Source organism: Chiloscyllium plagiosum, unplaced genomic scaffold (genome assembly GCF_037043375.1).
Source record: "Chiloscyllium plagiosum isolate Xiang-an unplaced genomic scaffold, Cpla_swu_hap1 HiC_scaffold_18, whole genome shotgun sequence".
In the NCBI taxonomy this organism is placed as follows: domain Eukaryota; kingdom Metazoa; phylum Chordata; class Chondrichthyes; order Orectolobiformes; family Hemiscylliidae; genus Chiloscyllium; species Chiloscyllium plagiosum.
The window spans coordinates 21,850,057-21,922,145 of record NW_028270156.1 but is presented as its reverse complement, the minus strand read 5'-3'; the positions used below and the strand labels follow the sequence as shown (position 1 = coordinate 21,922,145).

The 72,089-nt window shown below is 40.6% G+C and overlaps 1 long non-coding RNA gene across 1 annotated transcript; it reads right to left on the bottom strand.

The window, feature by feature from the left end:
- Positions 1–13,634: 13,634 nt before the first annotated feature.
- Positions 13,635–50,709, bottom strand: LOC148146861 (uncharacterized). The gene is made up of 3 exons (XR_015760016.1): positions 50,602–50,709; positions 16,548–16,684; positions 13,635–13,758 (listed from the first exon to the last, which is right to left on the bottom strand). It is a non-coding gene; the product is annotated as an uncharacterized LOC148146861 (long non-coding RNA).
- Between the last annotated feature and the right edge of the window lie 21,380 nt (positions 50,710–72,089).

Below are 72,089 nucleotides of genomic sequence, written 5' to 3'. Positions count from 1 at the left end.
AACTAAGGCTTCAATGCCTCTTTCATGACTTTCTCAACCAGACACACATGTTTTCTAAGGTCAAAGTATTCATTATTGAAACTAAGGGATTATTTCCAAAACATTCAAAGTCTGAAATACATGTTGGCAAAAATATGCAAACATCGTATCTAGTTTAATGAACTGTATGGTAGTCAAACACACTGCTACAATCCTGATACTCTGAGAGTTGGCTCTGAGGGAGCTGGACTAGTGCCAAGGACTATTGTCAAGTTACACAAGGAATTGACCAGCAACCACTGTTCCTGTCAAAATTAAATATGTCCAGTGATGAAAAGCTCAGATGGTCAAGTGACCACAGGCCCAAAATTGGATACTCTAAATTGACCGATAACCAGAGAACTCAGACCTAACAGAAAATTGGCCAAACTAAATTGGCATTTTACAGAAAACAGTGGAAATCAATGTCAGAGGTTACAAAGGTTCAGGGGGAACCAATTACAACCAGCCTGAGGGTTGTGAATTGAAAGAGTGTCAATTAGACATTCTCACATCTTGACTGCCTGGGTAAGTGGGGGAAGGGATGAAGTTGATAGGTCAGGGAGGAGAGGGTGGAGTGGATAGGTGGAAAAGGAGATAGGCAGGTTGGACTTCAACAGTTTCCTCATTTCCCCCTCCCCCACCTCACCCTAGTTCCAAACTTCCAGCTCCGCACTGTCCCCATGTCTTGTCCAGACTTGTCCTACCTGCCTATCTCCTTTTGCACCAATCCACTCCAACCTCTCCTCCCTGACCTATCACCTTCATCCCCTCCCCCACTCACCCATTGTACTCTATGCTACTTTCTCCCCACCCCCACTCTCCTCTAGCTTATCTCTTCACGCTTCAGGCTCACTGCCTTTATTCCTGATGAAGGGCTTTTGCCCGAAACATCGATTTCGCTGCTCCTTAGATGCTGCCTGAACTGCTATGCTCTTCCAGCACCACTAATCCAGAATCATGATCCCATTGGCCAAAGGCCACAGAACATTCCAGACAGTCTGGGTGAGGGGGGAATAAGAGCACATACCTGGAAGCCACTCCCGAACTAAGATTCAGTGAAGATGCAGTAAAAACTCATGGCAAAGACATACTAGGAAGACCTGTGGTAAGGAGGGCCATGTGACAACCCAAGAAGAGCCAGGTTCAGATCCACCTGAACCTGTGACATCAACCTTCATGGAAGACAGCCTGACCTACATCAGAGAGGATGGAGATTCCAATGGCTCAGCTCAAGCTTGTGGATTGTTGTGGGTAATATTCCTTCTCAGATAGATGGAGCTAGATTAAGAGTAAATATTGTGAGATTTTGGGAAATGCTAGTGTTTTTAATAAGGAATATTTTGTTAATAAAATCTACTTAAACTGCAAACTAAAATCTGTGTCCCTTTGTCCGCCACACTGACAAGTACACTTTTATAATGCATTTAGTGCATAAACTGGTTCAAGTATCCAAAGCATGGAGAGCACTCAATTATTTAAAATAAACATGTCATCCGATCGATTAAATTAAATTATTTAATAAATACTTCTTAAAATATTTCCTTTTGTGATGTGAGCATTTTTAGCAAGGGCAATATTTGACTAACATCCCTAATTGCCCTTTAGAAGGTGTTGATTGTATGCTAGGAGGAAGTGAGGATTGCAGATGCTGGAGAGTGAGAGTCGAAAAGTGGAACAGCACAGCAGGTCAGGCTGCACTTGAGGAGCAGGGGAGTCAACGTCTTGGGCATAAGCCCTTCATCAGGAATGCTCCAACTTGGATTGTAGCAGTCCATGGTGAGTTGATACACCCACAACATTGCTAAGAAAGCCCTTCCAGAATTTTAACCCGGCAAATTTCGGTTGTGGACAGATATTCAGGAATCGAGAGATGCGTTAATTGCTACAAAGTTCCCTACTGCTGACCTGTGCTTTTAGCCTAATTCTTTCTGAGGATAACCTAGTTCAGTTTCTGGTTAATATTCAGACTTGTGCTGAGAAGTGATATCTATCATTCATATCACACCAGTGCCAGTCATCTCCTGCAAGAGAGTCTAACCATTTCCTTTGATGTTTTAAAGATTTCCCATTTCTGAATTCTGCACTGTCAACATGTCCCTATTATGAAAAATAATTTATGAAAAAATAAATATACATGAGCTTCTGAGCAAATAGTACCACTATCAGAAAAAGTTCTTTCTGAGAGTTACTTCCAGTAAAATCTAGCAAGGAAATATTCGGCTAAAGTTTGAATTGTTTCTCTTGCCTGATTCACACAATCACCCAACTATTATGGTGCAGAAGTAGGCCACTTAGAACATCTTGTCTGCACACACTCTTCACATGATCTTTATGACTTAATGCAATTTTTCCATCTTTTCCATCATTTCAATTTCAATAATCGTCTAATACCCTCTTGAATATCTCAATTGAACTTTCCTCTGCCAGGCTTCCAGGCAATGCATTCCAGGCCCTAACTACACACTGTGTGAAAAAAGTCTTCCCTTACATCTTATTTGATTTTATTTCAAATTACTTTAACTCTGCGCTCTCTTGTTGTCAATTTTTTATGAGCAAGTTCCTCCAGATTGCTATAATGACTTCATTGTAAATGTAAATACATAGCTACAAGAGCAGGTCAAAGTCTAGGAATCTAGCAGAGAGTAACTCATTTCCTAATTCCTCAAAGTCTGTCCACCATCTACAGGGCACAAGTGGGATCTTGATGACATACTCCCCACTTGCCTGTGAGAGGACAGCTCCAACAGCAGTCAAGAAGCTGACACCATCCCAGGTTAAGCAGTCTGGAACCATATCCACATGCATTCAGTCCCTCCACCACCAACATACAACAGCAGCAGGTGTAACATCTGCAAGGTGTACTGCAAAGGTTCACTAAACTCTTCAGACAAAACCTTCCAAACCTACAGCTACTTCTATTTCCAAGGACAACGACAGCAGATACTTGGGAACACTTTCACCCACAATTTCCACGCCAAACCATGCACCAAACTGACTTCGAAATATATCACTATTCCTTCTATATTTTTGGGTTAAAATCCCAAACTCTCTCCCTAACAACATAATAGGTGTTCCTGCACTAAAGTGACTGCGGTTCAAAAAGGTAGCTCACTATCAACTTCTCAAAAGCAATTAAGAGCAGTGATAAATGCTGGCACAGCCAGCAAAGACCACATCCCCTGATTTCATGAAACAAAAATACCACACACAGTCTTGGGTGGAGATAATGAGTTGTAGATTAGCATTGATATGGTGCAGATATTTTTTGTCCAGCTCATAAGAGTCCTTGGTAATTATGCCTCACTAGTAATGTAAACTGTACTTATTTCTAACATGTAATATAGTATCTTGTTAATTAAGAGAATGCCTTTTCTTTTTAGACTCACCAGTGGTCCATCCTTTTCCACTGAAAATTAGACAGTCTCTGATACATTATTAGCAAAGACAAACTGGTGGCAGCAAACTACCCTTCCCCTATACCACTCGCTGTCAGAGATGGCAGATGCCATGTGTTTCACATAGTGATAGTCAGGCAGTCCTGTAATGACCAACTCTGCATGTAGCATTTCCGAACCCAGCAATGATGTAGCATAAAGTGCCTGTTGGCTCAACATCCTCTGCAGGACAGGCAGGAGGTCCCCAGTGCCTCAGTGCTGTCATTGAATTTCAGACCAAGCTCACGAGATCCATGTAATGTTGCATGTTCTCATCATTTGTCTTTGATATATCTGGCAATTGAGACAATATCAGAAGTTCTTTTAGAGAGTCTAAAGCCAAGTTGTGACTTTGGAATGACTTTTTCGACCATAGTGATTAGATGGTTCAGGAGGATGTGTGTCAACAGTTTCTTTGCTATGGACAACAGAGAAATACCTTCATAATTTGCATAATTTGAACAGCATGATTGAACTCCTTTCTCACTGATCGCTACAATTGTTGTTTTACTGAAGGGGCTGGGGTACAGGAACAAAATTGAGAGTATGAGTTACTTTTCATTCTACGTCTGTAGTATGAATGTATAGAGTCTTGATGTGATCAGATGTCTATGAGCTTTGATGTCTTCAGCTAGAATAGCACTGGGGCCAAGGGATTAGCTGCTTATTGCAGCTCTACCTTTGATGGTGATTCACCTATAGATTATATCACAGGGAGCAACTGGAGAGCATCAGCTTCTACTGTTATTTCCAGTGTTTATAGATGGCTTGTCATCCTCAAGAATAGAGACTTTGTCCTGTGAGTGAAGGGGATTTTGTCCATTTGACCTTGCTATATAGACAGCCCTGGTGACATCAACATGTGTCATGACTGTCAGCATACTATTGGATCTGTTGTGCTTTCTCTACTAACCTCTGGACCTTTATCATCTTGAATTGTCTTTAGATGCCAGCTTGGATCTATTGACACCCAAGGACAAATCTTCTTTGAGGACTGTAAATGGAAGAACTGACAGGCTGCTTGGAATAAAGATTGCCACTAGGACAGTGGGCATTCAACAACATGGTAGGCTGGATATGACCGCACATCAGCTGCATTGATGGAGTAGAACACTTGGTTTTCGTGTCTGTTATGTCTTCTTGTTCCTATGAGTTCATAATAATCACACTATTAGACTCAAAATGTTAAAGCTTCATCTCTATGTGGCTGGAACATTGATGCATTTTTGCTCAGCACTTAACTTCAATGCAAGAATAAATATGACAAATCCCTGAGAACTCCAAAGAAGAATTCATTCCTAACACTTTCCAATTAATGATATAACAGTACCTCTCTCTGTTTTCAGATGAGGCTCATAGAACCACGTATACAATGGAGGTTGGTTCACTCAGTTCCCTGGATGGCTAGTTTAAAATACAGAGGGATGCCACAAACACAGTTCCAACTTTTGTACCAGCTGAGGTCATCATGAGGGCCCCCTCACCTGACACATGGTGATCCTTAAGTTGGGCTCTCATAATGAGGGGGCAGCCTATGTCCTCTGGGCACTTGTGTAGTTGATGGCTCCTCACACAATTAGCAATTTGCCAATTCCTCCTGCTGCTCTCCAGTCAAAGAGAAAATCATGAAATCTCTTCTCCATAGATTGTGTTCATCATCCGTTGGATGCAGCAATGGATAGCGAACAACAAAATGTTGACAGTGTTACCTGGTTCCACTTTGAAGTATTTGACTGTGCAGAAATGGTGAGTAGTAATGGCATAGGCAGGATCCTAATATGGTGCTTGTGCCTCAGACATTGATCCTAGATGAGGTGGAGATTCATGTTGGTGATGCCTTCTGTGAAGAAGTTTGCACCTCCCCCATCTGAATCCATCTTTGCTTCTCTGCAACATTTCTCCACCTTTCTGTCACCTCACAGACAAAGAGGGAATGGATCTACAACCTCCATAACCATAGTGGCCTTTCTGTAGCTAGGTAACAGAACCTCCCAACCAGGCTGCAGCATCACCAACCTCCAAAAGGAACAAATCACTGAAACCCCTCCAAGAACCCACCAAGGCACTTCCACAAAAGCCGTTTGAGCAAAATGAATAGACAGTAACTCAACCTGGCAGTCGGATGACTGGGTTTAAATACCACTTAGGAAGGCTCCATTATACAGTCGAGCAGATTTGCCAGCAGTGGGTGTTGAGGAAAGGGTGTTAACTGGACACACAGTGTCAATATCAGTAGAACATGTGTCAGATCATAGACCATTATAGTGCAGTACAGGCCCTTCGGGCCTCAGCCTGAGAGGTTGCTCAATGTCAATGTTTCTGAGATGTCGGTGCTAACAACGTTTCAAACATTGAACACTTTGTGGTCTAAACTAGAGGTGGCCTAAAAGTTGCACTCACTGTCCTGTTGATCTCCAATTTCTGTGGTATCAACAACAGAAGCTGAATAAAACTGAATTTTGTGGGCTTCTCATCATTAAATATTCATTCACTCATATTATTCAAGATTAAACAATTTTCTTTGAGTGTTTAAAGTTGCCCTACCCATAGTTGTGTATTAATAGAGGTGAGATGAATTGAAAAATTAACTTTCCTTCAACTCTTTTTACATCCCTTTTTGGAACTAAAGCAAAAACGCAATAAAGTTATTCACAAAATGCTGGCTTATATTTGACGATCATCAGAATGTTTAATTTGGAGTCAAGGAAGTATTTCATTTTATTGTGGTTAGCACTGTTGCCTCAGAGCACCAGGGACCTGGGTTCAATTCCATGCTTGAGTGACTGTGTGGAGTTTACACAATCTCCCTGTGTCTGTGTGGATTTACTCCTGGTGCTCCGGTTTCCTCCCATAGTCCAAAGATGTGCAGGTTAGGTGGATTGGCCATGCTAAATGACCCTTAGTGTCCAGGGATGTGTAGGCTGGGTGGATTAGCCATGGGAGGTGCAAGGTTGCAGGAATAAGGTGGGATGCTCTTTGGAGGGTCGGTGTGGACTTGTTGGGCTGAATGGACTGTTTCTACACTGTCGGGATTTTATGGTTCATGTTGTATGGGCTACTGTCTTCGATGAAGACACTGAGGTGGCAAATATGTAAAATATTGATTTTTTACATTGGTTTAATTTCTTTTAAAGTAAAATTTAAACAAAATAATCTTTTTCTTATTATTCAAACATTCATTGAAATCATGACTTGATCTAATTGATTCAATGCTGTGTAGGGTCATAAAATCATAGAGTCCTACAGCACGGAGACAGGTCCTTTGGCCCAAACTGGTCCATGACGACCAAAATGTCCATCTGCTCTAACCCCATTTCCCTGCACTTGGTCCATATCCTTCTAATCCCTTCCTATCCATGTATTTGTCCAAATGACTTTTAAATGCTAATGTACCCGCCTCAACCACTTCTGCTGGTAGCTCATTCCATATGCTCACTCAACCCTCTGTGTAAAAAGGTTGCCCCTCAGATTCCCTTTTATTCTTTCCCCACTAACCTTAAACTGATGCCCTCTAGTCCTTGACTCCCCAATCCTGGGACAAAGACTGAGTGCGTTTACCCTGTCCATGCCTCTCATGATGTTATACACCTCTGTAAGTTCTCCTCTCAGTCTCCTACGCTCTAAAGAAAAAAAGTCCTGGCTTGTTCAACTTCTCCCTGTAACTCAGACCATTGAGTCCAGGCAACATCCTGGTAAATTTCCTCTGCACTCTTTCCAGTTTAATAACATCCTTCCTAAAACAAGGTGACCAAAACTGAACATAATACTCCAAGTGTGGCTTTACCAACATCCTATACAACTGCAACTTAACTTTCCAACTTCTATATTCAATGCCCTGACTGATGAAGGCCAGTGCGACAAAAGCCTTCTTCGCTGCCCTGACAACCTGTGACTCCACTTTCAGAGAACTATGAACCAGAACTCCAAGATCCCTCTGTTCCACTATACTCCATAAGGTCCTACCATTCACCATGAAACTCCTACCTTGATTTGATTTTCTAAAATACATGTCCTCACACTTATCTATTTTATACTCCATTTGCCATTTCTTGGCCCACTTCTCCAGCTGATCAAAGTCCTGCTGCAATTTCTGATAACCTTCCTCACTGTCCATGATACCGACTATTTTAGTGTCCTCAGCAAACCTACTAATCATGCCTTGTACATTCACACCTAAATCATTGATATAGGTAACAAACAGTAATGGGCCCACCAAACCATGAGGCACTCCACTAGTAACAGGCCTCCTGTACAACAAGCATCCTTCCACTATTACCCTCTGCTTCCTGCCATTAAGCCAACTGCGTATCCAATTTGCCAGCTTACCCTGGATTTCATGGAATCTAACCTTCCAGAGCAGCCTATCATCTGGAGCCTTATCAAAGGCGTTATTAAAATCCATATACACTATGTCTACTGCTGTGCCCTCATCAACCTTCCTGGTCACTTCATCAAAGAACTCTAACAAATTTGTGAAGCATGATGTTCCACACACCAAGTCATGCTAACTGCTCCTAATCAAACCCTGTCTTTCCAGATGCATAGAAATCATGAATCTCAGAATCTTCTCAAGTGATTTACCCACCACAGATGTGAAGCTTACTGGTTTATAGTTCCCAGGCTTTTCTTTACAGCCCTTCTTGAATAGTGACACAACATTTGCTACTCCAGTCACTGGGACCTCACCCATGGCTAATGATGATGCAAAAGTATCAGCAATTGCTCCCCCACTTTCTTCTCCAGCCTCTTGCAGTGTTCTTGGATATATTTGATCAGGACTAGGAGATTTATTCATATCTGTCATTAAAATGTCAGAACAAATAAACATATTTGGGTGATGCAGTAATATAAGACTTCCACCATTTAATTAGCTCATTGCTCATTTGCACCTTAATCCTATTTATACACATTTGCTCTGTATCTTATAAAGCTTTTTATCAATGAGAGGCATCAAATTTTCACTTAACACTGTAACCACAGTGTTTGAGGGAAATAGATCAAGATTTCCAGGTACCTTTGTGAGAAAACACATTGCTCACAATTTGCCAGGACTGTTTTCCCTGGAATGTCAGAGGCAGAGGGGTGACCTTATAGAGGTTTATAAAATCATGAAGAGCATGAATGGGTTAATAGCCTATGTCTTTTTCCCAGGGTAGATGAGTATAAAACTAAAGGCCATTGATTTAGGTGAGGGGGAAAAAGATATAAAGGGACCTAAAAGGGCAGTTTTTTAGTGTAAGGGGTGGTGCGTGTATGGAATGAGCTGCCAGAGAAAGTGATGGAGGCTGGTACAATTGCAACATTTAAAAGGCATCTGGATAGATATATGAATAAGAAGGTTTGGATGGATATGGGCCAAAGGCTGGCAATTAGGACTAGATTAATTTAGGATATCTGGTCAGCATGGACGAGTTGGACCAAAGGATCTGTTTCTGTGTTGTACATTTCTATGACTCTATGGTTATAAAGTAGATAGGGAGAAACTGTGTCATTAATGGAAGAATGAAAACCAGCCAGAATGGATTTGTGGTGATAATCAAAATTAGCAGTAGACACATAAGGAATTATTTTTATGCATGAGTGGTTTGGGTCTGAAATACTATGACTGGGAGTGTGGGAGGCAGGTTCAATTGAAAGATCCAAATGCAAATTAGATCATCATTTGAAAAGGAAAAATATGCCAGACTGTGAGGTAAAGCTGGGGAGTGGTTGCAGGGGAAGGATGTTTACTATAAACTGACTGACTCCCACAGCTACCTAGATTACACCTCCTCCCACCCTGCCCCCTGTAAAAACGCCATCCCGTATTCCCAATTCCTTCGCCTCCGCCGCATCTGCTCCCAGTAGGATCAATTCCAATACGGAACAACTCAGATGGCCTCCTCTTCAAAGACCGCAATTTCCCCTCAGACGTGGTTGATGATGCTCTCCACCGCATCTCCTCCACTTCCCGCTCCTCTGCCCTTGAGTCCTACCCCTCCAATCACCACCAGGACAGAACCCCACTGGTCCTCATCTACCACCCCATCAACCTCCAGATACATCGTATCATCCTTCGTCATTTCCACCACTTCCAAAAAGACCCCACCACCAAGGATATATTTCCCTCCCCTCTCCTATCAGCGTTCCGGAAAGACCAATCCCTCCGTGACGCCCTCGTCAGGTCCACACACCCCACCAACCCAACCTCCACTCCCGGCACCTTCCCCTGCAACTGCAAGAAATGCAAAACTTGCGTCCACACCTCCTCCCTCACTTCCCTCCAAGGCCCCAAGGGATCCTTCCATATCCATCAGAAATTCTCCTGCACCTCCACACACATCATTTACTGCATCCGCTGCGCCCGATGTGGCCTCCTATATATTGGGGAGACAGGCCGCCTACTTGCGGAACGTTTTGGAGAACACCTCTGGGACACCCGCACCAACCAACCCAACCGCCCCGTGGCTCAACACTTTAACTCCCCCTCCCACTCCGCCAAGGACATGCAGGTCCTTGGCCTCCTCCATCGCCAGACCATGGCAACACGACGCCTGGAGGAAGAGTGCCTCATCTTCCGCCTAAGAACCCTCCAACCACAAGGGACGAATGCAGATTTCTCCAGCTTTCTCATTTCCCCTCCCCCCACCTTTTCTCAGTCCCAACCCTCAGACTCAGCACCGCCTTCTTGACCTGCAATCTTCTTCCTGACCTCTCCGTCCCCACCCCCTTTCCAGCCTATCACCCTCACCTTAACCTCCTTCCACCTATCATATTCCCAATACCCCTCCCCCAAGTCCCTCCTCCCTACCTTTTATCTTAGCCTGCTTGGCACACCCTCCTCATTCCAGAAGAAGGGCTTATGCCCGAAACGTCGATTCTCCTGCTCCTTTGATGCTGCCTGATCTGCTGCGCTTTTCCAGCAACACATTTTTAAGCTCTGATCTCGAGCATCTGCAGTCCTCACTTTCTCCTACCTTTTAAATGTTGTAAATGTGCCAGCCTCCATCACTTCCTGTGGCAGCTCATTCCATACACGCACCAACCTCCTTAGATCCCTTTTAAAGTTTTCCGCTCTCAGCACAAACTAATGCACTCTAGTTCTGGAATCACTCACCCCAAAAAAAGAACTTGTCCATTTACCCTATCCATGTCCTTCATGATTTTATAACCCTCTATAAATTCACTCCTCAGCCTCCGACACTCCAGGGAAAACAATCCCAACCTATTCGGCATCTCCCTGCAGGTCAAATCCTCAAACCCTGGCAACATCATTGTAAATCTTCTCTGAACTCTTCTTTTTGTCTCAGTGTAACTCCAATGAAGTTTGCTCCACCAAAGGTGATATATTATTCCTGAGGTTTGGTGCCCAAATCCGTACAATGAATTGCAGGCAAGGTCTGCCCAAAATTGTGTGTAAGGGAAGAATCACATCTTCCAACTTCCTTGAGGCATAGGCTAATGTTACTATAACCTTTTGATTCAAGGAATTAATGGAGTCTGCCACAAAATGTAACATTTCTTAAAATGATGCAGTTCTGATTGGAGCAAAGAGAAACAGATATGTTCCTCCTGGCTCCAGAATGAAATAATACACCACTAGTGGCCAATACGTATGTCCTACCCTTTCTTGGCTGGGCCTGCATTTATGTACAGTTAAGAGTCAAAAACATTGCTGTGGGTCTGGAGTCACTGGTAGGCTGGATCAGGTAAGGATGGCAGTGTCCTCCCTAAATAACATTCATGAATTAGATGGGTTTTTCTGACAATTGGCATTTGATTCATGGTCATTGGTAGAGTCTTAATTCCAGACTTTTATTGAATTCAAACTTCAGTGTCTACCATGGTGAGACTCTAATCTGGCCCCCAGAACATTACCTGGGTCTCTGGATTAACAGTCCAGCGATAACACCACTAGGTCATTGCCTCCCTCGTCTTTGACTGACTAGGAAGAGGGACAACTGGATTAACTATTCATTCATGTTAAATCGACTTCTTCTTACCAATGAGAAAGAATGGAACTCATACTATTATGGTTTACTTTTGATAAGCATCATAATGTTTGAACAGGGCACGTAACCTTCTGATTTTCTATCATCTTCGAGCCATTCCAAACTAGTTACTCAACAAAATCTCTCCAAATAAATTTCCTAAACAACTTATTAAGGCTTCAGAAGAAAGAGTCATGAATTTTAAGTGGAATCACAATGAATAAATGGCCCTGTAATTACAATCTGGGCATTACCGACACTTTGAAAGCATACACTCATCCTCAATGGGACGTCAAGAGGTTACAGTATTATTTTAAATTAATTTTTCATTTTTGTGAAAATGGATTAATGTTAATCTCTCGAGCCCCTCTGATGTTGGAAGAGGCTGTAATACCTAGATTTAAAACTGCTTTCAAGCTATTGAAGTGATAAAGAGCGACTATCTGCAGCAGTGACAAAGCTTTGAATAAGTGCCAGTCACAGACTTCTAATATAGGTTACATAACTAATTAAGATTTTGAACTGTTGAACCATACTAAGTGGACATGGAATTAAATTAAATTAAATTAAATTTCTAACACAATTAGTTCAATTTCCTTTCATGCAATGCTACAGTATACGGACACAGCTTGCTGGTCATTGCTCCCTGTGCATATTTCTGGGCCACAGATGAATAAATGGTAAAGGTCCATGGACTTTATGGCATTTGAACCTAAGCTTAGGAGCAATTGCTTGCAACCTGAGGTAGTTGCCAAAGAGGGGATGTAAACTAGTCACAGGGGAGTTTGTGGCATGGAATGGAAACATTGGCTTTTATTAAGAGCAATGAGGAAATTTGGTTATCAGAGACTCAGTGTTGGATATGCAATTTAACAAATGTCAACTGTAACAGCTTTTATTTAGGAAATGATCTAAAAGACCCAAAGTGCCAGAGAGGAACTTTATCAAACAACAAATTGACACTGATCCACCTGAGGAGATATTCAGAACAGTGATCAAAGTCTTGCTGAAAGACATAGAATTTTAGGAGTATGTTAACGGAGGAGAGAGAGCGAGAGATAGAGAAGTTAATGAAGGAACACTTGCATTAGGGTCAAGGCAGCTTAAGATACAGCAGTCAACAATGGTACAGTTAAAGTTAGAGATGTTTAAGAAGCCAGAGTTAGAGAACTGTAGCGATCTCTAGGGTCCTCAGGGGATAGATGAGGGGGCATGAGGGATGCTGTGTGGTTGGAAAAAATTACAATAACCCAGAAAGGTAAGCCAGAAAGGGAATTGAAAAGAAGCATGAGTATTTTAAAATTGAGCTGTTGCCTATCATGAGCCTATTAATCCAGGGAACACAGGGATGATCAGCAAATTGTGTACAAGAATATGAAATCACAGTAAGTTTGAAATAAGCTAAAGTTTACAGAAGATAGAAAAAGGGAGACCATCAAAGGAAGAGCCGTGCAAAATTAATTTGAAGTTGACTAAATTTCATTTACATTTAAAAATTAGCATGACGATATCATGAAGAGATATCATAGAATCCCTCCAGTATGGAAACAGGCCATTTGGAGCAAAACGTCCACACCGACCCTGTGAAGAGTAACCAACCCAGACCTATTCCCCTACCCTATTACTCTACATTTCCCCTGACTAATGCACCTAACCCACACTATGGGCAATTTAGCATAGTCAATTCATGGACTGCGGGAGGAAACCAGAGCACCTGGAGGAAACCCACACAGACACAGGGAGAATGTGCAATGATACCCAAGGCTGGAATTAAACCCGGGCCCCACGTGCTGTGAGGCAAGCAGTGCTAACCACTGAGCCACTATGCAATCCATACCATGTAAATAAGCAAGAGAATATGTCAAAATAACTTCAGAAGTTCACAAACAGTTTAAATTTGTGATTATTGTAATGTAGAAAAGTACATGCAAGATCACACTAGAAGCAGTGAGAAATAAGGCCAGATAATTAATTTGAGATAGTTGTTGAGGTATAACTGTTAACTGAGAGAACACAAAATCACCTTGGTCTTCTTGAAATTGTGGTATTGGATTCTTAAGACCAAAAGGTTCCTAGTCTGAGCATAAATATTGAATGCTACACTGCTGAAAGCATTATTTTTCATCTATCATGTGAACACATTGAGTACCAATAATATACATGTGCAAAGAGAAAAAAAAATGTAGCTCTGTTACTTCAAGTTCTCTGTTGTAGACAATACTTTATTGAGAAAAGCACTCCATTTATAAAAAAATAGTTTGACATTTCTTAACAGTTCTTGAAAGGTCGACATGTGTTGATACTTTCAGGCACTCTGGACAGTTCCTGAAGGTCTAGAAAAAATGACAGTTCCAAGAGGTTTATGTATGTTTTATACACAGCGGTTTTTTTCCCCCACAGATAACAATACCAAGGGCATTCTGACCAGTACACCAAAAAGATCGCTGATCCCTAACCTCAAAAGATATCTGACACAGTGCTACAAATGATCCCTGGCTCTTATCCTCACGTTGACCTGGGAACATATTTGTACAGATACCTCAGTTCTCCACTGGGGGTCTCTAGCTATATTGATAAATTTGCTGATAATAGGATTTTTCTCACTAGGTCTAATCTTCATACTCCAGATTCTAGACAAAAGGACTCCAAAATCTTATTTGAATGGAGGCCATTGGTCATTTATATGAATGCACAGACTGTCTGACACCTCCTGTTTGCTGCTAAATTACAGCAGAGGTAGATGGGGGTGTGAATACATGGTAAACATGGCACACTGCAATGGGTATTTAAATGTTACAGACCCCACACTGCTGGTTCCCTCCCCTTGCTTTAACTCCTGCCCACAGTTCCGCAGCCTATTGAAAATCTGACTACGGTGTTTGACATTGAAACAAGTTTGGTTTATAGCTAACAGTAATAATAAAATACCTTAGCTGGTCATTTATTTTGGTTGCTATTTAGTTTATGATGCTGTGCATATATTTAGTCATCTTGTGTTCATAAAAATGATATCAGTTCAAAAGTAATCCATTGGATGTGAAAGCCTTGGGTGCTTCGATGATATGATCAGCCATAATCGAAATGAGAGTTTTTTATCCTTCCCTCCTGCAGTCATCATCTTGTATAACAGACGAATCTCAGCCTCATCTCCTATCTACAGTCATAAATCACACTGAGTGATAGCAATTATACCTAGAAGCATGGAATCAGCCTTTACATGTATAGCAATGAAATATAGCGACTTCACACTGCATCATCCACTGACTTCTCATCAAGTTGGGAAGGTCAGAATGAATTGGACATAGAAAAAACAACACAGTGTATGTAAATCAGTTCAGAAATCTAAAATCTCTCTATTACTCAAATATAGAATCATTCAATGGAGAATCTGACCCATGGCATTTGTGCTAGCGATCTAATTAGTTCCATTCTTCAGCTCATTCCCTGTAGCCCTGCAAATATTTCCCTTTTTCAAATGTGTGTCCAATTTCCTTTTAAAATTACTATTTTGTTTCCTTCTACTACCTTTTCAGGCAGCCCACTGGACGACAGATTCTCATCTCCCCTGGCTGTTTAGCAATTAACTTAAAGCTATGTCCTATTCTTACTGACCTTTCTGCCATGGAAAGACTTTCTTCCTATCTACTCTATCAAAATCCTTCAGAATTTCAAATGCTTCTATTAAATCCATCCTGAATGTTCTCTGCTTCAATGGGAACAGTTCCAAGTTTTTCTCGTCTCTCTGCACATGAAATGCTCTGTCCCCGGCACCATTCTGGCAAATCTCCTCCGCCCTCTCTCCAAGGATGTGAGACCTTTTCTGAAGTGCTGTGCCCTGTATTTGACAATGCTGTAGCTGAGCTACAGACAAGAATTTGCAAAAGATTTTGCACTATAGGTTTCAATTTTTAAAGATTAGAACCTGCTTAAAGTTTGTGTATGTGTGGGTCTTTTGGTATCAACACTGTTTTAAAATTGTACCATTTTATTTCAATTGCCTCTTCTCAATTTGCATTCCAGGATACATCATATTATGCTCCTCTTCAAGAAGTGCTATCTATGTTTTCTCTCATCTCTCCATGATCCTGAAATCTGCAACTTCTCGTGGTTTACCACAGTTCTGACGTTTTCTCACTCTTCTTCATCTGTTTTGTGCATTCACCCAACTCCATTCAATGTAATGACATTAAACTAAATTAATCAAATTAAATAATTTTCTTCTTCTTAGCTTGAGTTGATTTTCCCTTGTTTTGGATATTGCAACAACTGCAAGATGTTGTCAATAATCTGTTATCAGAATTCCATTTAACAATTTTGTTAAGAATCTGCAACACATGATTAATGTTTCCCCTGAGCCTTCTCATCAAAATAAATAATCCAAGCTTAATCAATCTTTCTTCCAAAATCTGATACTTTACACAAGAGAGTAATTTGCTTTTCTTTATCTGCACAGGTTGTTCTGCTATAAAGCATGCTTTGCCAGCATGAATTGGCTACAGCACGATTGCAGATGTAGTTTGGATAATGCGAACTTTCTACTGAATGGTCTAATAATTTTCTTTTAGCAATCTTCAGGAATGTGATTTTCAATAGCGGTCTTCCATAGCATGATTTCCTATAGCATGCAGTCTCAGAGAAACACAACTGTTGTGTTATAGCAGAATGACCTGTACTGCTGTCAATTAGATATCCTAGTGGGACATTCAGCACTGCACACAACTTTTAGGCTTTGCTTTTGTCAGTGCGTACACAGACTAATTTAAGATTCAGTTTAAGTCCCCGTACCTGACCAAATGAGAGTCTCTGCAGTGTTAGAATTGAGTTGGATAATTTATTGGGCGAAAGTGAGGACTGCAGAAGATGGAGATTAGAGTCGAGAGTGTGGTGCTGGAAAAGCACAGCAGGACAGCCAGCATCTGAGGAGCAGCAAAATCAACGTTTTGAGCAAGAGCCCTTCATCATTCCTAAAATGACCTGCTTTGCTTTTCTAGCACCTCACTCTGGATAATTTACTGGCCCATTCCTGCTCCCATTTTAATTTGTGCCTTGTGAGAATGATTCCTTAATTTGAATTTTTGGGTTTTTTTCCAAATTCATAGAGATTTGATGCGATTTGAAATACCTATGTGTCGATGTGACTCCAGAATGGTATGCTGTGGTGCTGGTTCCATGGTCCATGTGATTAGAGGGCCTTCTTCCCAGCAAGACTAACCAACCAGAAGTCGTGGTCCACGTTGATACCAGAAGAGAGATGAGATACTGAAAGCAGATTGTTAAGAGTTAAGAAAAAAATTAGAAAAAAGAGGACCTCAAAAGCTATAATCTCAGGCCTACTCCCAGTTCCAGTCTGAGTGAGAAAGGGAAGTGGACTGATGACCCAGATCCCAAACCAATATTCTAGGGGCATGGCCTTGAATCCCACTATGACAGATGTTGACATTTCAATCCAACAAATTTGGAATATTGAGCTGATCTAATGGTGACCATATCACCACTGCTCATTGACAGGTAAAACTCATCTGGTTCATTAATATCCTTTAGAGAAGGAAAATCTTCTGTTGGCTGAAGTATATGTGACTCCAGACCCATTGCAATGTGGTTAATTCTTAACTGCCTTCTGGGTAATCAAGGATGGGCAATAAAAGCTGGCCCAGCCAGGAATGCCCACATCCCATGAACAATAAAAAGGAATAAGAAGATTGAACGTAAATCTGGAAAACTGTGCAGAAAGAATGGAATCCTATATCTGATAGATTGGGACCAGTTCTGGGGCCTGCGCAACCTGTACAAGGCAGATGGGTTGCATCATAGCAGGACTAAGACTCATACCCTTTTAGGGAGAGTCACTAATGCTTTTGGGAAAGGTTTAAACCAGATTGACAATGGGATGGTAACCTGATGGGAAGCTCAGATCGGAGTGGCTTCAAGTTGGTAAAATGAAGTGGAAAATTGATTAACAAAACTAGAAGGCATACAAAAGGAAAACATGCAGCAAATAGGATCAGAAAGTGGGATAATATGTAAATGACAAGTTAAGAGCATTCTCGCTGAATACATGCTGCACCCACAGTCAGGGGGAAGACTTCAAGGCACACATAGAGGGGAGTCTAGTGGTATAATCGTTGAACTGTTAATACAGAGACCCAGGTAATATCCTGGAGTTCTGAGTTTGAATTCTGCCACGGCAGATGGTAGAATTTGAATGCAATAAAAATCTGGAATTAGACAATCTACTGATCATAAATCCACTGTCAATTGTCAGGGAAAACCCATCTGGAAGGAAACTGCCATCCTTACCTGGTCTGTTCTACATGTGACTCCAGACTACAGCAATGTGGTTGATTCTTAACTACCAGGCAGTTTGCTATGAACAATGATCTGTTTGAGGTTTGGTGGTTGTTTAAAGGTGAGAAGTGGAGGTGTGGGGAAGGTCTTGGCGAGGTGCTCATCCTCATTGATAATATTTGCATGCTGCGAAGGACATGGTGTCTAAAGGAACTGAGCTGCCTTTGTTGATCAGTCAGGATGCAGGGCAGTAAGATTGAAGATGAATGGTGAGCTGCTTGATGTTAGGCTCCTCTTCCCTTACATGGGGACAATCCTGAATCAGACCACACTGAGCAGCGGACTGATTGTGTCCAAACTCCCGAACTGGTGCCAGAGGCTGTCTTTGACTTATTGTGCCAGAAATCCCTGTCCAAAAGCTATCCCTCTTTATTTGACTAATCACTGAAGAAAACCGTGACAAGCTCCTTGGCTTAGTGTTTGCACTAAACAACAAGGCAGTACAGCAGAACTAGGAGCCTGGTCTGTCTGGCTGATGGGCAAAGCAAATGAAAAGGCAAGACAAGGCTTCAGGGAGCATTGGGCTCACAGTGCATGAGTGCGATGAGAGCAAGTGAACAGGTTGAAGATGCAGTCTAGTCCAGTCCCTGAGTTAGGTGCAAGTGCTTGAGTCCAAAGCACCCTGCTGCAGCATTACAATGACAGTTGTTGTTACACCCTGATGTGCAGCATCGAAGTTCAAAAGTGTTATGTAAGTTGATTGGAGATCTGTCGAGAGTTTGAAAAGGTCAGATGCCAACGTCTGTGGATGTAGGTGGCATTTGGTTGGTGCGCGTGGAGTGTGACTTGAGATGCTGATGCCAGTGTCTGACATGGAGGCATTTTGAAGCAAGCAAAGAGCCAGGTACATCTATGTTAAAAATGGCAGAGTCTAGTTTGTGTGTAGTGGGTGGTAGGATGGGAAGTTGAATATTAATGAGGTGAGAAAAGCAGTTAATAAAGTTGTTAATAAGCAATAATATCCTTAATAAGCACGTCTCAATCTCACTTCAATGTCCAGAACTTGCTTAAAAGATGCAGCGATTTGCTCATAATACTAAGTTGGCCCGGTCTGATGTCTCACATGTCTTTGTAACACCATCATGGGCTCATACGTTTCCACCTAATACCACCATTCCTTCACTGATCTTGCTGGGTAATAATCCTGGAACTTCCTTCATATGCTGATGGTGTGCTTACGTTGCAAGGGTTGTGACAGGACAAGAAGCTGGCTACTGCAACCCTTTCACAGGTAATTAGGAATAAGCAACAATCTCTGGCCAAGCGAGTAACAAACACATATCACAAATGAACTAAAAATATACACTTTAATGGCAATATTAATGTCCATCCCTGTAAACAGGTCACTGGGGAGATCAGGTGTCTGCTCTCTGGCTGGCCAAGTTAAAGTTCAATTTTTTTATTATCCACTCCAGCGATTTTGTGTTATATCTTTCTGCCTGTGCATTTCAAGGTCTATGATGTGGAGGTGACAGTGTTGGACTGGGGTGGACAAAGTTAAAAATCACACAATTCCGAAAGCTTGTACTTCCAAATAAACCTGTGAGACTATAACCTGGTGTTGTGTGATTTTTAACTTTGCAAGATCTAGTTACCTTCCTTTATAGTGCATTGCTCTATTAAGTTAGGAATCTCCTGGCACTCATTCCCACTTAGATTAGATTAGATTCCTTACAGTGTGGAAACAGGCCCTTTGGCCCAACCAGTCCACACCGACCCTCTGAAGAGTAACCCACCCAGAACCATTTCCCTCCTAACACTAGTGGGCAATTTAGCATGACCAATTCATCTGACCTGCACATCTTTGGATTGTGGGAGGAAATCAGAGCACCCGAAGGAAACCCATGAAGACACGGGGAGAATGTGCAAACTCCACACAGATAGTCACCCGAGGTTGGAATCAAACCTGGAACCTTGGTGCTGTGAGGCAGCAGTGCTAACCACTGAGCCACCGTCTACTTATGTGTGTAGTTGCATTTCTGACCAAATTTCAAAGAAACATTAGGATCAAATTTGGAACATTTTCAGCCTCATTTCATGAACTATATACCAATAATGCCAGAAAACTCGACTGTGTCCTTTAGCTTTAGTGAACTAATATTGTGCATGGTGTGCTTTGGATTCAGTGCTGTTTTTGCTTCCCCAGACTTGCTGTATTTTCCCACTGCAGATTGTTTTTTCTACTAATCAGTTCACTTTTCATTCAACCCATCACCTCAGTTTTGCATTGTCAGCACAGTTGAACAGCTTTTTCCCCCTTATTTTCTAATTTTAAAATGATTAATTACACAAACAGCAATGAACTGAGCCTCATTCTCTGTGGACATCTACTAATGAAGCTTTCATTCATTCCTATCACCTCTAGGCTTAATTATTCCCATGCTCTCCTGGTTAGTCTCTCACAGTCTACCTTCCATAAACTTGGAACGATCCAAAATTCATGCTGTCCCTGCCCTAGCTCACACCAAGTTCTATTTAGTCTTACCCCGTGACAGTTTCGCTATGCATTATTTCAACATTCTCATCCACTTTGCCCTGTCCTCAGCTCACAGCTCTCCAAGATGTCTGCACTCTTTTAATTTTGGTCTCTCAAGCACCTTTTTTTAAAAAAAATTCACCTTCAGAGAAAGATAGAACCATCGAAAATAGGAACAGTCACAGGCCATTCAGCCCTTCGAGCCTGCTTCGCCATTCAACCTGATCATGTCTGATCACCCTACTCATTGCCCTGTGCCTGCTTCCTCCTCATACCCTCTGCTTTTTTTAGCCCTATCATTCATGTCTATGTCTTCAGCTGCAAAGTTTCTGAGCTCAGGAATTGCCCGACTATACACGTCCCTTCTCCATCTCTCTTTTCTCATTTATGACACTCTCTAAAACCTACCTATTGACAAACTATTGCTCAGCTGCTGAAAGGCTCTTTATGTGATTCAAACAAAATCAAATCTTGTTTGACCATGACCTTGTGAAGTACAACAGTTCATAGTTTCTGTTGTTGACTCTTTAACATCCACAAACCTTTTACAACAACAGCAAATATTTTCAAAAATTACATTAGATTTTTTTAAGCAATTACACATATCGCATAATTAATACAGGGCTCAATGGATCTGTACAGACTGATTGGATTTTTGTAGACGTGACACAAGTTGGCCCAGAGTGTATAAGGCATCACTGGAGTGAGTGGGGGATCTATGTTGGGATGTGTGTAACAAGGGGCCTTGGAAGGTTGGGAGGTGAGCATGCATTATGTTATGGACAAGCCCAAACCCCTCAAACTATTCATAAGATAGTCAAAAACTTAGCGTTTTCTTATTTTAAATGCAAATGTAAGGTGTAACATTCCAGATGCAATTTGATTGGTCAAACTACTAGATTTAAAGCAAAAGGCACTTTATTCAGCCACTATAGTTAAAATACAACAAAAGAAAAAAAGGAATTGAAATAACTTAACTCTATTGGAAAACTTAACAGTGACTATTACTAATTAACTGCTTCAATTTAGCAGCATCCCATAACCACATCCTTGGCAAAAGGCAAATTCAGAAAATGCATTATCTCTTACACAGTTCTCCAATCCAGGAGGAAAGAATATCAAAAGTCGATTCTGAGAGAGAGAGAGAAAGAGAGAGAACTCTCACTTTCAGTAGAGAGATGTGGCAACTTTTCCCAACCCCGGCAGCTTCTGCTGAAAGCAAAACTAAAAGAACCTGGTTCTGTGGGAGTTTGACCACACCCATTCAGGCTGCTTTTAATGTTCCGACATTAAAATCCCCCAAGGCCTCACAAGCTGTTTCTTCTCGTAGTTCTGGAAGACAAATCATCACCTCTGCCTTAAAACTTCTCTTCAACAAAAAAACAAACAAAATAACCTCTGAAAGCCACAGCATCATCACAATTGGCACAGATCAACCATGGCAGTATGGGTAGGTAGGACCTTTTGTAGTTATTTTGCTGCTTCCAGACTGTGATTCAAAATGGCTCTGCAGAATCTTGAAATCTGAGTCCCTGAGAAGCCAGCCCAATTCCATGAATTTACATAATCTTACCTCCCATGATTGAGATGGCTAGGTCAAGGGTGGAGGGTATGGGCTTGCTACTTGCAACTTGCTCTTACACCAATACAAACCAGGCACTTTGGGGATGGGTGCAGGAATCTTGCCTGGCCCTCCACTTCCAAAGCTCTGCAGTGACTCCACAATTCCAAAATAATTCTGAGCCATTGTTTAAGGTCTATGATGGATTCCTGAAAATGAAAGTTTGAGATATAAAAGTTAAGAAATGAATGAAAATGCTTTATCAAAGCCCTGTTGTCTGAAATACATTTTTTTAGAAATGCGTCCTAATCAAAGTTATTTTATCAGTGGAGGGAAATTGTTCAATGTTTTATCCACCTCTTGGGCAATGCAGAATACATATAGAAGCATTGCAGGCAGTTAGATCTCTGTTGATGTGTCAACGTTTCTAATTGCCTTCTTATTAGCTGAGGGCATCTACACTCCAAGGACTGCAGTAATTCAAGATGGCAGCTTACCACCAACCTCTTTGGGGCAATTAGGGATGGATAATAAATGCTGGCTAAATAGACAAAAAAGCCCATCAGATCTGAGTTGTATGTTATCAAAAGTCACTTTTTGACATCGTGGAGAGGGGAATCAATCTTGTCATCAGCTATCATGGAAGTTTAGTTGCAAACCTAGATGCATTGTTTGCACACAGCCTGACTGAGGTAGATGCTTAGGGGGGAATCACATTTACAGACTAATTTCAATGAGCAATTAAATGACCTAAGCCCTTGCCATGTTGAATGACTTGATGATACCTTTAATATTAAAAGTGTTTAAACATACATGAGAACAAGAATAATCAAAGGTTCAGAGCTGACCTTTTTAGTTAATTAAGCTAACATTTACAAAGAACAGGTTGGAGGTTTCTGGAAAGATTCAGGAAGGCAGAATTTCATCCCCTCATATATGAGGGATAATTTTACAAATCTGCATTTCTGAGGCAGATCATTAGATACTAGGAATAACAAAATAGGAATTAAAAAGTATAATATTTAAGTTCTCTCAAACTGGTAAGGTAACAGAGGTTACATTCTGCATCCAGATCAGACTTTGAAAAACTACTTCTTTGATATTTCCTTTCCTTAGATAAAGAAATTAAAAATATCAATAGTCTTGAACAAATGAGTTTTGCTTATATTATTCCCTTTTTTCTACAGAGAAATACGACACATAAGAAGTTAGTATGCAGGGATAGCAAGTGATTAAGAAGACAACGGGGTAAATGTTTTAGCCTGTGGGTATTGATTAAAATTGAAAGGATCAATGTAATAATGTTGTACAATTATCAGTTAATTAACAGAATTTTAGCCTGCCCAGAAAGGTTTAAACTCTGGAATTAGATAATAAAGTGGAAGGTACTGTTCACTTATCAGACGGGCGGGTGGGTCTCAGGGAGCTTAATTGGGTGGAAGGCAAGAATTCACTTTTCAGACAGTGGGTTGGAATTTTGTATTTAAGCTCTCAAAATCATTCGGGCAGGTCAGTTTTCCCATTGATCATTATCCAGAACCAACTTTGACACTAATGTCATAACTATTCATGCATACTCCAGTCTGCTGGAGTTATATTCACAGATGCAAAAATGGGAAACTCAAACCCAACTGAATGTTAACAGGCATGTACCTGATGGAATAAACTGCTTCCTCCAAGCCCCAGTGAGTACAAACTTCTTCACGAAATTGGTTCCTTCACAAACTAGTTATTTCTTTGCAGAAATGCTTGTTAGGAATGAAACCTGATAGGACCAGCCATCTCAGAGAATCATTGAATCCCTGCAGTGTGGAAACAGGCCATTCAGCCCATTGAGTACACAATGATCCTCTGAAGGATTTCCCGCCAAGACCCAACCCCATCTCCCCCACCCCTACCCTATCCCTGTAACCCTTTATTTCCAATGGCTAAAGTACCTAACCTGCACATTCCTGGGCAATCATGGAAAATATCAGTCAGATGCAGTCTACCTTTTTTCAATTATGTTAAGAAGGTGTAGAAGTACCTTGAAGGAAGTTAAAAGCTAGCAGAACTACCTGACAGCACCAAGTGTTCTGAACAAGATACAGTGTAAACTGTTGGTCCATCAGGTAGAGTAGCTGGTTGCCTGGAGACAAAAACAAATTTGAATTAGGCCAATCAATTTAAATTATACCCCAGCAAAAAAAAACAAACTCCAATCAAGTTTGAATTTAGTATATTGACAATATTAAAAACCAATGACACAATCCGATGCTTTGGGGGTATAAGACTGGGGAAAATTTGAGCAGCTGAGGGAGAACTGCCAAGGAAACAAAATCTGCATACTGTCCAGAAAATTAGCTCTCTTAAAGATACAGTTATCGATCAGTGACCTGTGAAACAGAAATCCCTAAAAGAAGCAAATCTACAGAGTAAGATACAAAGAGAAGCTGGTTGGTTTTGAAATTTGAATTTTTGGTAAATCTTAATCGGGGGTTTTACTGGACTTGTATTATGGAAGGCAAAATAAAAGATATATTAGAAGAAGGAGTTGTAAATAGTTGTTAGTTAATTATTCTCTGTTATACTTTAAGAAATAAGTTATTACTTTTTATTTTAACAAGTTCTTGGCATCTCCAACTTTCACAGATTACTGCACGGGATAAATCTTTTCTGTGTTGCTGGTTTAAAATTAACGGCAGGAGTTTATCCCGTGTCGTAACAGTTACGTGCTGACAGTGTAAGGGGTGAAATCTCCATGTTGAACAACTCATGAGAAGTTTCAGTTACATATAATCTGTCTTCTTGTCACTAAATGTCAGGACTGAAGGCTGACCAGGTCCATTAACCTGCTTAGGTGTGGGAGCTACTTTGGCTGACGCGATAAAGTTGGGACAGATAGTGACTTTCTAGGACAGCCACAATCCTGATGAAGGGCTTATGCCTAAAACATCAACTCTACTACTCCTCGGATGCTGCCTGACCTGCTGTGCTTTTTTAGCCCCAGACCTTTCAACTCTGATCTTCAGCATCTACAGTCCTCACTTTCTCCTGGCAGGGGTGATCACCCCAGCATATGGGACAGACATAATTATGGGACAGACCTACCTTCTAATTAGCAGGAGGAGGAGTGAAATGAAGGGTTTGGGGAGTTATGTAGAATGGTGTATGTGAGTATTGAATAAAATTGAAAGGATCAATACAATGGCATATAATTATCAGTTAATTAACGGAATAATTAAGAGAATTTTAGCCTATCTAGAATGGTTTGAACTCTGGAATTAGATAATAAAGGGGGAAGTAATGCTCATTTACCAGATCAGAAATTGAAATCTACAGAAGCTGCACATTTACTTAAGGTTCCCTGGTAAAGGAACAGCATCTTTGAGGAGACATTGCCTTGCCGAGTGAAGGCACGTGTTAATTATAAATTTTAGGTTAGACTCTATTTAGCATATGATTTTCTGAACCTGTCTCTCCATTAAAGACCAACACCAAACATATTGCTAAGATGATTGTCAAGGGTCAGGTGACTTTATAAAATTGAAGATGTGGAGGACCCAGTGTTGGACTGGGTGGACAAAGTTAACAATCACACAACACGAGGTTATAGTCCATCAGGTTTAGTTGGAAGCACTAGCTTTTGGAGCGTTGCTCCTTCATCAGGTAGATGTGGAGCAGGACCACAAGACACAGAATTAATAGCAAAAAATCATTTTTATCCAGAGATAAAATCAATGGACTTCCAGACAAGAAAATTGTTTGGTGACAAAAGTGACAAGATGGACAAATTCAAACTGTATTTCACCGTTATCTGCATTAATTATGTCCTTATTTCTTTCCATTATGTTTTTTTTTAAAATATCACTCCATTAAGATGATTCATGAAGATTATAGTTATACAATGCTTGTGTACAACTGCTTTAGGTTTCTTAGGTAACAGAAAATAATGAATGTCTCATAACCCTTTGAACGAATCTTTTGGTTCACATTTGATCACTAATTTTTGTTATCACTTCTAATTCTGCTTTTCCAAGGTCTTTCAGTTTGTTAGTTTAGTTGTGCCTTTAACTTTCCATGTGCTTGTCAATTTTGAAATAATGTTTAATGTTTGATCATAATGTTTGGTCCTTCATTTACCTTTCTAGCGTGGGGACCTTCTTGACTTGAATTGTTCAACAATTCATGTATTTGTTCCATCTTTTTGCCACTGCATCCCTATCATGATCGTGGACCAGACATGTCCTCAAAGTAATCTGTGAATTAAGAATTTGGATAAACTTATTAATGGCTCCCATTTGTCATTTCTGATTGTTTGCAATTTAAAAATCATGAGCAGCTCAGCTTTGTGATAAAAAAAACTGATGACACAACTATTACTGAAAGTTATTTAAGTAAAAATTAATAAATCTATTAGCTAAAATACAAATGCAAAGATTTCAAGAAAATGTTCTGTATGAAGGTGAAAATGAGTTCAATTTATTTTGTTGTTGCTTGAAAATTCTCTTTCTGAAGAGAAACGATTGAAAATTTAAAGTCAAACTCAGCAGCTGCAGTGGCTTCTGTAGCCATATGGATGGAAGTTACTCCCACAGGCAGAACTGATCCTAAGAGTGTGTGGAAAATCTTCAGTTTCTCTTTTATGTCATTACATTTAGTGACTCTTGGTAGCCTGAAGTTACTGATCAAATATGAACCAAAGGATTTATTCAAAGTGATGTGAGACATTCATTATTTTTTAACTTACTTAAGAAACTGAAAGCAATCGTGCGCAATCTGGACACACTGTTCTGATCTCCCTGTTGTTTGGTTGATTCTCCTCAAATCTCTGCACAAAATGTTTGTTCACAACCAGGCTATAGGTTCAAAACTTAAAAATGGCTTCCATTTGAAACAGTCAAATCAATGTTCCATATTAACCAATAGATTAGCACAGGTCTTGAGCAAGACTGGAATTTAGATAATGTGGCCAAAAGAATTGTATCAGATATTACATCTTTATGCATCTTTTAGTTTCATTTTGGTTTAACTGGAGTGGAACTCTCCCCGTGTAGTTTGAATAAAATGATTGCAAACCTGTACCTAGTCTCCAGTGACTGATTATTACACTTTAAGCCAACAATACATTTTATCATCTTTGCTAATTTCTCATCTGCCATCCACTCTTTCTCTCTTTACTTTCTGTTTTAGTTATATTTCCATTGCAACTCATTTTACATTTGCTTTCCATCTCTTATTTTGACATCTTGATTTGTCATGTTTCCTCAATTACAAGATTTTTTAAAAGACTTTAAGACTGAATGCCTCTCAGGTTTCCTCATTCTTCAGCATGTCAACACCGAATGGTAGCTCTTCTTCTTATTTTTTGGTACTTTCTTGATTTTTCCCACAAGGAAACAGTGAACTTTATGCTGGACCAAATATGAATATGCCTTACCTTAAAATGGTGGAAAAGGCGGATGATCCTAACCAGTTAGGATCAGAAGGTGAGACCTCAAGGTGAGTGACTCAAGCAACAGTACAATCATGATGTTAAGTAAGGCAATGTGGTCAGTTATCTGTGAAGAGTCTGGGACATCACATGGTTTAACTGCTATAGTTATCCATGGAAAGTCATAGTCAGAGATACAGAAGATATTGGGCCCCCTGCACCCAATTCTGTTGTAAACAGTAACAGAGAAGGAGAAGCCCTGACCCAACAAAGTAATCAGCAAACTTATAATAATTTTGACAAAGGCTCAGAGCAGAGGTTAGCACTTAAGCCTGTTACTGTCTACAGAGAGCAGACAGTGATACAGATGAATACAGGGATAGATAGATGGATAAGTAGATAGATACGCATTCATAAACAGAAGAGGTGCTTGGGAAATGGAACAGGAAATACACATAGTTTACGTCAGCAATTCTTGAGAAGATTTGCAGCTCAGGTTGATGGTATGCATGTAAGTTAGCTCACTGAGCTGGAAAATTTGTTTTCAGACGTTTCATCACCATGGCTAGATAACATCATCAGGGAGAGTCTCTAGCCATGGTGACGAAATGTCTGAAAACAAATCTTCCAGCTCAGCGAGCTAACTGACATACTTATACTTAATGTCAAGCAGCAGTACTCATGATTAAGAACAGAAGAAAGCCTATTAATCTGGTTGTCATTCAGGTTTATGCCTCAGTGCAAGATAACAGTGAGGAAGAATTAGAAGCATTTTATAGCGATATTCTGAAGTGTTATAAACAAGTCAAGTCAACTAATATCAAAATTATAATCATAGAATCATATAATGAAAAACTATAATACTGAAGTCATTGAAGAAACATCAAGAATATATGTTAGTTAATTTGTCTTGGACTGAAAAATAAAGAGGTCAATGACTAATACAGTTTTGCTAGGAGAATGATCTGATGGTCACAAACACCTTCTTTAACCAAGCAGAAAGAAAGCTCTTGGAGAAATCCAAGCAATGTGTGTAGAAATCAAATAGATTGTGTGATGCTGAAGCAAAGTTTTAGAAACAGTGTAATTTGTTACAAGGACCATATATTAAATGGCTGAGTCGACACTCACCATTGATTTTCTTGCAGGCAAATCTCCAAGCCTGGAACAAACCCCTAAAATTATTCTTCATGTGTTGATAGAACCTTAATACATATGATGATTGAGGAAATAAACATTACAGTATTGAATTTGTAGTTATTTTTCTTTGTGATTTGAGCACTTATCTGCACAATGCAATCAGTCTTCATTCATTGACTGTGCCTCGTTTCCTCCTTACTTGCATTGATTTTAGAACTTGACTCAAGGTAAAAGCCTGATTTAGTGTTTTGCAACTTATGGTATTAATGACTACACACACGAAAACAGCAGAGGTAAATGCTGGTGAGCAATCAGTGAGATGGTACATAAGTTACAGATCTAATTGAAAATTAAATTATTTTCATCAAAAGTATGAGTATTTTGATTGTTTTTAGTATTTGATCTCTGACGCTATTGGAAATGCTGATTCTTTGTAATTCCTGTGACAGAGGGGAATGAGTAGGTAACCATAATCAAGAGAAGTTATTTTTAAACAAAAGTTTGAAAAATCAGCTAAACCTCAATAAATGGCACATGATTTCCAATGAACACACATACTTAACTTCTAATTTGACATAATCCTTTAAAAAAGTATATCTCCTGACTTTGTTACCATTTTTATGGTATGATCATTTGATGGTAATTTCATCGGGGAACAAAGGTCATCCCGGATCCTGTACCACTAACAAGGAGATTTTAGTTAAAAATCACATAACACCAGGTTATAGTCCAACAGGTTTAATTGGAAGCACACTAGTTTCCAATTAAACCAGTTGGACTATAACCTGGTGTTGTGTGATTTTTAACTTTGTACACACCAGTCCAACGCTGGCATCTCTAAATCAAGGAGATTTTAGATTATTATTAGGTGAAACTTCCAATTCCTTTCAGTTATAAAACTCTATTCTAAACTACGCTTTTAAAATGAGAGGATATGGAAAAAAATTGCAGAGAGCAGCTGATACCTTTATTTAGCATTTTACCATAAACATACGCCCAAAAAAGAGATACTTTGTATGTGAAATCTTCATTTCAAAACAGAGGTTGCTTCGAAGCATCATGTATTGGCTTGTGTAATAGGAGTAACTTTCTACAATTGAGAGTCAACCAGAAATAAACCCAAAGTTAGACACATTCTTTTATATAAATTTTCTATGAACAATGAAAACTGCAAATGATGGAGCATTAATTTCCAACTTTCAGGTCATTTGTGAATCTATCTTCCAATAACAAATGTACTTGATGGCATTATATATCAGGCATAGACTGGGAAGTACATCTCAAATGTACTGTGCAGGTTCCACTCCACTCAAACAAAAGGTTCGAGACTCACAATTAGTGTCATCTAAGAGATCAGACAACAATTTCACCCTTAGTTATTATACAGCATTAATTGAATTTAGAGTCAAAGCCTAACGAATAAAGATGCAAAGATTTTGCTGTATGTGGTTATAGAAATCCCATATTTAAAACATAATGGCACAAGAGAGCAAAACATAAAACTTAATTTTTCATAATCAAAACCACAATCCTCCATTTAAATTTTCCAAAATTATGAAAAATAACCCACACGTAAAGGCATGTAACATTGTCCAGATGATAAACCTGATTTGCGGGCAGAATAACTGCATAATGCATGACCTTCCCATATTTCGATCATTTTTGTAACATTTTATGATGAGTTTCTCTTCACAATTTTCTGGCATGATCATCTCAAATGTGCCTCATTAACTGTGTACCAAGCCCCTGTCATGCCCCTGTACATTCAATATCATCCAAATTCTTCCACTCGCTTTTGGCGGAGGTATTCAGGATTGTCAGGGCGTCAAGAGATCACTAAGTGCCAGTGCCACCTTTAAAGGCCATTGAGCGCCAGAATAAGTCCTGGCAGTCTGGAGCTGCCCTGTATATTTCATGAAATTCACCCTTGGCTCTGCGGAACATAGCTGAGAGTGTGGTGCTGGAAAAGCACAATTCAGGCAGCATCTGAGGAGCAGGAAAAAATAGATGTTTTGGGCAAGAACTCTTCATCAGCAATGAGGCTCGTGAGCCTAGGGGGGTAACGAGATAAATGGAAGGGGGTGGGGCTGGGGAGAAGGTAGCTAAGAGTGCAGTAGGTGGATGGAGGTGGGGGTAATGGTGATAGGTCAGAGAGAGGGTGGAGAGGATAGGAGGGAAGGAAGATGGACAGGTGGGACAGGTCATGAGGGCGGTGCCGAGTTGAAAGGTTGGAACTGAGATAAGGTGGAGGAAAGGGAAATGAGGAAACTAGTGAAGTCCACATTGATGCTGCATGGATAGAGGATCCCAAGGTGTAAGATGAGGTGTTCTTCCTCCTGGCATTGGGTGTGGTGATGGAGGAGGCCTAAGACCTGCACCCAACACCATTACCCCCACCCCAATCTCAGCTACCTTCCCCCAGCCCCACCCTCCTCCCATTTATCTCTCTAACCACACACCTCCTCCACCCTCCCAACCCGGCTCACAAATCTCATTGCAGCACCACACTCTCGATTCTGATCTCCAGCACCTGCAGTTCTTCCTTTCTGTGCAGAATATAGACCCGGTCTCCTTCAAGGACAATGTTTTCATCCCCATGTCAGTCTTTGCTGCACTCCCTTAAAGGCAAGTGTATTGTTTCTTGGATAAGGAGACCAAAACCATGCATAATTCTCCAGCTGCCATCTCACCACAAAATTATGGAAGGACATCTTACTCATAGAAATCATAAAAAATGTATGACATGGAGGAATCCATTCAGTCTTTCAGGTATGTGCCTCTTAATGAAGAGCTACCTGTTTGATCCCACATCCCAAATTAGCCCCCAGGTAACAGCTCCTCAGGAAGACATTCAAGCACCTTTTTAAATGTGGAGAGAATTTCTACCTCGACCACTCTTTTAGGATGTGAGTTCTGGGATACTGCCACCCACTGGTGAAAATATATGTTTTCATTTCCTTTTACCAATTTCTTTAAATTTATGCCTCTGATTTCTGCTTGTGGAGAGGCATTGTTCCCATTTATTCTATATAAGTCACTCATAATTTATACACTGCAATTAGGTCACCCCGTGCCTCCTCTATTACAGAGAAAACAACACAAGCCAATTCAATCTTCCCTCCAAACTTGGTTCCAGTCTTGGCAACATGCTTATATAAACCCTTTGCACACCCTCTGGTGTAATCTGAACTTCCCTCTAAGTTATGACCAGAACTTTACACAGCGTTCACAAAATCCCAGACTAAAATCCCAACTCTTCTATTCTATGCCTTGGCTGATCGCAATCATGACCCCCTCCTCAGTCTTCTCTACTCCAAGGAAAACAACCATATGCCTTGAAACCACTTTATTGTCCTGCTTTATTTAATGATCTGTGGACTATACTCCAAAGATCCCCTGTTCCTCCACATTATTCAGTATTCTCCTATTTATTGCATATTCCCTTCCATTGTTGCAGCACACAAGGGGACCCGAGTTCGATTCCAGCTTCGTGTGGCTGTCTGTGTGGAGTTTGTACATTCTCCCCACATCTGTGTGGGTTTCCTCCAGCTGCTCCGGTTTCCTCCCAAAGTCCAAAGATGTGCAAGTTAGGTGAATCGGCCATGCTAAATTGCCCATAGTGTTCAGGGATGTGTAGGTTAGGTGCATTAGTCAGGGGTAAATGCAGAGTAATAGGGTAAGGGGATGGGTCTGGGTGGTTACTCTTCAGAGGGTTGGGGAGTGTTGACTTGTTGGGCATAATGGCCTGTTTCCACACTGTGGGGATTCTATGAAAAAAAACGAAGTACTTCACACCTCTCTGAATTTAATTGTTTTCTACTTTTATGCCCAATTGCGCAGACAATCTATATTCTGCTGTGGTTTAAAGATTTCCCACTCATTGTCAGCCACACGAACAATTTGTATCATAGGTTAACATCCTCCATCTAAACATATAGGCTACTTTTTGGGACCCTAATAGATCCTACCCATGTTTTTGTCCTTTATGCACTTAAGAAACCTCCACAGAAATCAGTCCACTTAAGTTTTAAAAGTTTTGAAAAGTCTTGGGTTTTGTCCAGTATTTTATGATGTGTAGGTGCCAGCGTGACACCTGATTAAGGAGCAGCGCTCCAAAAGCTTGTGATTTCGAATAAACCGTTGGACTATAACTTGGCGTCATGTGATTTCTGACTGTCCAGTATTTTAGATATTGAGGATTTTTGCTCGATTCTACAGCCTTCCCATAACCAACAATCAGATCTAAGCTCTGCAGTCTTGCCACATGCAGTCATGTTAGTGGTGGACACTTAAATAATTCAATGGAGCAGAAAGCTCCACAAATATCCCCATCCACAATGATGGTGGAGCCCAGCTCATCAGCACAGAAGAGAAGCCTGAGGCATTCTCAACAATCTTCAGGCAGGAGTGCCGAACGGATGATCCATCTTGGCCTCCTCCAGTGGTCCCCATGATCACAAAAACCAGTTTACAGCCAATTCAATTCACTCCACGTGATATTAAGAAATGGTTGGAGACACTGGGTTGTGCAAAAGCCATGGGCCCTGAAAACATTCTGGCAATAGTACTGAAGACTTGTGCTCCAGAATCTGCGAGTCCTTTAGCCAAATTCTTTCAGTACATCAATTACAGCACTGGCATCTATTTAACAATATGGACAAATGCCCAGTTGTGCATAAAAAGCAGGGTAAATCCAACCTTTCTACTCTCAATCATCAGTAAATCCAATCAGTCTACTCTCAATCATCAGTAAAGTGATGGAAGGTGCCATTAACAGTACTATCAAGCAGTACCTGCTCAACAATAACCTGCCCAGTGACGCTCAGTCTGAGTTCTGACAGGGCCACTAAGCTCTTGACCTCGTTACAGCCTTGGTTCAAATGTGGACAAAAGAGCAAAATTCCAGAGGTGAGATGAGAGTGACAGCGATTAAGGTCAATGCTGCATTCAACCAAGTGTGGCATCAAGGAGTCCTCGCGAAATTGAAATCAATGGGTATCGGGGGCAAACTCTCTAGCACTTGGAGTCATGTCTGGCACGTAGGAAGATGGTTGTGGTTGTTGGAGGTCAGGCATCTCAGCTCCAGAACATCTCTGCACGAGTTCCTCAGGGTAGTGTCCTAGGCCCAACCACCTTCAGCTGCTTCATCAATAATGCTCCCTCCATCATAAGGCCTGAAATGAGGATTCCTGAAGAAGGGCTTATGCCCGAAACATCGATTCTCCTGCTCTTTGGATGCTGCCTGACTTCCTGCGCTTTTCCAGCAACACATCTTTCAGCTCTGAAATGAGGATGCTCGCTGACGTTTGCACCATGTTCAGCAACATTCACAACATCTCAGATACTTAAGCAGTCTTTGTTCATTGCAACAATACCTGGACAATATCCAGACTTGGGCTGACAAGTGGCAAGCAACATTAGTGCTACACAAATGCCAGATGATGATCATCTTGAATAAGAAACAATCTAACCATTGCCCCTTGACATTCAATGGTGTTAAAATCAATGAATCCTCCACTATGAATATTCTGGGGATTGCCACTGACCAGAAACTCAGCTGGACTAGCCATATTAATACAGTAGCTGCAAGAGAATGTCAGAGGCTTGGAGCACTGTAGCGAGTAACTGACTTCCTGACTTCCCAAAGTCTGTCCATCATCTATAAGGCTCAAGTCAAGAGTGCAATGGAATACTCTCCCTTTGCCTGGCTTAATGCAGTTTCAACAAGAGCCAAGAACCTTGACACTATCCAGGACAAGGCAGCCTGCTTAACTGGCACCACATCGACAAACATTCATTCCCTCCATCATTGATGTTCAGTAGCAACAATGTGTACCATCTACAAGATGCACTGAGAAACTCATCAAAATTGTTAGATAGCATCTTCTAAACCCATGACCTCATCCATCTAGAATGACAAGACAGCAGTTACATGAGGTACATATACCACGCCCTGCAAGTTACCCTCCAAGACACTCACCATCCTGACTTAGAAATATATTGTCGTTCCTTCCGTGCTTTGGGGGTAAAAATAAGCAATTCCCTTCTTAAGGGTATTGTGGGTCAACCTACAACTACAGTGGTTCAAGAAGAGAGCTCACTATCAGGGGTGGCAAGGTGACTCAGTGAGTTAGCACTGCTGCCTTACAGCGCCAGTGACTTGCGTTCGATTCCAGCCTCGGGCGACTGTCTGTGTGGAGTTTGCACATTCTCCCCGTGTATGCGTGGGTTTCCTCCAGGTGCTCCAGTTTCCTCCCACAATCCAAAGATTTGCAGGTGAGTTGAATTGCCCATACTAAATTGCCCATAGTGTTAGGTGCAATAGTAAGGGGTAAATATAGGGTAGCAGAATGGGTCTGGGTTGATTACTCCTTGGAGTGTCGGTGTGGACTTGTTGGGGTGAAGAGCCTGTTTCCATACTGTAGGGAATCTAATCTAATCACCTTCTCAAGCACAACCAGGGAAGGGCAATAAATGCTGGCCCAGCCGGTGATATTCCCATCCCAATTATGAATTAAATGAAAAACCATATATGTAATATCACTCATTATTCTTCCACTGATGCTATTCTATGCTGTCAGTATTCTTCCATTAAGCAAAATCTATGCTTCTACCCCGCTTGTCCAGTTTTGTTGTGCATGCCACAAACTTGTCAATAAAATGAAGTTTAAGAATGCTATGTTCTCTGTTACTATTAAAGTAATCAAAATCGCCCACTACTACTGCAGTATTATATTTGCATTAGTCAAACATTTACTGATAAATTTGCTCCTTACCTCCTTCATAAATTATCTGTAGTGTAACTGCCCCTTTTTTGTTCCTTAGCTAAACGCATATAGCATCAACTATATCATTCTTTCTCATGCGCTGTAATGGTTTCTCTAATCAATACTAGCCTCTCAGCATTTTTATTTCGTTCTCTACCTCTTCTGAAAACCTTGTAACTTGAAATGTTGATCTGCAATTTCTGTTCCTTTTTAAACCATGTTTCAATAACAGCAAAATGTCATACTTTCACAAATCAAGCTGTGGTCTCAACACATCTGCCTTATTCGTTATACTCCTTGTACTTAGACATATCTCATTAAGCGCCAGCAGACTCATTATTTTTTGTCTATTTTCCAATCTCTGTGTGGTCTGCCTTCCAAACGTTCCTGTTAATTCTACTCTAATCCCATTGCAATAAAGAGAAAGTGAGGACTGCAGATGTTGGAGTGTCAGAGTCAAAAGGTGTGTTGCTGGAAATGCACAACCGGTCAGTCAGCAGCCAAGGAGCAGGCGAGTCGACATTTCAGGCATAAGCCCTTCATCAGACATGTGGGGTGGGAAGGGGGCTGGGAGATAAATAGGATGGTGGGGGTGGGGCTGGAGGGGAGACAGCTGAGAAGGTGATAGGTGGTGATTGTGATTGGTCAGTGGGGTGGAATGGATTGGTGGGAAGGAAGATGAGGTGTTGCTCTCAATGTGATCTGCTCTATATCGGGGAGATACAATACCAACTCGAGGAGTGGTTCAGGGAACACTTCTGGGACACACGCCTGTGTCTGACTACTTCAACTCTCCCTCCCACTCCACCAAGGACATGCAAGGCCTCATATTCCAGTTTCAATCACATGGTATCAACATCAAATTCACTAGTTTCTATATCTCCCCTCCCCCACCTCATTCCAGAACCAAACCTTCAACTCGGCACTGCCCTCTTGACCTGGCCTACCTGTCCATCTTCCTTCCCACCTATCCACTCCACCCTCCCCTCCGACCTATCACAATCACCCCCACCTGCATCCACCTATCACCTTCTCAACTACCTCCCCCCCAACCCACCCCTCCTATTTATCTCTCAGCCCCCTTCACCCCCTCTCCCCAACCTACCACATTCCTGATGAAGGGGTTATGTCTGAAATGTTGACTCTCCTGCTCTTCGGATGCTGCCTGACTTGCTGTGCTTTATCCAGTGCCACATTTTTTGACCCATTGCAATTAAGGCTTACATAAAGTTTGCCTTCCTAATTACTTTCCATACCTCCATGTTAGCTTTCTGTGATTTATGATAAAATATTTGATTTAATTTATTGTCACATGCACTTATTACAAATACAGTGAAAGGTGTTGTTTAGTGTCACCACTCTCCAGCACCATCTTAAAACAAAGAAAATAAACCAAAACTCAGAATATGGTGTTATGAAGTTGAAGGAGTGTACTGTGCCTTTAAGAGAGAGAGAGAAAGCGGTTTTACACTGAGAGCTTGCAGGCACCTTTCAAGTGACTGACTAGCAGTCTTAGAGTGTACTACAAAATTGAAAATATGTAACATTTGGCTGTGAAACAAATACCTCAGTTTTGTTTGCTATTTTGACAACCATTTGAATTGAACCAATCATTTTAAATTATGCCCCAGGATACTAAAGGCCGATCACTTTTGGATATATTTTTTTGCCAACATTGAACTAATGAAACAGTCCAAAGCTGAGGATGTAAAGAAGCAGACATTTTGACAGTTAGAGAGTGAGATCAACAGGGTAACTGTCAACAAAATGCTTTCTATCAAAGGTACCTTTCTCATATGAAACATCTTTGCAGCAAAGGACCGAAGATGACCCAGGGAGTTCTTCAGCCAGAGGGAGACAGACACCGATGACAGCCACTGTGTGGTTTTTTAAATTAAGGTGATGTAACTTTAATGTGGGCTTTTGTTGAAACAGTATATTATTGTAGAGTTGGAGGCAGATAATAAACATTTAAGAGTTGTAAAACATTGTTGTTTAATGTTCATTTTTAGAATTAAGGAATAAATTGATACTTTTTCTTCAAATGGTGAAAGTTGGGAGTTCTCTGTCACTCACGTTTTAACAGATTACAGGGCGAGGTGAGCTTTTCTGGGTGTTTGTCTTAATTAGCAGAAAAGTTCACCATCGTATCACAATAGGAGCCAGAAAAATAAAACAGTTAAGTTCACCTTCTAATCTTATCTCAATAAAGTGTCTTTGGAACAGCTCACCCTTCTAGCTCAGACATTGGCCTGAATCCTGTGCTCTGCCACCTGATGCCTTGTGTCCCTACTTCTAAACAGATGGCACTGTTGTAACCGTACTTTGCCACACTGTTGCTGCTGCTGAAACAGAGAATGACTGCTCTCTGGTGCCATCTTGCCTCTACCAGTGCTGTCACTGCCATGAGTTCATGGTGGGCTGACCTCACCAACGCAGTTGCTGCCAGTGCTGCACGTCCCTGCACTGTGACCAAGCTTGCTGCCGTCACTGCCTCCACCGTGAGGCACCTGGGCCTAGCAGTGAACATGGAGCCTTGGCTCAGTCTGTGAGATTGGGCCGGAGGATTAAGCTGGAGACATGCTCCTTGTTCGCTTGGAGATCTCAAGCTGGAGAGGAGCTGCGTCCACCTCGTTCTGGCATTGCTGCCATCACCACTGAACTCCTTCTTCTTCGTCAGTTACTTGGCCTTGCCACTCCTCAGGCATGTGCCGCCATCTTTGTCTGCCATTCCAAACAGGGCCCACTCTCGCCAATGCTGGTTCAAAGGCCGATAACATCTAGATCCTGATTAATCATGTGTCAACATCAGATCTTGACATAATCTTATTTGCAGAGCATTCACTTACAATGTCCTCAACCTTTGCAAACACTGGCAGTGGCCACTCATATTTAGATCTTTATGAATCGAGTGACTCTGTCAGATCTTGTTATCATATCCGTTTTTGATGATTCTGTCTGCAAAACCTTCTCCTTTGATGTTTAAATTTTAGACACAGCTCTAATGCATATGTGCAGTGGCCCCCCTTTTACTCCCCCTGAATACCAATTTTCTCCAGTCTCTCATCTTTTAAAAAATATTTGGTACTTCTATTTTTCCTCCAATATGGAACACTTCCCAATTCTTCACATGATATTTCACCTTGCTCAGCAACTGTTGTTGTAAGACGGTCATCAAATGATAAGGATTTCACTGTATATTTATCAAAGAGGATGTTGCAGGATAAGCTAACTGTGAACAAGGCAAAGCAGAGTTGATATGAAATATTTATAGGTTGTATAAAATGAGTAAAACAGGAGAAAAGATGCACTGGTCAATATTTCTATTCTGCAATAGTCGTGCATCTTTCAGTAGGTGGCTGGTTAGCTATTGCTGCTACAGCTGAAGGTTTACAGAATCATGTTCAGCAAATGTGTTTCAGCAGTTGGTGCTTTAGAATCATGTCAAGAAGAGTGAATGACAAAGAATAAATTAACAATGATCAAATGGAAAGCCAATTTAAAAATGGCTGATAAAACAAGATAAAGCTCTCACCAAGTGGAGATTCCACTTGTTAGTGACACAAGCCAGCATGTAAGTGTTACAAGCATCTGACAGATAATTCTGTTTCAAATTAGAAATTTACTCAGTCTCATTATTTGTAAACCATGCTTTTTTTTTTCTATTGAGTCTATAATGCGTAAAAAATACTAAGAATGAAGTACATGCAAGTCGTGACTAATAAGGATGATTATTAAACGATATTTTAATTACAACAAAGGTTCAAATGTTGATTGCCTGAAATTAGAGAGGAATGATACAGTCAGTTCACTATCATGGATGACATTATTGTGGAGTTATGGTAAGTTTGTATTTTATAGATAGGTCATATGTCTGATTTTCTAAATGGTTTCTATGGACACATTCATTGTATTCCAGCAAATGTTCTGAAATCTGCTCATTTATATGAGACAAAGAAAGAAAGTTTCAAGATGGGAGATGTCAGAATAAAATTTAATGTCTGCACAAATCCAAATCTTTATTCATAGGTTGTTTTATGCTTTATCAATGTCACAGATGAAAAAAAGAGCCATTGAATTTAACAATAATGTCACTTTTTAAAAAAAAATCTCATTGTTTGAATTCTCAACATGAAGTGACACTGAGCCATATCAAAGAACATTGGAAGATTTCATATTTCTCCTAAATCAACCAATCTTGGCAACAGGATTATGATGGACTCCAGAATCTTTATTGAATGTGAGGACTGCAGATGCTGGAGATCAGAGTCAAAAAGTGTGGTACTGGAAATATAGTTAGAAAGACAATAAAAAAGATAATCTGCTATGTGAGGTTAGAAGTAAAAGGTGAAACAGAAAGGAGAGGACCCCAAAAGTTGACGTTCATTATCTGCAATATGGATTATTGATTTTTTGATTCTTTGGTTTCATTCATGATTTTGTTATCTCTAGATGTGACTGTTCTAATTTATCCTCCTAATTAGTCTCTGATATTGAACATTCTTAAGTCAAAGTCATCCAACACTTTGCTGCCTATGTCCTAACACACACCAAATCCGAATCCCAAATCCACCTTGTCCTCACTGACCTATACTGGCTCCAAGTCAAGTAATGGATTCATTTTAAAATTCTCTTCCTTGTTTACAAATCTGTTGAGCATCTTGCCCCTCCCTCACTCTAACCTCCACGAGAATCTCAAATCTCTGAGATTTTTAATTCATGTAATCTTCGCAAATTGAGCATTTCCAATTAAAGGTTTATTTCCTTCCAATTTTGGTGACTTCTGCATTCAGTTACTTCAGCCAAAAGCTCTGGAATTTCCTCCCTACAGCTCACTGTTTGTCTTCTATAATTCCTACTTCAGGGGATGCCTTAAAACCCACCTCTTTGATAAAGATTTTAAATATCAATCCCATTTTCACAAAATTCTGTCAAATCCAAAAGGAAGAGGAATGGTAGCATTTTCATTTCTTTGATTTGAGTTTTTGGGATGTGAATATCTCTAGCAAGGCTAGTCTTTCCCAATTGGCCTCAAACTGAGTGCCTTGCTAAACAATTTCAGAGATCTGGTGCCTGTGGGTCTGGAGTCACGTGCACAGACTGAATAAGGATGACAGATTTTGTCTCATGAAAGACGTGAGTGAACCAAGGGGTGTTTATCTTCATTGGGTGATTTTATGATGAAAAATGAAGAGTAGCAATTCATTCCATGTTTAGCAATTCAATTTAAATTCCCTTCAGTATATGCTGTTGGTTTTGAATACCTATTTTCCACATATTATTCCAGGTCTTCGGACCAATAATCCATTAACATTAACATTGCAACTATGCTAAAACAGATCAGATTGGGCTCTTCAAAGCTGTGAAGAAGAGTGCCTTTATTAGATCCTCCAAATTTACAAGAAAGGTGATCAAACATCAATGTTCTCTCCCAAGCCCAGCATTAGGAATCACTTACAATCGGGCACTGAGCAGGACATGCAGTTCACATGCCAGACACCTGACTCCAGTACTTGCAACTCTGTCATAGCATGGGTGTCCCAGGAGGACAGTAGAAATACTTCAAGCATGTTCTCAGAACATCACTGTTGAGATCAAGCCTCCCCACTGACTCATTGGAGGCCCTCGTTTGTAACCAACCAAAATTCAAAAGACTTATTCAGGAAGGCACCAAACACAGTGGGAAACCTTACTGGCATGTTCACAGCTGAAGGCCAAACATTCAAAAGAGTACACAAACGTCCAAACAACCATAGTAGTTGAGTCTTTAAGCACTGCCTTCCCATTGGGGAGCAGAGTTTGCAGATCAGAGGAACTGAGGACATAATGAAAATCAACTGGAAGCAGAGTCTAGCAGGGAAGACAGTAGAGCAACAATAGCAGAAGTTTCTGGTTGTAATTGAGGACACATCCCAGAGTTTTATCCCAAAGAAAAGAAGGATTATTGGGGGGGGGGGGGGGGTCGTGATTAGACAGCCATGGCTGACAAAGGAAGTCAGGAAAGGTATCAAAGCAAAAGAGGGAGCCTGTGAAGTATCCAAGAGCACTGCAAAATCAAAAGATTGGGAAGGCTACAAAAACAAACAGAGGATGACAAAGACAGAAATAAGGAAGGAGAGGATTAAATATGAAGGCAAGCTAGCCAGTAATATTAGAAATGATAGTAAAAGTTTCTTTCAATAAATAAGAAACAAATGAGAGGTAAAAGTAGACATTGGGCAACTTCAAATTGATGCTGGAAGGCTAGTGATGGGAGATAAGGAAATAGCTGAAGAACTTAATAAGTACTTTGCATCAATCTTCACAGTGGAAGAAATGAGAAATATCCCAACAATTCAGGAGAGTCAGGGAGCAGAGTTGAGTATGGTAACCATTAAAAGAGAAAGTGCTAGAAAAGCTAAAAGGTATAAAAAATGATAAATCTCCTGGCCCCAATGGGCTACAATCTAGAGTTCTGAGGGAGGTGCCTGAGGAAATAGCGGAAGTGTTGGTTGTGATGTTTCAAAAGTCACTGGAGTCAGGGAAAGTCCCAGATGATTAGAAAATCGCTGTTGTAACCCTCTTGTTCAAGAAAGGATAAAGATAAAAATGGAAAATTATAGGCCGATTAGCCTAAGCACGGTTGTTGGTAAGGATGAGATTTCTAAATTCTTACAAGTTCAGTGATGGATTAGAACAAGTCAGCATGGATTTAGTTAGGGGAGGTTGTGCCTGACAAACCTGTTGGAATTCTTTGAAGAATGAACAAGTAGGTTAGACCAGAGAAACCAGTGGATGTTATCCATCTAGACTTCAAAAGGCCTTTGATAAGGTGCCTCACGGGAAGCTGCTGAACAAGGTGAGGGCCCCTGGTGTTCGAGGTAAGCTACTGGCATGGATTGCGGATTGGCTGTCTGACAGAAAGCAGAGAGTTGAGATAAAGGGTTCTTTCTCGGAATGGTAGCTGTTGACAAGTGGTGTCCTGCAGGGTTCATTGTTGGGGCCGCAGCAATTCACTTTATACATTAATGATCTGGATGAAGGGACTTGGCGGCATTCTGGCAAAGTTTCCTGAAGATACAAAGTTAGGTAGACAGGCAAGTAGTACTGAGGAGGTGGGGACACTGCAGAAAGATTTAGACAGTTTAGGAGTGTGGTCCAAGAAATGGCTGATGAAATTCAACGTGAATAAATGCGAGGCCTTACACTTTGGAAAAAGAATACAAGCATGGACTATTTTCTAAATGGTGAGAAAATTCATAAAGCCAAAGTATAAAGGGATCTGGGAGTGCAACTCCAGGATTCTCTGAAGGTTAACTTGCAGGTTGAGTCCGTGATTAAGAAAACAAATGTAATGTTGTCATTTAACTCAAGAGGTTTGGAATATAAAAACAGTGATGTGCTTCTGAGACTTTATAGAGCTCTAGTTAGGCCCCAGTCAGAATACCATGTTCAATTTTGGGCCCCACACCTCAGGAAGGACATACTGGCACTGGAGCATGTCCAGCGGAGATTCACATGGATGATCCCTGGAATGGTAAGCCCTGGAATACAATGAACAGCTGAGGATCATGGGGATTGTAATCATTAGAGTTTAGAAGGTTGAGGGGAGATCTAGTAGGAACTTACAAGATAATGCATGGCTTAGAAAGTTTGGTTGCTGGGAAGTTGATTCCATTAGGTGGGGAGACTAGGACCCATGGGCAAGCCTTAGAATTAGAGGGGGTCAATTTAGAATGGAACTGAGGAGACATTTCTTCAGCCAGAGAGTGGTGGGCCTGTGGAATTCATTGCCACGGAGTGCAGTGGAGGCTGGGACATTAAATGTCTTCAAGGCAGAGATTGATAAATTCTTGATCTCACAAGGAATTAAGGTCTACAGGGAGAATGCAGGTAAGTGGAATTGAAATGCCCATCAGCCATTATTAAATGGTGGAGTGGACTCAATGGGCTGAATGGCCTTACTTTCACTCCTATGTCTTATGGTCTTATCACGCACTAGATTTATCCAGTGATCTGGATTGGAAATATATCATTCTTAATCTTAGGCCATTCTTTGTGGGCGGCACGGTGGCACAGTGGTTAGCACTGCGGCCTCACAGCACCAGAGACCCGGGTTCAATTCCCGCCTCAGGCGACTCTCTGTGTGGAGTTTGCACATTCTCCCCGTGTCTGCGTGGGTTTCCTCCGGGGCTCCGGTTTCCTCCCACAATCCAAAAATGTGCAGGTCAGGTGAATTGGCCATGCTCAATTGTCCGTAGTGTTGGGTGAAGAGGTAAATGTAGGAGAATGGGTCTGGATGGTATGCGTTTCGGCGGGTCGGTGTGGACTTGTTGGGCCGAAGGGCCTGTTTCCACACTGTAAGTAATCTAATCTAATCTTAATCGTAATGGACTGAAATAGTGATTCAAGACCCACAGTATGCACTGAAGAGCATTTTAAGTTATTATTCAATGTGGAATGAATTACTATGTTTTAATAATCATCATGAAACCACCCAATTATCATTCAAACTATTTGCTCTTTTATGGGAGAAAGTCTGGCATCCCTACTCAGTCTGTGCATGTGACTCCAGACCCATAGGCACCCAGGTCTCTGAAATTGTTTCACAAGGAACGAGTTCAAGGGCAATTGGGAAAGGCCAGCCTTACCAGAGATGTTCATATCCCAAAAAAAACAAATGGATGTTTTAGCCTTACACATTACCTGCTATTCTATTATCATTTTGTTTTGTTAAATGCTAACATAATTACCTTCCGACTAACAACAAAATGGAAGTCGATGACAAATTTACAGCTGAAGGTGTAAGAAGTTCTGAATCTTTGTACTTTTGCAAAATAATTTCTATTGTGTTATGTCTCAGAACTAGTGCACAGCATATCTTTAAGGAACATGCTCATAATATCATCACTGCAGGTCAGGCAAGTGACCTGAGGCCTTAAACATCTCCATCTTCATTCTAATTGAGGCCACTTGAAGTATGACGTGTTGACATAGAACTATGCGCCTACCTGTAAAAGAATGGCTTAGTATTAGCTCAGATACTGGCGTGTCTATGATCCTATTATATTAGATGTGCTACGAGCTGAAAATAAATCTATTGATCTTTTTCAGCACTACAATACGTACTTCTACCTCTGGAGCTAATATAGTATTGCTTTATCAGATACAAATACCCTGTTGAACATTAACATTGACAATACGATTGTCAATCACAGTAATAGAGCAATCATTAAGAGTTAATCAGTAGATCTAAATTCGGTTCCACTGAATCTTTTTGTTGCATTTTTGAACGTATTTTTGCAATTCATCATAAAGTAAATTTATTCTTTTAAATGTTGTTTTACGACTTAAAGAAATTCCCTACACAAATGTGTTATCTATGTTTTCAACCATCAATGATAATGGATAAAAGAATTGCATGCGCATTGCCATAATGTACAGATCTTTGTAAGTGATCAATGATCACTTCATACAATATAGCCTCAAAGGTATAAGCTCTGTTAAATTCTTATCAAAAAGCTTTAATACAATTGAAGAACATTCTGTAAGAATGCAGCTTCCCCTGTTGCAGCAGGAAATGGAACTTGAGACACACTCAGTGGTTCCCAGTTCCCAGCGTGACCCTTTGGGATGCAAATTATCAAGAGCTCACAGCTCATCCCTACTGTCTAATATAGTTATTCATGAATACTTAAAGGCACAAGTTGAAATTGTCTTTCACAGTGACAGTCCAGAGTATGTTTAAAATTAATGTTACTTTCTTGCCTTTGTTGTCAAGGCTTCCAGGTGTGTGAACAAACTATCATCTTGAGAGCATATCACTTTGATCTTTGTACATATTGAGTGCAAACAGGAGATTGCAGCTTGTTAATTTCTAGACCATTCCGTAAGTGAACCTTCATGCTTTTTTTTCAAACATAGTACTATTTATTAAGGGAACAGTAAACACCATGTTTGCAGTTACACCTGTGATCTGAAGGCTTGTTTTGTTAGGTTAAATCTCCTAAGATGTGCAGGTTAGGTGAATTCACCGCGCTAAATTGACCATAGGGATGTATAGGTTAGGTGCATAAGTCAGGGATAAATATAGAATAATAGGGTGTGGGAATTGGTGTGGATGGGATACTCTTCAGAGGGAGGACTTGTTGGACTGAAGGGCCTGTTTCCACATTGTAAGGGCTCTATATATTCAAAGTTTGTGTGAAGATTTGTAGCTCGGGTGCTCGTTGTTGTGGTTCTGTTCGCTGAGCTGGAAGTTTTTGTTGCAAACGTTTCGTCCCCTGGCTAGGCGACATCATCAGTGCTTGGGAGCCTCCTGCGAAGCGCTTCTTTGATGTTTCCTCTGGTGTTTATAGTGGTCTGTCCCTGCCGCTTCCGGTTGTCAGTTTCAGCTGTCCGCTGTAGTGGTTGGTATACTGGGTCCAGGTCGATGTGTTTGTTGATGGAGTTTGTGGATGAATGCCATGCCTCTAGGAATTCCCTGGCTGTTCTCTGTCTGGCTTGCCCTATGATAGTAGTGTTGTCCCAGTCGAATTCATGTTGCTTGTTGTCTGCGTGTGTGGCTACTAAGGATAGCTGGTCGTGTCGTTTCGTGGCTAGTTGATGTTCATGTATGCGGATTGTTAGCTGTCTTCCTGTTTGTCCTATATAGTGTTTTGCGCAGTCCTTGCATGGTATTTTGTACACTACATTCGTTTTGCTCATGTTGGGTATCGGGTCCTTTGTTCTGGTGAGTTGTTGTCTGAGCGTGGCTGTTGGTTTGTGTGCCGTTATGAGTCCTAGGGGTCGCAGTAATCTGGCTGTCAGTTCCGAGATGCTCCTGATGTATGGTAGTGTGGCTAGTCCTTTTGGTTGTGGTATGTCCTCGTTCTGTGGTCTTGCTCTTAGGCATCTGTTGATGAAGTTGCGTGGGTATCCGTTTTTGGCGAATACCTTGTATAGGTGTTCCTCTTCTTCTTTTTGCAGTTCTGGTGTACTGCAGTGTGTTGTGGCCCTTCTGAATAGTGTCCTGATGCAGCTTCGTTTGTGTGTGTTGGGGTGGTTACTTGCATAGTTTAGGACTTGGTCTGTGTGTGTGTGGCTTTCCTGTATACCCTTGTAGTGCATTCTCCGTTTGGTGTTCTCTGTACCATCACGTCTAGGAATGGGAGTTGGCTATCCTTTTCTTCTTCTCTCGTGAATCAGATTCCTGTGAGTGTGGCATTGATGATCCGGTGTGTTTTTTCTATTTCCATGTTTTTAATGATTACAAACGTGTCATCGACATATCTGACCCAGAGTTTGGGTTGAATTTGTGGTAGGACTGTTTGTTCTAACCTTTGCATAACTGCCTCTACTATGAGTCCTGAGATTGGTGATCCCATGGGTGTTCCGTTGATTTGTTCGTATATCTGGTTGTTGAATGTGAAGTGTGTTGTGAGGCACAAGTCCAGTAGTTTAAGTATGCCGTCTTTGTTGATAGGTTCAGCGTCCTGTTTTCTGTTCTGTATGTCCAGTAGGTTGGCTATTGTTTCTCTGGCTAGGGTTTTGTCGATAGAGGTGAACAGTGCCGTCACGTCGAATGATATCATGGTTTCTTCTTTGTCTATGTGTATATTTCTGATGATGTCCAAGATTTCCTGTGTTGATTGTATAGAGTGTTTGGATCCGCTGACCAGGTGTTTCAGTTTCTGTTGTAGTTCTTTGGCCAGTTTGTATGATGGTGTCCCTGGCAGTGATACTATGGGTCTGAGTGGGATGTCTGGTTTGTGTACTTTAGGTAATCCATAGAATCTGGGGGTGTTGTTGCTTTCCGGTTTCATTCTTTGTAGGTCAACTCTGGTTATCTGTCCGTTTTTTTGTAGATTCCTTAGTGTGTTAGCAACAACACCCCCAGATTCTATGGATTACCTAAAGTACACAAACCAGACATCCCACTCAGACCCATAGTATCACTACCAGGGACACCATCATACAAACTGGCCAAAGAACTACAACAGAAACTGAAACACCTGGTCAGCGGATCCAAACACTCTATACAATCAACACAGGAATTCTTGGACATCATCAGAAATATACACATAGACAAAGAAGAAACCATGATATCATTCGACGTGACGGCACTGTTCACCTCTATCGACAAAACCCTAGCCAGAGAAACAATAGCCAACCTACTGGACATACAGAACAGAAAACAGGACGCTGAACCTATCAACAAAGACGGCATACTTAAACTACTGGACTTGTGCCTCACAACACACTTCACATTCAACAACCAGATATACGAACAAATCAACGGAACACCCATGGGATCACCAATCTCAGGACTCATAGTAGAGGCAGTTATGCAAAGGTTAGAACAAACAGTCCTACCACAAATTCAACCCAAACTCTGGGTCAGATATGTCGATGACACGTTTGTAATCATTAAAAACATGGAAATAGAAAAAACACACCGGATCATCAATGCCACACTCACAGGAATCTGATTCACGAGAGAAGAAGAAAAGGATAGCCAACTCCCATTCCTAGACGTGATGGTACAGAGAACACCAAACGGAGAATGCACTACAAGGGTATACAGGAAAGCCACACACACAGACCAAGTCCTAAACTATGCAAGTAACCACCCCAACACACACAAACGAAGCTGCATCAGGACACTATTCAGAAGGGCCACAACACACTGCAGTACACCAGAACTGCAAAAAGAAGAAGAGGAACACCTATACAAGGTATTCGCCAAAAACGGATACCCACGCAACTTCATCAACAGATGCCTAAGAGCAAGACCACAGAACGAGGACATACCACAACCAAAAGGATTAGCCACACTACCATACATCAGGAGCATCTCGGAACTGACAGCCAGATTACTGCGACCCCTAGGACTCATAACGGCACACAAACCAACAGCCACGCTCAGACAACAACTCACCAGAACAAAGGACCCGATACCCAACATGAGCAAAATGAATGTAGTGTACAAAATACCATGCAAGGACTGCACAAAACACTATATAGGACAAACAGGAAGACAGCTAACAATCCGCATACATGAACATCAACTAGCCACGAAACGACACGACCAGCTATCCTTAGTAGCCACACACGCAGACAACAAGCAACATGAATTCGACTGGGACAACACTACTATCATAGGGCAAGCCAGACAGAGAACAGCCAGGGAATTCCTAGAGGCATGGCATTCATCCACAAACTCCATCAACAAACACATCGACCTGGACCCAATATACCAACCACTACAGCGGACAGCTGAAACTGACAACCGGAAGCGGCAGGGACAGACCACTATAAACACCAGAGGAAACATCAAAGAAGCGCTTCGCAGGAGGCTCCCAAGCACTGATGATGTCGCCTAGCCAGGGGACGAAACGTTTGCAACAAAAACTTCCAGCTCGGCGAACAGAACCACAACAGCTCTATATATTAAAAAAAATTGTTCAGGTGACTTCATCCCAAATTATACTACACATGCTCTTTCAAGAAGCTGCCACAAATCATGGATATAAAACAGTTCATCAGGCTGTAAGACAAAATGTAAATCTCATCCTTAGCCTATTACACATGATTATAGCTGTTAATATTAGGCTGCGATGCTTAATTTGCTAGATGGTTTAAGACTCTTACTCAAGTTGCCCACAAACACAGCATCTGGGACTATTGTGAAGAACACACCTTCATCAGTTCACCTTGATCACTATTCTCACTACTCTGCTCGGTTAGCTCTGCATCTAATTGTGAAGAAACAGAACATAACTGTTATGGTACAGATATTCTTTTGCTTGCAACAAGGAAATGGAAACTATCAAAGAAACAGAAAAACTTCTCAGAGGTTAATGTTCAATGTCAGCCAACTCAGGAAAATACTGTGGGTTGTGTTTTTAGTATAACTTTAATGAAAACAAGATACCGATCAGATTTTCGAAGAATTTGTCATTGATAAAGATAAATTGTGAGAGGTCACTTAACCAAATACACATATCTAGCATTTCTTTTTAATGTTTTATTTCTAACTTTGTTTGTATAATAGCTTTCACATTTTATTTTGTTGTAAAATATCTAACAGTCCATTTTAACATTTTCCTTAATGTAGTGTTGAATAGTTCAACCAGTGATATTTCTGAGCAATTTGTTATCTTTTCAAGCTCTGCCTCAGCCTCTTATCCCATCCACTATACTGAGCCATTAATGAGATTTCTGTCTCTTAAATTGGAAAATGAGCTTGTCTGCCTGTCATGCGAGTGGAAAAGATCACAAGGCAATATCTGAGGAACAGGAAGCTTTGCTAAACCTTTGGTCAACTTGCCTCCTGCAATTAAAAATAAAAGATGGGCGGCACGGTGACACAGTGGTTAGCACTGCTGCCTCACAGCGCCAGAGACCCGGGTTCAATTCCCGCCTCAGGCGACTGACTGTGTGGAGTTTGCACATTCTCCCCGTGTCTGCGTGGGTTTCCTCCGGGTGCTCCGGTTTCCTCCCACAGTTCCAAAGATGTGCAGGTCAGGTGAATTGGCCATGCTAAATTGTCCGTAGTGTTAGGTAAGGGGTAAATGTAGGGGTATGGGTGGTTTGCGCTTCGGCGGGTCGGTGTGGACTTGTTGGGCCGAAGGGCCTGTTTCCACACTGTAAAGTAATCTAATCTAAAAAAAAAGATTGGTCTGGCAAACCAACAGCCCACCCACCTACCTCGTTGGGTTGTAAAAAGAGAGTGGTATTTAAGTTATTAACAATCCTGTGGTAGTAAATGCAAATTTAATTAGAACTTCACAAGGGATACCTCAGTTCACCAGAGGGTGCTATTAGAAATGACATGTAATGTTAATTTTAATTGTTATTTTGTATTTCGCATGGTAAGAAAGAGACAACATGGTTTTACTTGCATTTCTAAAATTATAGTTAGGATCTTGTTTCTGAGAACTCTGGAGGCTTGCTTGTTCACTGTTATTTTAAATAAGATCTTTTAACCATCGAAGTGAAGGTTATTAATTCACTGTACTAATAACAAAAGCAGGTTATGAACACTGTGTAGGTGCCTGACTACAGGGGTTCAGTAATACACAGACATAGAAAAATCTATGAGTGAGTGAGTGAGTAATCAAGCCTCATGTGTTTGCTCTAATGTTTAAATAAAAGTAAGTTTATTTTGCAGCTTGATTTAGATGTCTCTGAGGGAGATACCAAAAGAAACAAAATGAGCATCGAGTGTATGTACAGAAACAGATTGCAGTTGTACCAGCTTGAGCAAATTTGACCTGTTTTGGTAAATTTTCATGAAGGATTTAGTGTCCAAAAGGATATTGCGAGAATAAAAGAAATCATGTGAGTTTGAAACCTTTCCTGGTATTTGCATAGAAATATTTGCAACTCTTCCATATTTTTATGTAATATAGAGAAAGAAAATAAAATATTCAGGTCTGAGTTGTGGTACTGTAATTGTAACAGCGCTGTGCCCGTCTGAAACAACTGGACCAAGAACAGTCCTGCTCTTACCTGGTCTCATCTCCACACTGGCTTCCAGACATAAGAGACTCCAACTTGAGTTGGCAGATGATAATTTAATTGCCTTTGTGAACTGCACCAGCATGAACTATGGTCTGCTCCAACCCCCCGCCATCCAACACCTACAAAATGGAAAATGCCAGGTTAAGGGGGCAAGGAATTTCCAACTATTTCTGGCATTTTTGCCACAACAAGGAGGATCTTCTGTTATGGACAATAGCTGGGTCATAAACTTTGATTCTGTTTGCAAATAGTCTCCTGACTATTCAAGTATTTTTGATTTCAGACCTCCAGCATTGCGTATTCTGCTATTTTAAGTGCATTATTATTTATAGTCATATCTTCCATAAGGCCATAAGAAATAGGAATGGGAGTAGGCCATTTGGCTCCTTCAGGCCTGTTCCACCATTCAATAGGATCATGGCTGATCCAGCACCCCTCACGTTCATTTTCTGATTTTTCCCTGCACCACTTTATTCCTGTACTGATCAAGAATCTATCTATATCAACCTTAAATGTACTCAACGACTCTGCCCCCCACAGCGACAAGGAGTTCCAAAGACTCACAACACTATGAGAGAAGAAATTCATCCTCATTTCAGTCTTAAATTGATGCTCCTTTATTCTGGGACTATATTCTCCGATCCTAGACTCTCTCATGAGGCGAAACATCCTCTCTGCATTTACCCTGTCAAGCTCCTTAGGAATCCAGTATGTTTCAATGAGATCATCTTTCATGCTTCTGAACTCCAGTGAGTAGAGTTTCAACCTATTTAATCTTTGCTCTTAAGACGAACGGTTCATTTCATGGATAATTGCAGTGAACCTTTCTTGCACTACCTCCATTGAAATGTTATCTTTCCTTAAATAAGGGATCCAAAACTGCTCACAGTCCTCCAGATGTGGTCTCACCAACATCTTGTTTAGACTGCCCTACTCCTATACTCCAACCCCCCTGAAATAAGGGCCAACATTCCATTAGCCTTCCTGACTACCTGTGGCACCAGTGTGCTAGACGTTTGTGTTTCATGTTCAAGTACCCCAAGTCCCTTTGTGTTGCAGCTTTCTGCAGTTTCCTTCCATTTAAGGAATATTCAATTCTTTTGGTCTTCTTTCCAAAATGAACAACTTTACATTTTCCCACATTGTGATATCATAACCTCAAACAATTTGAGCTGCTTTAAATATTGAACACTCTTTTCTTATGTTGAAACCCGCCTCAGAACATAATATGTGCTCTTATAGATCTACAATATTTTAAATAAACTGAGACACTTGAAAACTGTTGTGAGTATAAAGGTTACGTCTGAGACACATATAGTCTGGTGGCTCTGTAAGAAATTACATACCCTCTGAATTTTAAAATATGTTGTTAATACAGTTTTTCCTAATGTGTTAATCCATAAGCTTCACAGTTTGTTGTTTGGGGAATTATCTTTTTAGTAATCTATGCCTTGAGTCCTTGTAGCAAAGCCAAACTATTGTTTTCAGTTTCTAAATAATTTAGAAAAATATCTTGCAGTATGGACAGAATACAACAAGATTAGCTCTGATTCCCTAAATACTAAAACATGAATTTTCATGGGCACAATAAGATGATAGGCACAGACAAGATTGGTCTTCACTATCTTGTTTACAAAAAGAAAGCCCTTTAAATGCCATTTTCTTAGGTATGTGCAATGTACCAATAAATTGATTGATGTTCATGATTTCATTCATTTGACCTCAGGTATGTGTATGGCCACAGTACAATTTCAAGAAGATAAAAGTCAGCAGTGTAGATATATCCTAAATACAGTACTGATTGCTAGGAAGTTAATCCTGCTTTTAGTAACTGCTAGTGACAAATACATAGCTAAGCATATGTGATGTCTGCAAATCTCGACATTTAGTTTTCTTTCATTGGGTAAACAAATTGACAAGGTTGTAATACAACAGCTGATGTGTGTCCCAAAGATGTGTTTAGGAAAGTACATCTGCTCCATTCTTCTCACAGTGAATTGTAGCTGCAGTTCCTTTCTGGTGCTTTGCTCTTGAAGTCAATTCTGTTCAATGGGCTGCAGCTGGGAATTCCTAGCCTCACAATACATTAATAATTCCTAACTGCAGTGCAGAGTGTGGTTGGAATGCAGCAGCAGCACCAGGTGGAAAGTATCAATGGGATGGGCAATGAAAAAATTCATTAAAGAGCAAGAATTTTTCTGTGACCTTGGGCTGTAAAAACAGGGCATTATTTCTGTGAATTGGACATTTGAGGTTGTGGGGGGAGCACAGGGTAAATAGAGAGATTAGAGGTGCCCCATTAATTGAGTGCAGTTTGTTGTTTCTCTTTGTTGCTATGACACACAAGGGATGTCTGTAATATGCTAATAAGCTGGAATTGGTTTAACCTGCTTGGCCATTGCTTTTTGCCAATGTTTGTACAGACAGGTTACATTGGACAGCAGGCCGACTGCTCCCATGTTACTTCCTAGCGCTTGTCAGAGGCTTTCCCTTGTAAGGGGTAAAAAGCCAACAATGTGTATTTTTTAATACGTATCAATTCTTCTTTTTTGTGAACCATGTTCTCTTCAAAGGTAGAAAGTGTGAAAGTCCCTCTTCGTCATTACATGGAACACAACCCAGGTCTGAATAAATACTTCTTCGTCATATTATGCTAAGTGTAGAGAGCAAGAATGTACAAATGCGATCAGTGTTTTATTTCATATTGAGCTGTCAGTGATCTGATGACGGAGGAGCAAGGGGAATATCATCCTGGGATGCTCAGGGATGAATATATTCAACTTAATAGATTCATCCAATATATATTGTGATGAATTTTCATTTTTGTATATTTTGTATAATAAAAATTGGCCAGGCTACCAGGAATAATTGCTGTCATTGTCATAAAAATATTGCTCTTTAGTTATTTATGCACTGTAACATTCAGTTATTTCCATCTGTACACAGCAGGTTCTCAAATGTAGCCCTCTGGTATAATGCTTAAGTCCTGTCTCTTCACATGTTCATGTCTTCTCTCCTACTGATTCATGTGAATCTGACTATACAAGATAAATTAAAAACTATCTGCTTCTTCTGGTGGATATAAAACATTCCATGGCTTATTTCTAAGAAGAAAAGGGCAATTATCCCTCATATCCTGGCCAAAATGTTTTATTAATTCATTATAGAATAGTAAACTCTCATGTCAATGCTATGTGCAAATTGGCGGTTGAATTTTCTACATTGCAACTGTAGCTACACTTTAAAAGTACTTAACAAAAAAACTGAAAGAAATTCAGATATTGGAAGTTGGAAACAAAAACAGAAACTAATGGAAAAACACAGGAAATCTGGCAGCATCTGTGGAGAGACAGATCCTCTTCACATATGCTGAGTTTTTCCAGCAATTTTTGTTTTAGTTGTTAGTATTTTAAAATTACTTCATGGTTTCTAAACTCTTTGAGACATCAGGTGATTGAGAAAGATGCAGAAGATTGTCTTTTTGGATTCTGATCCTCTTGCCAATAGATATTATAAGCTGAATGTTATAGGGGTTTCAACAATGTGGGCTATAATCAATGCAGTCATGAAATCCCTAATTTGTCTCAAAAAGGCATTTTGATGATACTGTCAATTCTTCTAAACATGATGGCTGTGTTCTTGTGCAACCCCGCATTATAGAAAAATCTCACTTCAGAAACAGCATTTAAAATGTTGGCAATGTAATCGCTTTACAGCCAGCACTTTCTTTAAAAGTTCGCACTTTAGACAGTGTCCCCAATTCTTTAATCATATTTCAGCCAATTGGCATTAACCAAACACGCGTTATAGCAGAATTACCTGTATAGTCTATTATCTGGATTATTGGATACAGAAAAAATCCATTGCAATCTTCCACCAGGACTCAGAAGGAATTCTGTGTGGAATGACAGGCTTACTCCATTATTGATATTGATGGAATTCTCATCTATCACATCATTTGATTAGTTGATCTATGTTCTTGCTGATGCTAGGTTAATGGATTGATTCACAAATGAATTCCTTAGCTTTTCTCTGTGCCCATACTGCACACATATGGTCTGGTACGTCTTGACATAGAACTTATGAAATTATTGCTTGTTCACTTTTAAGTATTACATTTATAGAGAGTCCTGGTTCATTTTGGAATGAGCGGAATATACATGCTAAATATGAGACTTGTTGATTGCATTCAAACCATCCAGTGATGATGATTTCTTTGAGCTATTGAGCTAGTCACCATCTAACTAACATAGCTTGCTGAATCTGTTCTGTTGACTGTGGCTAAAATGTATGTAACTATTATCTGACTCAGATTCAATAATCTATAACTTTAAATTGAAAATAATATCTTTGATGTTGGTGACATTTGGAAGTGGGCTAAGAACTTTGGAAATAGTCATGTGGAAACTTGATTTGTGTCGTAATTTTAAAAGCAGATCTTTGGATCTTTATATGTATTCACGAGAATTGTGGAGGTGCATTTCTGAGTGGCTTTCAGCCTATCATTTCCAATGTTTGTGGTTGGTTGAACAATTAAATGTTTGCGAATCGGCATGTGTGAACCTCTTAATTCTGAGCATGAGTTTCCCTTTTCATGTTGGAACAGTTCATCTGAGCTGTTACAAGTGCCTTAGATTCAAACGCAATAGGCTTGTTATCTTGTAATAGACATGATCTAGGTCATTTCTGGGATGCTCCTAAAGTGGCAAGCTCACAAGGATTATAATATTGAAGTAAATACTTGCTGAATGATGAATGAAAGCTTAAAAAGTACACTAGTCATTTTTCTGCTAAATGTATGTTGTCTGTTTGGACTGGTATCTTGAAAAGGAGACTTTGGTCACAAAATTTTGGAATGCATAGGATAAAATGTTGAAGAAAGCAAGACATCATTGGGGAAAATAGTTGTGTTGTGTTGCAGACATCTTCCATAATGTCTTCCATTTTGGTTAGATCACGTCTAATACTGTTTGAGTTGATTTATCAAAGACATTTATTTGGCTCTTTTTGACATATGTTACAATTGAAAGCAAGACCATGTTTCCTTACCTCTACCAATATGCTGCTGAAGGTTTGTATTATGCTCATGTTTAGTTTTTCTTAGAATTGTGATGGATGGCATGGTGATTCCATAGTTAGCATTGCTGTCTCACAGCACCAGGGACCCAAGTCAATTCCAGCCTTGAGTGATTGTCTGTGTGGAGTTTGAACATTCTCCCTGTGTCTGCGTTGATCAACCATCTATTCTTGACCTTGAAAATGAAACAATGTTTGACACCTGAGAGCTTTCACCCTTCCAAGCTTGGAATCTTGTGCAGGCATCTCCTGAGTTCAATATTCGGTAACTTTGCATCAAAACATACATGTGTAGAGTCAGCTTTATCTAATGTAGATCCTGGCAGACTAATAATAGCTTGACTAGCTGTTTCAACAATATGGAATGACTGAGATATCCATTCTGAGGAACGATACTAACATTTAAGGTGAATAATACCAGTGCAGGGACGTCAGACCCATGGTAAGGTCATTAGATTGTTGTGACAATTTTCTGAGTACATACCATATAAGATGTATAAAGGGATGATATTTGGCATTACATCAGTGTCAATTTTGGTATTTTGTCCATTCCTCTTGGGACATATCATTTGGCTTGTGATAAAGAATTCAGAGTTTCTGAAAGTGCCCATGTAGTATTTTACATTGACCACGCGTGCTGTTTAACTGGGGTTTATAAGCTGTGTTATTAGAATTTGTTGACATGCTTATGTGTACTACCGATGGAACTTTGGGAATGTTCTTGACATTGTTCCTCAGTTGGCTGTTCTCTACATGCTGATGTGTGACATTGTATTGCACTTCCCTCCAGGCACTTGGACTTCTTACACATTATACATTTTTTGGCTAATTGCATCAAATCTTTGGGGGGTTTTTCACTGCAGAGCAAGGAGGATGTCTATACGTACCTTACAAACTTGTAGCACTCATGATCATCCAATTCTGGTCCCACCTTATCCAACATTCCCAGAACAACTCAGCACACAGCAGATATTCTACTGTCGCTCCTTACTGGCAGTGTTGTGGTACAGCAGCCATGAAGTCCAAAACACTTAGCTGGTATGGCTGGCATTCCCTCACAGATAAAAGGGGCTTACTACCACCGCCTCAAGGGGACAAAGGGATGACCAATACGTGCTGGCCAGCCAGGAATGCCCACATCCCATTAGAGCATTTAAGAAAGATACAACCTTATTCTCTCAGTCCAAGTACTAATTGTTCAAGTTTTAAGAAAGCAAGTGAGCAACCCTGCAAAGCAACTTGATCCAGTCTGGGAGTTGTGTGCCTGTCCCTCTGTGAGACATCTCCTTATAGCTGTCTTTCAACACTAGTTGGACTGAGTCTGCTATATATCCATTCTGGCTTCCATGTTGAGTATTCTCAATGTGCATCAGGCTTACTAAGTATTAAAGCTGAATGTTAATCCAGTGAATTGTGCCATCAACAAGGCACTCAATCAAGCTTTAATTACTGTCAATCAGCAATTTGCTTCTGCTTAGCAAGAATCTTGTTGTATCATTTGTGAAAAGTGTAAAAGATGGAGTGAGATACCCATAATGTCAAGATGGGCCTCACCAGACCTACAGTCCAATTTTGACACAGATTTCGTGGCAGTCACTCAGAGCCCTATAAGATTCTGCATGCTGTTCAGAAGGATGATACAAGCCACATTTCAAACAAGATTAGGATATTTCCCTGACCTTATTGGTGTCTACAATACTGGCTGTGGAGTGAAGCACTGGAGATGATCTGCTCCAATTGTTTCAACTCTATAATCTTCATCTAACAATTTTTTTTTCTGATGGGTATAGAGGCAATCACCAGTTCCCTAATCCATTCAGCTAAGTTACATTCAGTGAAACACATCTATACCTTTATATCAATTACCAACAAATAAATCAATTGTTTCATCTAACTGTTGTCATTATGACATGAAGTCACATCTGTGCATCGTAACATTGACTCAAACTTTAAGCTGGTCTTCTAAAACCTGTAGAATCTTGTAAGGATCTTTATAGTCATCAGAAATGGCTGAGGAAGTTACTCTTCTTAATCATTCATTTCCCAAACATACAAGAATTCTGATGTTTGGTCTTTCTCATCAACTATTTGTTGATCAATGAAGTAAAACTCAACTCTTTACTTAAATGAATAAAATTCTGATAAGGTTTGAGTGGACTGTCAATCCATGCTTAGATATTTGCTTTCCATCTTCACTTTATTGCCTTATGATCTTTAAATTTCCAGTGTAAAAACATCTGCAGTTTGATGCTTTTCCTCTTTTTTTGTTGACTTTTCATTTGTTTTTGTGGATTAAGACTATCAAAACAGATCTGAAACTAGCATTTCCACAAAAGAAGAGATTGCAGTGATGGTACACCCTCTTTGTTTTGTTACTTTTCTTATGTAAAATAAGAATTAATCATTATCTGTAAGGCCTGTCAGATCAGGCCTTTGTAAAATAGAAAATATTATTTTTGAGCATTTCTGCCTGTGCTTTTCCCAAACATAGTTTTTATTAGTTTGCAGCCATCCTGTACAATTTTGCAGTTTCATCGATTAAATACAACTGTCAGTATGATCTGATTTAAAAATTTCCTTATATGCTAACCCTTGGTAAATCATACCACAGAGGTTTTGTTTCTTATTGCGATAGATGCCTTGAAGTTTTTTAACAACACTATTTGTACAGCTATAAGATATGAGACTTAGGTATAGTCAGTGCTCAATGCTTTTTGATATTGCAGTTACATGACATGACTATAACTCTACCCATGACTGACTGATCACAAACTGCATTGAGTTCATTGCACTGTATTTACTTAAGAGAAGGTGAGGAATATCACATGTGGTGCTGTTACGTAACTGTTTTAAAGATACACTGCCACTGAATGTGACCCGATAATGCACCCACACCACTGGACCCAATCTAATATGATTGAGCCAACCACCAGACTTGAGTGGAATTAATACCAAAATTGGTGGAGAGGGTTGATCAAAATAGAGAATAATTTACTGATATGCAGATGAAACAAGATGCTAATGAGAATTTTTTCAAAGAAATTAAAAAAATTTAGATGATAAGCCATATTACATGAAAAGTATTGGAAAAATCTAAGGTAAGAAATTAGATTACTTAGTGTGGAAACAGGCCCTTCAGCCCAACAAGTCCACACTGACCCACCGAAGCGCAACCCGCCCAGACCCATTCCCCTACATTTACCCCTGCCCCTGACACTACAGGCAATTCACCTAACCTGCACATTTTTGGACTGTGGGAGGAAACCAACGTAGACACGAATAGAATGTGCAAACTCCACACAGTCAGTTGCCTGAGGCGGGAATTGAACCCGTGTTTCTGGTGCTGTGAGGCAGCAGTGCTAACCACTGTGCCACCCACAATCTAAAGTAAGGTCTCAGTTACTTCACTAATGTTCTCCCACACTGCCCATTTCTAGTCAGCATGTTCCTATGCATGACTGTCATCCAATACTGTATGCTAACGGTGGACGCTAACAAAGGAACAAGGGTTGGATATTCAGCCTGTCTAACCTACTCCTTTTTTTTAACACTGTCAAAGCAACTAGGAACAGTAAATATATACTATCATTCATGTCCCAAGCAACAAATACAAATAAAAATCATATTGCTTATTGCCATTACAAAGAGGGTTTTTTGAAGAGATGTATAGTTTACATCCTATTAGGAGATGCTGGAGATCAAATTGTGAAATTAATATTCCTGAACTTAAAACTGTAAATTAAATAAACATTAACATTAATTGGCAGAAATGTTTCAGTCTCTCTTGTGCTTTTTTTTCTCAGCCATGGGAATTTAGCAGAAACTTGTGCTTTTCAATGATAACTGTTACTGCCACATGAGTGATCTGCTGAGACACAACAGTTATCTGATCTCCTTCACAATGATAGCAATCAAATTTATTAGATAATGCCAATTGTAACCTTAGACTATTTAAAACATCTGTGGGCATTGTGGCTTAACCAGCATTTATTGCTCATCCCTAATTGCCCTGAGGGCAATTAAGAGTCAATCACATTGCTGTGGGTGTGGAGTCACATGTAGGCCAGAACAGGTGAGGATAACAAAATTCCATCCCTAAAGAATATTAGTCAGCTAGATTACAATAATTGACATTGGCTACATGGTATTCAGTAGATTAGCTTTATATTTCTGATTTCCATTGAATTCACAATTCCCCATCACCATGGTGGGATTTAAACCCATATCTTCAGAATATTAACCTTAGTTTTAGGATTACTGACCTAGCAACATTAATGCTATACCATTATTTCTCCTAGGTTGCTTCATCTTCTAAGAAATCTGTAGAGTTGGGATTAATTTTTGCAGTCAAGTGACCACGAGCACAAAATCTGATTTTCTAAATTGAAATTAGGCCTGACAGAAAATTGGCCAAACTAAATTAAACATCTGCCAGCAGCTATTGGCTACAGAGAATAGTGAAAACCAAGGTCAAAGCGGTCACAAAGGTTTCACAAAGGTTTGGGGGAACCAGTTACAACTAGCTTGAAGGTTTTGTATTGGAGAAGTATCAATCAAACTTACTGGCACCTTGACTTCCAGCCAGAGCCTGAAGATATGCACTTTACACCTCCCAGCATAGCAATAATGAAGGATGTTGGCATGATCTCATTGGATGTTTTGAGCCCAAGAACGTTCACATTTCAGAACACCTGGGAAGGTCCAGAGTGAGAGGGATTAAAACACATCCCCTTAGCAAAAGCTCACAGCAAGACTCATAGTGCAAAACCATGCAGCAATCCACGAAGACCCAGGAAAAGATACATTCTGACCTGTGAGACGCACCTTCAAAGAAGAGAGCCAATCCTACATGGAAAAAGAAGGAGATTCCATTGGCCCATCTCAAACATGTGGATCCTAGTCTGTAATGTCCTTTCTCAGGTGGACAAAGCTAGATTGAGAGTAAGGTAAAAACAAGCACTGCAGATGATGGAAATCAGTTTCTAGATTAGAGTGGTGCTCTAATAAAGGCTCTATTCCTGATGAAGGGCTTTTGCCCGAAACGTCGATTTTCCTGCTCCTCGGATGCTGCCTGAACTGCTGTGCTTTTCCAGCACCACTCTAATCTAGATCAAGAGTAAGCCTTATGGGAATTTGGAAAAAAAGCTCATTTAGTGTCTTTAATAAAGAATTTTAAAAAATAAAATCAAACAAAATTCTATGTCAAAGAAACCATAGAGTAAATAAAGAGGCCATTTGGCCTATCGAGACTGTACCCACTCTCCAAAAGGCATCCCAGCCCTGACCCTTTGTTTCCCATATAGCCTATGCATCCCTGTACACTATGGGGCAATTTAGCATGAGCAGGTCAGGCAGCATCCGAGGAGCAGGAAAATCGATGTTTCAGGCAAAAGCCATCCTGATGAAGGGCTTTTGCCCAAAACGTCGATTTTCCTGCTCTTTGGATGCTGCCTGACCTGCTGTGCTTTTCCAGCACCACTCTAATCTAGACTCTGATCTCCAGCATCTGCAGTCCTCACTTTCACCTAGGCAATTTAGCATGGCCAATGCACCTAAACTACACATCTTTTACCTGTGGGGGGAAACCAGAGCTTCCACTGGGAATCCATGCAGACATGCAAACTCCACACAGACAGTCACCCAAGGCTGGACTCAAACCCAGGTCCCTGGCATTAAGAGGCAGCAGTGCTAACCACTGAGCCACCATCTCCCTTATCCACCTCACAGGCAACAGCAAAGTGTTTTTAATACATAAACTGGTGCAAACAACATTTTACAATGAAATTGCATAATAGCCGGCTTTAATATAACAGTGGGGCAATAAAATTATTATACATTTTATCAAATGAAATCTGCCAAAATAACCTGCAGCTTTGGAAATTCATTCAACAATGTTCTGAAGCCTGGCCACTTACACAAGCGAATATGATCAGGCACAATTTGTAGGGAAGGTTCAGACGGACCAAAAATTACTTTGCCTCATTATCTGTGATATGTTCTTGCATCCAAGCAGTATACGAGCACCCTGTGGCTTGAGCACTTCATCAAATAAGTGTGATCTATTATAAATGATGTTCCAATCAGTGTCTGTTTGTATAATTAGCAGTTGGGTCTGAGAGATGTGTGTTTGTCTTTCAAGGGTCGCTACCTTTTGCTATGCTGCTTGAGTCATTGGTGGATTGGTTCCTGTCTAACTTCCTTAGACCCTCATTTGTTCAGTTAGCAAAAAAAATGTATGCGAAGCTCGTTTACATAAAAGAAAGATCTCAGCACGGTTAAGAATATTCTCAAGAGTAGTCATGATTTGGAAACACCGGTGTTGGACTGGGGTGTACAAAGTTAAAAATCATACAACACCAGGTTATAGTCCAACAGGTTTATTTGGATGCACTAGCTTTCTGAGTGCAGCTCCTTCATCAGGTGGTTGTGGAGAATAAGATTTTAAGACACAGAATTTATAGCAAGAGTTTACAGTGTGATGTAACTGAAATTATATATTGAAAAAGACCCGGATTGTTTGTGAAGTCTCTCATCTTTTCGAATGACCATGTTGGTTTCAGTTCTCTCATATGTAAATTGCAAAACCTTTTTTAAAAGTTACATGTTTTCAGGACAATACCAAGCAACCTTGTCACAGTAGACCCTGCAAGACATGTCAGAATGTCAACACAGTTACCACCATTACGTGTGGGGATACCTCCAACCATATACGTGGCAGGTACTCAAGCGACTCAGCCAACGTTGTCTATCTCATACACTGCAGGCAAGGATGTCCCGTGGCATGGTACATTGGTGAGACCAAGCAGAGGCTACGGCAATGGATGAATGGACACCGCACAACAATCTACAGACAGAAGAGTTCCCTCCCAGTTGGAGAACACTTCAGCGGTCCAGAACGTTCAACCTCGGACCTTTGGGTGACTGTTCTCCAAGGCGGAGTTTGGGACAGCCAACAACGCAAAGTGGGTGAGCAGAGGCTGATAGCCAAGTTTGGTACCAATGGGGATGGCCTCAGCCGGGACGTTGGGTTCATGTCACACTACAGGTGACCCTTTGCCTGTACATACACACAGACAGATACACACACACACTCCTATACACAGACAGACACATACACACTCAGACCCTCTCTCATACACTCACACATATACTCCTACACACACCCTCTCACAGACACTCATAACCCATCCCCACCCCCCCACACACACTCACATGCACACAAACGCATATAAGTTTGTGGGTGAATTTGTACTTGCAGAATTACCTTTTACTTTGCTCAAAAACTGCATGAATTCATGTAAGTTTCTGTAAATCCATTTTTTAGATTAGAATCAGTCTGACCATTGTGGCACAGACAGCCTCACAGGGAGTTAACCCCTTCAGTACCTTATCTGGGCCGACATGACACCAATTGTTAAAGTACATTTGAGAATGTAACTTTTCAAAAAGGTTTTGGGATTTATATATGAAAGAACTGAAACCGACATGGTCATTCTAAAAGCTGAGACTTAACAAGCAATTCTGGTCTTTTTCAATATATAATTTCAATAATATCACACGATAAACTTTTGCAATAAATTCTGTGTCTTACAATCTTATTCTCCACAATCCCTGATGAAGGAGCAGCACTCCGAAAGCTAGTGCTTCCCAATGAACCTGTTGGACTATGACCTGGTGTTGTGTGATTTTTAACTTTCTCAAGAGTAGGCCAATAAACTCCATTTGTAAACAATCAGAAAAGTCAGATTTATTTTCTTTTTTAAGGTTTGACTGTGAGTTTTCATTGAGAGCGTTTCATAAGTATTTATAATCCTCAGTACTTTTCTTGTATGTTCAATCTGAACTCACTGGATACCAGAGATAGCATCAAAATCAATTTTTATTCCAAAGTACCTCGCTTAGTGCCAATACGAGCATGATACGAAATAACATTACTGAAAAGTCTATCCAATACAACAAAAGTGAGCAGCATTCTCAATCAAGAAAAGTTAAAAGGATGTGTCACTTTTTGTCATCTTTGTAATTACGAGATGAGCTCACCCAATACCTCGGCAGGATTTTGCAATAAAACTATTGGGGAAAATATAAGATTCTGTACTACTAAAGGGACAATAGATCCATGTATGGATCTCCATTTAAAGACAGAAGGAAGTTGTTAACTGTTTCTCTGCATTTCTCCAAAGGACCTTCCAATAAAACTCACATTAAAACATTTGGAACAACATAAGCTTGCAGTTTTTGGCAGGTGTTTGTGACTGATTTCTTGCACTCCAGTTCAATAGGAGATTGACAGGCCCAATACGTGATCTGGAAACTCTGCATCATAGGTGACAAGTGATGTTTGAAGGGTTGGTGGGTTGAGGAGTTCAGATGATTATGTACACTGTCCGATTACCTTTGCATTCTCCCTATTGATTTTCTCAATGTTTAGGGGGCCTTCCCAGGCAAAACTAAACATTTTGGTTGGACACAAGGCAGGGACTCACATGCGTCGGAAATTGTTTAACCTCTTCAGGCATGTTTCGAAGACAGCTGTACAGAGTTTGCACCATCGTGCCGGGTATCGCCTGCTCTGACCGTCTTCAGAGTGGAGAAGAGCTTCATGGGTTTGCTGTCAGGGCACCATGCACCACTCAGCAGAGCTGGTTTGGAGTGATTAATGCCTTGATTCCAGGTATGTTGCCTTGGGAGAGGATGATGCTGTCACACTGTCTGTCTCCTGAAGATCTTGACAAAGTCCAACACTTTTGTTCCATTCAATCTTTCCATGACCTCACTCACTTACTCCAATGTTGTGAAACTATCAGGTTGCTTATGTGACGTCCTGCTACAATTTATGCAAAGAGCTATAATACAGAGCTCTGCTACCCAAACCTTAACTCATAACTACTCCTGTTTACCTATTAAACTGTACATTAGTTCCTGGAAGAAGCAATGCCTTGATTTTAAAATTCTTTTCATTGTTTTCAAATCTCTTGATACTCTTATTTTCCCTTGTCTCTGTAATCTCCTCCAACCTCACAATTCCTTGAGATATCTGCACTCATCCAGTTCTGATCTCTTCAGCAATCAGATATTTATCTAACTCCATATTTTCCACACTAAACCAATCCAGATCTTCACTTTCTTTCTTGAAGACATTCTTTAAAACTCACTTCTCTGACGAAAGGTGTAGTCATGTCGAGCCGAATTTTCCAATGAGTGGTAATTACCATTCCTCTCTGGTTGCTTTACAAAATCAAGGTGCTCCACATGCCTAAGAGATCTATGTTAGGGCTCCTTCAACAATACTGACCTATACCTCTGCTCTGACAGGTCCACTTTAATGCAGAACAGTTGTAGGAAGGTAAAATATTCATCTCCTTTCTCACATCAATCATTTGTCCTAATCCATAATGAAAATGTACAGCCTCACAGGAGACCTTTTGCTCAGCTGTTGAGAAACAGTAAGTAGGTAAGTGTAAGTGTGAGTTTAGGGTACTGGGATGTTAGCGTGCTAGGTGAGTAGGGGAAATATGGTGCCAGGTAAGCAAGGTGCCAGAAGGATCAGGGTAAGATGATAGGTGAGTTGAGAGCCAAGTGGATAGGATACCAGGTGAACAAAATGCCTGTCAAGGATTATGGTGACAAAGGTACTAGGTAAATGCCGCTGTGTTTAGGATTGTTTGTTGTAACTGGGAGATATTTGTTCTGACAGAGGGGGAGTCAAATCTGAGGCAGACAGTGGGGGGGGGGGGGGGGGGGGGGCTCAGATCCCAGAGAGGCATGATGAGTGTTATGTATGACAGTGAAGGAAGGGGGTGTTAGGTTCCTGAGGGGTTGTAACGGCCAGTAATAGGAGGAGGGGTCATGTTTGGCATTAGGGAAGAAGAAAGTAAAGGTGTTGGAGGAGTAATTGGGGGTGGTGGTGGTGGTGGTGGTCGTCAGTACTAGGATTGGGAGGTGGGGAGGGATATGACTTTTGGTCCAAATTAAGGGGGCGGTTGTGTATTGAGTTCAGTGGCAGGAGTCAAAAGGTCTCAGGAGTAGAGGAGATGTTGGTTTTGGTGGCAAGGTATATATTGAGGCTCAAGGTGGGGGTAGGGGCTAATGGAAGAGGCTACTAAAGGTAGTTGGAGAGGGAATAATAAATTGGGGCCTCAGTTGAATTATTAGCTGGCGTTACACTAACAGTCTAATTTATTTGAGTACACATTTACTTAACTACAGCAGAACCCTCCAGATTCTCCAAGTTAACCAGATAGAGTCATAGAGATGTACAGCATGGAAACAGACTCTTCGGTCCATCCCATCTATGCCGACCAGATATCTCAACCCAATCTAGTCCCACCTGCCAGAACCCGGCCCATATCCCTCCAAACCCTTCCTATACTCATCCAAATGCCTCTTAAGTGTTGCAATTGTACCAGCCTCCACCACATCCTCTGGCAGATTATTCCATACAGGTACCACACTCTGCATGAAAACGTTGCCCCATAGGTCTCTTTTATATCTTTCCCCTCTCACCCTAAACTATGCCCTCTAGTTCTGGACTCCCCGACTCCAAGGAAAAGACTTTGTCTATTTACCCTATCCATGCCCCTCATAATTTTGTAAACCTCTGTAAGGTCACCACTCAGCCTCCAATACTCCAGGGAAAACAACCCCAGCCTGTTCAGCCTCTCCTTGTAGCTTAGATCCTCCGACCCTGGCAACATCCCTTTAAATCTTTTCTGAACCCGTTCAAGTTTCACAACATCTTTCCAATAGGAAGGAGACCAGAACTGCACGCAATATTCCAACCAATGTCCTCTACAGCCGCAACATGACCTCCCAACTCCTGTACTCAATACTCTGACCAATAAAGGAAAGCTTACCAAACGCCTTCTTCACTATCCTATCTACCTGCAACTCCACTTTCAAGGAGCTATAAACCTGCACTCCAAGGTCTCTTTGTTCAGCAACACTCCCTCGGACCTTACCATTAAGTCTAAAAGTCCTGCTAAGATTTGCTTTCCCAAAATGCAGCACCTCACATTTATGTGAATTAAACTCCATCTGTCACTTCTCAGCCCATTGGCCCATCTGGTCCAGATCCTGTTGTAATCTGAAGTAATCCTCTTCGCTGTCCACTACACCTCCAATTTTGCTGTAATCCAAGATGGAGGATGGGAAAAATTTCTGGCTGTAAGAGCTGCTCCTTTTTTTTGAGGTATTTTAGGTGCTGGAGGTGATTTCCTCGAATTCCAGGAGCAGCAATTACTGTTTTATATGCTGTTGCATTGTTTTGGAACTTTGGAAAAAAAAAGTCAAAACAACAGCAGTTTAAAAGGGAGAAGAGCAGACAAAGGAAGCACATGGTGAGGACAGTGCAGGAGAGAGAGATACTTACGGAATATTCCAGGCTTGGGAGAATTCCTGAATGAAATTTTGAATTTCTTTAGCAATTCCCTTGGGGTAGGCCATGCTGGCGATTCCACACAGAGTCACCGTGCCATCCACACTGTGGAAACCACAGTCTGGCCATTGGAAAACCTGTAGCTCAGTGGCTGCACCTTTGCCTTCAAATCACAAGATTAAAGCTTCACGTTTTATTCTCGATCTCGACTATAAAAACAAGGCTGACACCTCAGCGAGTATTAGGGGAATGCTGGATGTCAAAGATGACATCTTTTGGACGAGATACTAAATCGAGGCTCCTCATGTTTACTCTGAGGAATGTAAGCTACTTTGTAGAAAAGGAGTAAGGACATTATGCCTGACTATGCATTTCCTACATTACATAGATGACCGCACTCCAAAGCATTCTTCCTTGCCTTATAAACACTACATCAACGTCAGTCTTTTGTTTTTTATGTATCTCATTGTCATATTTCATTTTCTAATGTTCCTGTGATGCAGCTTGTCATAACATGAAAGTCACTGTATAATAATAGCTTTTTAATGTTGCATTTTACTGCATACAAGCTAATATCTTCACCAATATGACACCCAATGTGGCCTCCCACATGTGTCTCTCTATCTGTACCTATACCACACAAAAAACACACATGCATTTTTTTGCATAGGGTTCCTCAGTAAGAAATCTTGATCAGTCAAATATTCTGTTCAGCCTGCCCTATAGAGGCCACTTGGATAACTACGTTTCAGTGCAGAGATCCAGTTGAAAGTATGTAGGTAGGACTATGGCGAAGAACGGTTGGCACTGCTCAGTACATGCTGACTACAAAATCCAAGCAGACATCAAGACCACAAGTCAGAACTCCAAAGTATTGTGGGTGTTCTTGATGTGTAATTCTAATTTGGAAAAGACCTGGTACAACCAAAGTGTAAATCTGTGTTGTCTGGAGAAAGAGGGAGAGAAAGAGAGGGAGAGAGAGAGAGGCCGGGGGCGGAGGGGTGGGGGGGGGGGGGGCTTGGGGGATGGGGGTGGAGGAGAGAGAGAGGGAGAAATAGTGAGAGAGAGAAATAGTGAGAGAGAGAGAGAGATAGTGAGAGAGAGAGATAGTGAGAGAGAGCGCGCTATAGAATTTCACAACAAGAACTGCAAAGGGCCCTTTAAACATCAGCCCTTCAAAGGAAGGAAGAGGCAAGTCATAGCAGACTGGGTTGTGATCTCTTGTCATTATGAAGATACCAAAGGGTTGATGGATCCTCCTGCTCAATAGCAAGCCAACCCCTGTGGATGATGTCCTGAACTACAGACACAATTGTTATTGATTCTCCCTTGAAGATTAACAAAATGACAGGAGTTAAAACTCAGTTTCAAAACTACTCAAATGGACAAGTGAGACTGAACCCTCTTGAGTGGATCAATTTGGTTCAAATGTGTTAAGAAGGTCACAGTCAAAGAATTATTCCCTAGTCAACCCTGTACTGCAGGAAAATACATTCTCTCTTTCATTCTTGAGTGCTTAATGTCAGCTAAGTATCAGGCAGACCGAAGGAACACTCTTTCTGGCTCTGGGAGCAGCAAGTTAACTTGCAGAAAAATGAACTTAGGGCAAAGAAACTTCAGTAAGTCTACAAAGCCAAGACGGTTAAAAATTACTTGTTGCACAGAAACATAGAAACATTGAAGTGAGGAGCAGGAACTGACCATTTGGTCCTTCAAGCCTATTCTGTCATTCAACATGATCAGGCTGATTCTCTATCTGAAATGCATATTCTGGCTTTCTACCCATACACTTTAAAATCTAAAAAAAACTATCTACTTCTTGAATTTATTCAACGACCTGCCTGCCACAGCCTTCTCTGAGAGTGTATTTCACTGGTTCATGACCTCTGAGTAAGGAATTTTTAAAAATCTATATTTAAAATGGTCTACCTTGTATTCTGAGACTGTTACCCCTGGTGCTAAACTCCCCAACCAGTGAAAACATCCTCTCAGCATTTAGTCTGTCCAGCCCTGTCGGAATTTTATACATTTCAATCAGATCTCCTTTCATCCTTCTTGACTCTCCTGAATAAAGACCCAGTTGACCCAATCTGTCCTCATAGGAATGCCTTGCCATCCTCTGTATCAGTGCACGTACAAGCTCAATTCAGAGAAAGAGAAAAGTGCTATTTAATGGTATAGTCATGGATCTGAGGGAATGGTAGCTTGGAAAATGTAGAAGAAAACTGAAAGAGGAACAATAGATGGGAAACCAAGTCAGGATAGCTGTTTTGAAATGTTTCACAAAAATTGTGATTAAAATTGTTGTATTTGAAAAAGCAAAAATATTTTTTTTCTCTGTGGTGGGCTTGGGATTGAACCAATGAATAAAAATTCAAGTCAAGATGTTCTCCTCAGTTGAAGGAACCAGCCAGAGCAGTTGGGAAATCCAACTAGTTTTAGGTACCTTGAAATCATCTGGAGTGCTTAACTTGGCTTTGAAAGTTGTCATATGAATAGCTTTAACATTCATGACTCAAGTGCATTTCAAATCTGAAGGATAATCAAGAATTCTCTGCAACCTAAACTAATTTGACTTGTTTACAAAACTATTTATGAGTTTAATACCTGGTGTATATTTCACACTTTTCTCCACTTTTACCCCTTTTCTTCATTCTAATGTAGCTGGTCATACCTTTAAAATTTTATTTAACATATGAATGATTCTATTTAATTATATTTACTATTCTGTTGATCTTGGGCACTTCGTGTCTTATTTGTTCCTTGGGAACTGAGAATAGATCAGTATGTGCAGATTGTATGCAGTTTTGCATGTACAGGTATCACCTGCTTTTCGAACGTTCACTTTATGCCAATTCGCTTTGATGAAAGACCTACTTTAGTATCTGTTTTTGCTCACCAAAAGAGGATTTTTGTGTTTACGAAAAAGCGCATGCAGCGAGCGTGGCGCCGCCAAGTGCCTTCCCCGGGAACTACACTCAGCATCAAGCCACCATAGCTTTGAACAGTGTCAGTGAGCATCTGTGCTTTATAGAGTTATAGAGTCAGAGAGATGTATAGCATGGAAGCAGACCCTTCGGTCCAATTTCGATTTATTTTGTGCATCCGCTAGCAAGATGTGTCCTGAAGCATTTTGTACCTCCCACCACCCTAATCTCCAATGGCCTTTACAGTATGTTAGTGTTGGTTTAGGTGTTGTGTGTTATTTGGTATTGATTTGGTAAGTCATTTTTTGGGACTGGAAATGCTCAAAACTTTTTCCCATTAAAATTAATGGTAATTGCTTCTTCACTTTAGGCCATTTTGACTTATGAACGGTTTCATTGGAATGCTCTACTTTCAGATAGAGGTGGACACTTCTGTTGGATGAATGAGATCAAGTCATGAAATCTGAGCAGACATTCTTTCTCAGCTTAACTCTCGAGTCCAATTAGTTTCTCTGGTTGGAGAATGAGTAGGCTGTCGCTGCTTCTTATGGGGGTGTATTGTTTTTGCTACTACACGGAAACACAATGCAAAGGATGAAAATAAAATATGACAAACCTCTTTTACTGATGCTGCTGTGGGTGGTGTAGGAGTTGCCTTGCAAAAGGTTGGCTCTTTCTAGAGCAAAGTGAACTATGCTAGGCAAACAATAAGCCAGTCGTGGATGGAAGCAGTTCACACATTGAGTGCAATCAACCTGGCAAGAAGAGGTGTTCAGAAATCAGAATAAGTGCACACTTCTTTTGTGTGCATTTTTCCAGTTGCTGCCCTAGGGAAACAATATCGATGAAATGATTGCCGATCCTTTGGAAATCCAACTCCATTCTGCTTCGTTGTTCATACTGAAACTGTAAACCTTTCTTTTCAAAGAAGTGGCTAATACTTGCTCTCTGTTTCTCTTTCCCACTCTCTTTTGGTCTTTCTCTTTCTCCCCCCTTTTCATTTTCCCTCTGTCTCTGTGTGATGTAAACAGCAGTCTCTATTTTATGTCAAAGTGTACAAATTGTCAAGCTTATCAGACGGTGTCAAAGTCCTGGAACTCCCTCCTCAGCAGCAGTGTCGATGTAGGGACACCAATGATTCAAGAAGGCAGCTCAACATCACCTTCTCAAGACTCATTAGAGATGAGCAAATAATGCTGACTTTGAAAACAATGCTCACATCCTGTGAAAGAATATATTTTCTAAAAGTTAAGTATAATACAAGAGATATAGGTAATCACAATAAACAGGGACATCGGCACAATCAACTGATCAGAGGACAGTAATACTACTAATTATACTATTAGCTAGATTAAATACCATTAGAATCTAAAAATAATAGTTTTAATTACAGAATATTTAATCAGGCTTCCTGTCCTTGGGGTCCCAATGCACTGTCACCACTGAACCACAGTCTCAGGCAGAAATCCTTACTCTGCTGGCTGTGTTTTGTATTTGCTGCAGCCCCAGTCCAGAGTTTTGCCTGGTATTTTAGATATTGGAAAAGTGCAGGGTCTCGTCCAGTATTTTAGGTGATGAGATTTTTAAAAATGACAAGGATCTTTGCTCAATCCTACAGTAGTATGACTTCTGTTGGTGAGCAGCAGGACAAAAGATGGTCCTCATCTTGACCATCCACCAGTACGTTGAAGCACCTGTCCACTTAGCAGGACGATACATTTCCTTTTTGGGTCATTTCCATCCAGAAAAGGCTGCCAGACCACATGTGAGGAGCAGTTCCTGGATTAGAGCATCCAGAGTTGTGTACAGTTAGTTTTAGATGGTGGCGGTGGTGTGAATGTTTCTTCAGGATATTGCTGCAAAAACATCACCAAGTCTTGACAGCATTGAGCACTTCTCTCTCTTCCAACACACAGTTGCACAATTTGAGTACCTAAGAGGTATTTTATCTGATTAGTGAGATGCAGAACAGAACATTGCATGAGAAAAGTCAAAATGTCACCGTGAATCTCACTGAAAAAACAATTTGCCAACAACTGAGAAAATGCAATCATAATCTTCATGTGTTCACTTTTCCAAAAGGTGATTGACAGGAG